Source organism: Gorilla gorilla, chromosome 16 (genome assembly GCF_029281585.2).
Source record: "Gorilla gorilla gorilla isolate KB3781 chromosome 16, NHGRI_mGorGor1-v2.1_pri, whole genome shotgun sequence".
Classification (NCBI taxonomy): Eukaryota; Metazoa; Chordata; class Mammalia; order Primates; family Hominidae; genus Gorilla; species Gorilla gorilla.
The window spans coordinates 81,723,285-81,788,304 of NC_073240.2; the positions used below are offsets into that span (position 1 = coordinate 81,723,285).

General features: G+C 42.0%; 1 long non-coding RNA gene across 1 annotated transcript; it reads right to left on the minus strand.

The window, feature by feature from the left end:
- Window positions 1-9,087: 9,087 nt before the first annotated feature.
- Window positions 9,088-30,175, minus strand: LOC129526895 (uncharacterized). Its single transcript, XR_010131055.1, has 2 exons — window positions 29,932-30,175; window positions 9,088-9,723 (listed from the first exon to the last, which is right to left on the minus strand). It is a non-coding gene; the product is annotated as an uncharacterized lncRNA (long non-coding RNA).
- Window positions 30,176-65,020: the final 34,845 nt, after the last annotated feature.

Below are 65,020 nucleotides of genomic sequence, written 5' to 3' on the forward strand. Positions count from 1 at the left end.
TCCACATTTTGCCACAAGAAAAATCAGATTTTTGTACTCAATTAAGAGTATATTATTTCATGTGTACATTTTGTTTTATTAGATTTCTGTCATCATTCTGGCTTGTTGAGATTATTTTGGCTTTTGTTTCTGGCACCTGCAGTAGCCTCTAAGGGTTTCAGCATCATATTAATGGCAAATTTGGATAGTCAGAATTACCCATCCTCATTTTGATCACTGAAAAAAGAAAACTGAATGCCAAGGCCAGAACCTTGGGGCAGATCAGGAGATATTTTCCAACAGCTGGCATTATCCCATTAGTCAGCACTCTATGGGAAGGGCCCTTAACACACCTTTTAGTGCTTTATCATTATTTGGGAAGAAATACATGCTCATTATAGAAAATTTAGAAGATATAGGAAAATATGAAAGAGAAAATAAAATCCTCCCTCCAGAAAAGACACTGTTAACATTTTCCTTTTTTTTTCCCCAGACAGAGTCTCGCTCTGTCACCCAGGCTAGAGTGTAGTGGTACAATCTTAGCTCACCGCAACCTCTGCCTCCTGGGTTCAAGTAATTTTCGTGCCTCAGCCTCTCAAGCAGCTGGGACTAGAGGAGCATACAACCATGGGCCTGGCTAATTTTTTGTATTTTTACTAGACATGGGGTTTCACCATGTTGGCCAGGCTGGTCTCGAACTCCTGACCTAAAGTGATCCCCCTGCCTCCGCCTCCCAAAGTGCTGGGATTACAGGTGTGAGCCACTGCACCCAGATGACACTGTTATCATTTTAGTGTCTTCTTCATAATATGTACCAGCATTGTCTAATACTCTAACTAGTAGCCATGTGTGGCTATTAAGCTCTTGAAAACATGGCTTGTCAAAATTGAGATATGCTATAAATGCAAAATACACACTGGAGTTTGAAGATTTAGCATGAAAAAATGTAAAATAGCTCAAAAATATTATATTGATTCCATGTTGAAACAATAATAAATTACATTATTAAAATTAACCTGAGTTGTTTCTTTTTACTTTTTAAATGTGGCTGCTAGAAAAATTAAAATTACATGTGTGGCTCATATTATATTTCGTTTAGACACACACTCATTCTCTATTGTCTATACATTAGACCTTCAGGGTTTGTCTATATCTCAGTGATCCTGAAGGCCCTTGACATGGATGGGAGCATCTATGTGCTTATTTAGGTATGTGTCTGTGCCTCAGGGAGCAATGTAAAAAAAAAAATCAAACACCCCCCAAGGAAGAACCTCCCCACCATCGTAGTCTGTGTGACTCTGGTAGAGCTGAATCCACACCTGGCTCACAAGTCATCCATACCTGGCCAATTGGCATAGTCCACTCTCCAATCAGCACTGGGCATGTGACCAAAGTGGGTTAATTACAGCCGGTTCTTGGACTTCACCAACTGCTGGAGAAGAGACATGCTTTTTCTACTGTGGTAGCCTACGGAATAAAAGTCTGCATCTGCTGCTGACCATTGCTAACCACACATGGAGGGTGGCTGCCTAAGAAAGAAGCCAACAGAGAGGGAAGCAGGGCAAGAGATGGAAAGGGACAGACCACCTTGTCTGGGCACCTGGATACAGCTCTGCCTGAGGCTGGAAGTCTCTGGACTTTTCATTATAAGAATCAACATATTCTACTTTCTGCCATTTTCCACCCATAATTTCGTTTCTGTCGTTTGCAACCAGAAGAGTCCTAACTAGTACATACACTATGAGGCGTTCGTGTGAGACCAAATGTTTTAGCTGGTAAGAGAGCACGGCAATGGCCCAGCATCTGTAGGTCATTGACATTGACTCTCTTTACTCATTTTGCCCATGCTGCTAACTGCTCAGAAGTAATAAAGACGTCATTTCCTGGTAATTGTTCCCTCCCCATACACCTGACCCAAACCAATTGCTACACTGATGATATGAGTGAGGAAAAAGTAAAGTGTTTTAATGTTGTATTATATCTTTATGCAGTTATTAAATATTATCAGCAGAGATGGAAGCTACTGAAGATATCAGGCCATGTCCCTCAACCAAGTTAAGGGTCCACTTTACCATTACTTGTTTCTATTTGCACCCATATGCATATTATATCCATATTATCAATGTCTAGATCTATTTGAGGCATGTTGTCTGTAAAGGATATTTATGAATTTTTAATTCACAGTTGTATTATGAACATTTTCCCATATCAAAAACATTTGAAAATGTAATTTGTAATGACTGATGCTGTTCAGTTATGTTAACCTAGTAGCATTTCTCCTCCTTCAGTAGATTTTGGAAGAGTATTTCTTAATATCCAGTTGAATTTTTAATTGTACATTTTATAGTTTCATCGCATCAGGAGTGTTAAATGTGGCTCCTGTGATTCCTACTTTTTGGATCTTCAAGTTTAAGATGAATTTTTACAACTGATTGTAACTTGAAAATATGGATGTTATCCTGCAAAGTACAAAGCTTGGTGTGTGTATTTGTCTACTTGCACACACAGACATAGAGATCTGTTGATTCAATAATTATTTCAACTCCTTAAAGTCTCTTATTTAGTGGTCGTATCTGTAATGCATCGGGAGTGCTGTGTTAAAATCTCACAGTATTAAGGGCAGTGCCAATGCGTAGCTTTGGGAAGGGCTTTTATTCCTTTCTATCCTCTATCAGCCACCGACTTCCGAAATTCCAAAGAAACATACAACCTAAATAAAAAACCTGCTTTGCTGTGCACATACAGCTTCAAGATAAGTCCCCCAGGCTCTTCTTCCAACTATAATGCTACTGTCAAAACCCTTCTTTATGGATAACCTGAAGCCCATTGCAATCGTGATTCTGCAAATTGTTGAAAAATCATTGAAGAAATAGCTATTGAACACCTGCTATATTTTAGCCAATGGACAAGATGTAATTCATCTTTATTTGCCAAATAAATTTAGCTTTATATATTTTTTATCATTTTGCATATAGTTTCATGACTATGTCCTTTGTTGTTCATTATACCTCTCAATTTAAGTGGCTTTCCACCTCCTCAATTAATTGTACCAGTTATCAATATTATTGATATTATTATTAAATATAAAATAGTAGTTTTTTCCTCTGAACTCCCAATATATTCTTCATCATTCTGCTTTATGTTATGAGAAGACCCTGTAAACATCTGTAGGTAATATGTATTTGGTGCTGCTGTTTTAATGAAAAATTTTTCCATCTTTATTAAACATCCTGCCGCACACTCAGCGGTTTTCCTTTCAGCAACACAGCCGATACGATCTGACTCCATTCAAAGCCCTTGCTGTCACTGTAATACCCTTGGTATTCACTAACTGGAGCCTTCTACTGAATAAGTAACCAACAAATATTTATTGAGGTCCTTACATGTGCAGAGCACTATTTGGGGGAAACGCGGGACATGGTATAAATTCATTGATTCTCAAGGATTTACTATCTGCCAGCCTCTAACCTTGGTATTGTGGATACCAAGGTGAAGACAGGCATGCTACTTTGAGGATCTGAGGGAAGGGTGAGGACAGGAACTAAACTCCCCACAGGCTCTCTTGTCACCAGGAGAACAAAGAATGATGAGGATGGAAAGGGAAAAGGGAAGGCTTTCCTGTTGCAGAGAGCTTCTCAGCCTGCCTGTGGCCTTCGAGGGTGGGGATGGCTCCTCATCTCTGGGGTCTTGGTGGTCAGCACAGAGCTCAGCAGGAAGCAGATCCTTGGTATTGTCACCATATCAGGCCAGAAACGAAAGTGTCACATGGTGAACCGAATGCCTCTTGCTGGGCAAGTGGGACTTGGACCCTTCTTAGAGAAGTACGAGGGACATCCAGGTGGGACACACCCCACTGCGTCCCTAGAGAGTACACTGCTGTATGCCAGTCTCTGGAAACTGACTGACCGAACACTGTGACCAAACAGGCAGACTCGACAGGCACACGACGACAGATTACGACAGGTCAAAGGTAGCGGAATGATTTGGGTTTTACAGCCTTTTATTCCTTTAGATTAGTGATTTCAAAATCAGAGGGTCATAACTTGAAAAGCGATTGAGATAGAAAATGGAAAATGTAAAAGAAATGATTTGTGCCTGAACGGGAGTGATTCATGGGCTGCTATTTAGTTTTTAATTTCCAGCAAGCTTGCCTAATCTAACTTCCTCTGCCATCAACTGAAATATTAAGTGTAATTTCATCACATTTATTCCTAGAGATATTAAATAAAATGGAGAGCTCGAGAGCACATTAATATGCACTCAGAGTGTGGTCTGCAGTTTAATAAGCCTAATTTAAAAGTATTCAGGCCGTGGCATTTATTTTTTAATTAAGTAAAAGAAGAACTTGGATGTATTCTCTTCAGCAAACGCATGTCCTTCTTCAAATAAACCTGTATGGTCCACTCCAGCCATATGCTATAAAAATGCATAACTCCTAATATTTAATACTTTAATTTCTCATTCTGTGAACAATAATACACAAAAATAAGGCTGAGAGATAGTCTAGATGGAAAATCACAAAATCCCTAAATGTCAGAGCTGGAAGGGGCTGAGATATCATTTCATTTCCTCCCAATACCCCAAACCCCCATTTCACAGAGGAAGGGTTGAACCTGGATGTGAGAAGTGACTGACTCAAAGTGGACAGAATCCAGCTCTGCAAGGCCCATGCAAAATGAGAGGGGGAAAAAAAGGGATTTGGAGAACAACAAAACTCTCAGTTCAAACAAAAGCAAGAACAAAACAGGGCTTCTAATTCAAACCCTGAAATGTTTTGTTGAAGATTAGTTGTTAGAGCAACTCAAGAAGAATTTTCTTTTAGAAATCATTGATTTCATTTGAGGCCATTTGTTTTCCTTCTTTAATGCTCTCAAGCATGAATTTAATATCTTTACTCTAAAACAAATAGCTCCTGTAAGGCTCAAAGGACAAGGAGATATTGCAATCCACTGAATCCAATAAGATCATTAATTATTTTGCTGACCATTAAGCACTGGTCCTCTGAGTTGATTGAAAAATTATGGGCTGCAGAACACAATCTTCAGCACATCCTGTGTTACAGGAATCTGTTACCCATTCGCTGAGTGGATCGCCAGTCTTCGGCAGACCCTTCACCCACCTGTTCCTCAATGTCATTTCTGAGCACTGTTTGAAACTTCGTCTTTCCTTTAGCTTGTCCAGGTGCTCAGCCTTCAGGATTTGTCAGTATTTCCCGGGCTCTGGGTGTTTCTCCCTGGTCTTCACTTGGGCTCCTACTTCCTGGTCTGACATTCACTTCTGACTGTCCACACAATCCCAACAGCCCAGGCTTCAGAACTTTTCCTTAAAACCCTGTGAGCACCTTAGAAGAGAAAGTCTGTCCCTCCAAGCTCCGTACCTGCCCTCCCTGACCCCAGCTCTGTTCCCAAATGACTATTACAGACATATGTAGACGGTCACAGTGAATTAGCAGGTGGGGAGTTGGGAGCGTTCTTGTGAACTGGCTCTTATTTTTTATCTTTCTACAGTACAGATATTACAGTCACACCCCAGGATGCCTGATTGCTTTAGAATAGCCCACAGATAGTGGCTCCAACACTGAAAGCTTTGCAACAAGCCCTCAATCTTAAAGAAGCTCAGGGACATTTTAGAGAGAAATAAAACAGAATCAGAGAAGAAAGACTGTCTGAGTAATCACAGGGATTCTTCCAGGAAGCACTCAGCCCCAGATACACAATTTTTCCTTCTTTAAATCAAATGAGAGAAATGTCTTCCTCCATAGAAGTAGGAATTCTAGCACAATGCAAGTGAAGACAACCAAGACCCCATCACACTGAGTCATGAACAGCTAAGAGCAAGAGAAATTCAGCTGGGGAAACCTACACAGCTGAGGCAGTTTCTGTTCTTGGATCAGATCATACTTAGCTCATGTGCTGAGCAAAAGGCTGAGAATGCTCTGTCACCAAATTATCAGTTCTGATGCTGCCAGCCCATTAGGCCAGCTTGGGAAGCAGGAGCGGATGACGTGGGTGGAAGAAGAGTCATTCAGAACAAGGGTGATGCAATAAGCCAAGGGCCATGCATGGCCAGAACAGAGCTACTGTCTGAACCTCCCCTGGGTGAGAGGACAAGAATTCCCCAAGGAGGAGGGATTGCGAGACCAATGCTGCCGCTGTCTGGCAACAGGGCCTCCTCAAATGAATTCCACATCACCCAGCACAAGTTTAGGAATAGGCTTTATTTTGGAAAGGAGGAACTTACAAAGGTAGGATCAGTAAGAGAGGAGGCTGGACGTCCCCCCTCCTCCCAAGGCCCTCACGGAGAGGGTTCTGGGCAAGGTGCTTTGCCAGGCACACACGCACAGTGAGGTGGGGGGTGTGTTCCTCAGGCTCCTGCTGGCCTCTTGTGTAGGACATGGGCGAGCAGCCTTGGAGCAAAGGACTCACACACTGCTTTGACCAGCAGTGTGGATTGGGTGTAGCTGTCAGAGGAGTTGTCTCAGTTCATTTGGGCTGCTGCAACAAAATACCATAGACTGGGTGGCTTATAAACAATTGAAATTTATTTTTCACAGTTCTCTAGGCTGGGAAGTCCTAGATCAAAGTACCAGCAGATTCTACGCCTGGTGAGGGCCCCCTTCCGAGTTTGGCTGTCTTCTCGCTGTGCCCTCAGGTGGTAGAAGGGGCATGGCAGTTTTCTGAGGCTTCTTTAATAAGGGCATGAATCCCATTCATGAGAGCTCTGCCTTCCAAAGTCCCCTCCTTTAAATGCCATTGCCTTGAGAACTAGGATTTAACATATGAATTTCAGAGGAGCATAAACATTTAGTCTACAGCAGCAGTTGTCTGGAAATGTGGCTCCTAGAACCTGGGAATCTTAGATCCCATGGAAGTTGAAGCCGCCTGTTCTGCATACAGCTCCCAGTGGACCCTGGTCCTAGTTCTGGGCAATCAGAGTGAGTCCTTGGATCATTTCCTGACCCTCCCTGTCCCTATATCAGTAAGTCAGGGTAGCCACCTAGAGTGACGGCAGATGCCAGGCAGGTGATTTGACAAAGAGCCCATGTAGGAAGCATGGGGATTGGAAAGCGTGAGTTCTGGTCAAAGGGGACAGTCACAGAGAAACTTGGGCTCATTTTTGTCATGTGCAAATGTGTGCCCAATGTCTCCAGAAAATTGGGTTTTACAAAAGAAAGCTTATTTCCAGATATTTTTTAAAATGTGGACTCAATCGAGACCATCCTGGCCAACATGATGAAACCCCATCTCTACTAAAAATACAAAAATTAGCTGGGTGTGGTGGCATGTGTCTGTAATCCCAGCTACTCAAGGGGCAGGAGAATCACTTGAACCCAGGAGGCGGAGGTTGCAGTGAGCCAAGATCGCACCACTGCACTCCAGCCTGGCGACAGAGAGAGATTCTGTCTCAAAATATAATATAATATAGTATAATACAAATAAAAAGTAAAAAGAGTGGACTCTACTAACTTTGTATGTTATTAATGAATTCATTTTTTATAGCATGGTGTGGGCCTAACAGGCTCATCTGTGAGCTGGATGCAGCCTCTGGCTGCCAGTTTCAGCCTGTCTTGTAAATTGTCCTTTGCAATGTGTTTTAATTCAATAAGCATTTGCTTATTATTCAGTTTTGCAAATTTCATTTTTCTCCTGCAAACAGAGATACTAATCTATTCTGCAATTCCATAGGCTTGAGGGTGAGGGAGAAAGTTGGTATAGTCTAGAGCAGAGTTTGGCAAACATTTTTTGTGGTGTTAACTCTTTTTTTTTTTTTTTAATGAAATCTTCTTCACTTGAGACTCCAATACATAAAGCACATAAAAGTGATAAATGGGATCTTTTATTTCCATAGTGGAAATTGACTTTTTGTCTCTCCCCCATTATATAAATAATACATGTTTGTTGGGGGGAAAAAAAAACAATACATAACAGTATAATGAAAAAAGGGGGATGGGGCAAGCCTGTGAAATCAGACCTCCTGGCAGGGTCACCATTAACCCTTCCAACCATCATGATTTTGTGTATGTCCTTATGCACACACATATCTGTGTACACACACACTTAACATTTACACAAGTGGGATTGTGCTGCATTTACTGTAGACTTCATTTTAAATGCTCATTTAGGTTCTCATTTTTTTTTTTTGCTTCTTTCTCCCCCTCCTCTCTTCTATCTCTTCACTCACTCTCTCCACTTCTCTCTCTACACCCCATGCCCAATATATGTTAAGAACCTAATGCGTATTTTTCCATTCTGCTCTCTATGTCTATGATGTCTATGTCTATGTCTGTGTCTGTGTCTATGTCTCTATGTCTATGTATCTATGCATCTATCTGGTCTATTTACGTATACCACGTGTGTGAGTAAAATCAGATTTGAGGGATCATTGCTTTTGAAAAACAAATGAGATAGCCTCATGCATACTACCCTGAATATTGCTGTCCTCAGTCAACATGAAAACTGATGCACAAACTCATTTGCCGCTACACAGGTATTGTATCCTGCATAGGCTATTGATGCACCTTATTCAACATCCCCTTTACTGACACACATGCAAGTTGTTTCTGGTTTGGAGCCACTACAAATACACTGTAATAAACATTCTTGTCCATAAAATTTTATGTTTTGGTGCATTTTTTTCTAAGGTTAGAATCCGAGAAGTGAGATTATAGGATCAAAGAGTATGTTTTTAGTTTTAAAACATACAGTCAGATTGTTTTCTAATGATCTAAAACAATTCCCTGGCTTCCCTGAATGCTTACCAGAAAGATGGTTTACAATTCATTTTAATTTTCTCAGTCTGGTGGGCTGAAAATGATAATACACTATTTGTTTTGCAATTCTCTGACTTCAAAGGGTTTTGAATATCTCTTCATAGGCTGATTAGCCATTTGGCTATGCTTTTCTGTAATGGGTATTCTTAGCCTTTTAAAAATTAATTTGTACATTATAGATATTAATTTACTATCTACCATATGCATTGAATTTTCTCTAGTCTACCATTCATCTGCTGAATTTATGATATCCAGTTTCTCTGTGAAATTGCAAATAGAAATCAGTTGCTTTCAGTTTGAAATATTTTACCATGTAAAATTAAAATGTATATTTAAAGGAATTTGCTTATCTTTTATTAGTTCTGATTCTTTGTCTCGTTTAAAGAGGTTTCCTCATGACTATATGGATATGTGGTGAGAAACAATAGGAGCAATAGTGGTTATTGATAACTAGCTGGCTATTGCTATACAACAAATTGTGTCAAAACTCTGCAGCTGAAAAGCAACAGCACTAGTTGTCTTGAAGTTCTGTGGGACAGAATTCTGGCTGTGGCTTAGCTGAGTCCTGCTTGTGGGTGTCTCACGATGCTGCAATGAAGCTGGAGGCTGGGGCTGTATTCATCTCCTGGCTTTACTGGGGAAGGATCTCCTTCCAAGCTCATGTGGTTGTAAATAGGATTTAGTTCCTTGCTGGCTGTTGGCCACAGATCACCCCCACCCAGGCCACCCTACATGGGCCTCTTCATAGGGCAGCTCAGTACAAGCAAGCAGGAAGGGTTAGCGAGAATGCTAGCCAAGAGGGAAGTCATAGTCATAGTCTTCTATAGCTGAATCTTGGAGGTGACATCAATCACTTTTGCTATATTCTGTTCACTGGAAGCAAGTCACCAGGTCCAGCCCATGCTGGGGAGGAGATTACATAGGATGTGAATACGAGGAGGTAGGACCCATCAGTGGCTGTCTTAGAAACCTGTCTGCCAGAGAGAGAGAATTACGTCAGTGTATGCGCTTCTATTTTTAGAGGAAGATAGTTTTGTCCTAAAGTAGTTGTTCATGTTTGGCTTTTTGTTTGTTTGTAGACCTCTAGACTTTAAATTGAGTCACTTTTTAAAAAAATTTTATTTATTTTTAGAAACAGGGTCTTGCTCTGTCACTCAGGCTGGAGTGCAGTGGTGCAATCATAGCTCACTGCAGCCTCGAACTCCTGGGCTCAAGAGATTCTCTTGCCTCAGCCTCCCGAGTACCTGGGGCTACAGACACATGCCACGACTCCCAGCTAATTTTTTAATTTTTTAGTAGAGATGGGGTCTTGCTATATTGCCCAGGCTGGTCTCAAACTCCTAGCCTCAAATGATCCTTCTGCCTTGTTAGGATTATAGGCGAGAGCCACCACGCTCGGTCTCAATTTATTTTTATGATAAATTATTGCACTTCTTTCTATCTATGTTAATAAACATGCCTTTAGGCACCTACATTAATCCAAAGGCTGAGTTTGAGAACCCTTGGACTAGAAGTTTCTTTCTGGTTTTCAAACTCTGCAGCACTTTTCCAACCAGAAATTGACTTTCAGATGCAGCGGTGCCCAACAAAGTGCACTTCATCCATTACAAACGCATCTTTATCATCTAATTAAGCTGCTTAGGATTTAGTGAACAGAAAACCCATAACTGTGCTTTATTCCCGCATTCATTACGCAGATGCTGCCTGATATGCTTTTTGAAGCTGATTCACTGACTCTATATTTTCATTTCAAAAAAAAAGGCTTTAGCCTTGTGGAAACTACATCAAAATAAAAACTCAGCTTAGCAATAGGCACAGAAACGTGAGACTTAAACTCCAATGAAATCAAAGATTGCAGTTAACACAGATATTTTCTTGGGAATTAAATGTTTACTCAAAAGCACAAAATTAACATGGAAGGGCATTATTATGTATTTATAATTGTGTTTATATGCATGTTTTTATCTCTGTTTTACTTGATGAAAATACAAATAACCAATATAAAATGTTATTTGGAAGCTACCTAGAGTGCCAAGAAGAGAAGAGAGAATTTCCTTTTAAGGGAGAAAAAGCATCCATATTTGGGATGGTTTATGCTATACTGGAAGGAAAAACAAAAGATTCATGAAACATATGATGGGAAATGTTTTATCATAAAAAGCAGTCTTTGTTCATTGAAATCAATTATGCTACTTTAAATCATTTCAAGAATATATCATTTGCATAATTAAGCTAGTAGTATAGACATCAGATAAACAGAGAGGTGACAGATGTATTTCAGAATTAAAGTAATCAGAAGCTAAAAAGTCATGTTAGAAATGTTCATAAACGTGTGTTTTCTTGTTACTCACAGAATACCTGACCAACGAATGCTGTCAAATGCATATACTCAACATTCATTCTTTTGTAAAATTACAGCTTTATTGAACTATAACTGATGAACAATCAATTTTACATTCTGAAGTGTACAATTAGATGTTTGACATACACACACAAAACCAACAGCACAATAAAAATAATACATTTTTATATCAACCCCCAAAGTTTTTTTGTGCCCTTTGTATTTATCCTCCTTCAATTGCCCTGGTCCTCCACCCCACTCTGTCTCCAGACAGTCACTGATCTGCTTTCTGACATCATAGATTGGTTTGCATTTTCCAGAATTTTCTAGGAATTATTCCATATGTATTACTTTTAATGGCAAAACCCGCAATTACTTCTGCACCAACCTAATATTTTGTTGTTATTGTCTGGCTTATTTCACCAGCATAATTATTTTGAGATACAACTGTGCTATCGTGTGTATCAATAGCTTTGTTCCTATTTTATTGCTGAGTCTATAGTAAGAATATTCCAAAATTTATTTAGGTATTTGCCTATTGAACATTTGGGTTGTTTCCAGTTTTCAGCTATAAATAAATAGAACTGCCATTAACATTCATATACAAGTGTTTGGTGGACATATGCTTTCATTTCTTTTGGGTAAATATTTAACAGTGGGGTGGGTGGATTGTACGGTGGGAACAGGTTTAACTTTTTACTAAACTGTCAAACTCCATTTTCTAAAGTGGTTGCACCATTTTACATTCCTACCAGCAGGGTATGAGAGTTCTAGTTTCTCCATATCCCTGCCAACATTCATGGAATAAATTACAGCAATGTATATTTCTTGGTGTATATAGAATATCTTACCAACTAATGTTGTCAAATGCACACAGTCCCCTTTTATTTTTAATTCATTGAGGCTCAAAAGGGTCCTATTTTAATCTGAAGAGTTTCTTTTTTTGCAAACCAGCACCACAGATTTAGTGAGTGTGAGTATGGGAGTTGCATTAAGAGTGTGGGCTTTGAAATCAGATTGTCTGTCAAAATTCGAGTTCTGTTACTAATAACTGTCTCACCTCACTTTCCTCAGCTTTAAAACTCATTTAATAACTGTGTCTATCTTACAGGGTTTGGGAGAAGATAAATATTTTAATGCATGTAAGCCACCGTGCACTGGGCATATGGCAATTAATAAATGTTACATATAATGCAAATGAGCTATATATAGTCCTTTGCAGTTACTATGAAAAAAATAGTTCTTGAGCTCTCATTTTAGGGATTATGAGATTATTTGTAAAGTAATTTGATCTCAATTTTTACAAATAACTGTTTACTGACTTTAAATAATATATATTCATTGCAGAGAATTTGGAAAGCAGGGTTTTGGCAACACATCAGGCTGAGCAGACATAAAGATATTCCTCCTGTTACAACGACATACAAATGGTGGATAAAAGAGAACAAAACGACTAGGCGCAGTGGCTCATGCCTGTAATCCCAGCACTTTGGGAGGCCGAGGCGGGTGGATCACGAGGTCAAGAGATCGAGACCATCCTGGCTAACATGGTGAAACCCCGTCTCTACTAAAACAAATAAAAAAAATTAGCCTGGTGTGGTGGTGGGTGCCTGCAGTCCCAGCTACTCTGGAGGCTGAGGTAGGAGAATGGTGTGAACCCAGGAGGCAGAGCTTGCAGTGAGCCGAGATCGCGCCACTGCACTGCAGCCTGGGTGACAGAGCGAGACTCCGTCCCAAAAAAAAAAAAAAAAAAAAAGAGAGAACAAAACAACTTTGAAAAATGCAGAGCTAAGCCCCCGCTAATGGTGAGCTAGGAGATTCTGATCAATATTCTTGTTGAGAACTATAAAAGCTGCACAAAATAGTAAAATCAAAACAGAAACATCAACTTAAGGCTTCAGATTGCTAAGAAGATAAAGAATTTCTGGGCCGTGATCTGGGGAGGATGAAACCCTGGTAAGCACCCCTTGTTTGGGATTGGGCCTTCAAGGACTGTGAGACGGAAGTGAGTGCTGGCAGCAGACAGGCTATCATTAGAACTGAGCTCAGCTCCAAATCATGTCAGTGCTTATGCCTGTCTGAAGGGATATTGGATTGATATTAATCCTAAGGAGCTGGCAGAAGCAAACAAATCCTCTCTAGAGGAAGATAAGAACTCTTTAGACCCCAAATGATTTCCATAAACAATTTCACAAAGACAACCATTGGCACCAATAAGTAATAAGCAGGCCAGGAGAGAGATACAGCAACATGAACAAAACACCACAGAAACAATAGACAGTGGAGACAGACTCAGAAGTTTCCTTACTGGTATTATCAGAGATGGCTTTAAAATATCTATGCTTGTTATGTCCAAGGAGAAACAAGACCAAGATGGAGAAAATCTGCAGAGAACTTGAAACTGTGAAATAGAATAAAAGAAATTAAATTCTACCTTCATGGGTGGGTTTAACAGTGGACTAGACACAACTGAAGAGAAAATTAGAGACTTACAAGAAAGTCAGAGAATAGGATTGAATAGACACAGATAAGACTTTGTCTGACACATTGCAGGCAAGGCCATGCCACGTACAGTGACGGTTGGGCCCTGGAAGTGTCATTTGCACAGACTGTGAGAAAATAACCCTTGGAGTCGTGCAGCACCGTGGTCGTGGTCAAAGGCATGCAGTTAATGACAGCAGAAAATCACTTCTGCCCTCTCTTTCACAATGTACAGATCTGCTCATTTTTCATAATGCTAAAACTGCCTCTTGGGCTCTCTTCTGTCCCGAAACTGGAAGTTAGAATATGTAGAGATTATACTGCTCTCAGATATTCTTTGTTTATCCATTTAAAAAACTTCTTAGGGCCAATGCGTGTGCTGGAGAAGGTTTTTTTTTTTTTAATTGAGTGACTTTGTGTATTTATACATACAACCAAGTCAAGGGACCCTAGTGCTCGAATATCCTACAATGTGAGTGTAAGAAGCAGTGTGTCTCCCTCCAAAGCAAAGCAAAGCAAAGAGTGGCTGTCAATTAATGCAGACAGAAAATTTTAATTTTTTCTACCTCTCCATTATACAGGCCCTTTTCTCACTGTATTGAATCCTGAATTATATGAGTTTTTGTCCCCCTTTCCTTGTCTCTGTTTTTATGAATGTGAATAAAGAGCAGTGCAAAGTTAACAAACCCACCAACATTCACTCATTCAACAAATAGTTTTGAGCATTTCCTACCTGGGAGCCAGGCACTGTTCCACATATCAGGAAATATATTGAGAAACAGATCAGACAAGTTACTGTCCTCATGGACCTTCCATTTATGTGAAGGAGGTGGATGCTACCCAAAGAAAACAGCAAACACATAATATAACATCAGGGAAGGACACATTGTTTTAGAGGTGTCCCAAGCTGTCTCTCCCTCACCAAGAGTCCTCTCTTCACTGTGAACCTGAATAAGCTATTTTAAACGGACTCTGTAAACTCAAAAACAGGAAAAAGAAATTTCATTTCAGTTTTAGTTTATTGATTTTACCTAGCCCCCTGTCAGATTTCTCTGGCTTTTAAAAAATATAATTATGCAGCTAATGCAGCTGGCAGTGAACGCAAAGCAACTACTGTTTGAAGGAATCTGAAAAATGCTCTTTGTGGAAGTGTGAGGGACTAACTAATATTTCCAGTGGCTTCCAAGGGAGTAGAATGTGTTAGGGAAGATGCCAGGAGGAATGGATGGGGAGCTATTCCAGAAGCTTCATGTGGAGCTGCCTCTGTTCTTTGAATTCTTCCCCATAGATTACGACACAATTAAAAATTCTGTTTCCATCCTCTTGCAACTTGTAAGAGGCCTGAGGGGACTCTTCTACAGGGCACTTTGAACATATATGGCAAGATAATTTATTGAAACATGAAAATTGCACATAAAATCTTCCTATGTTTTTTTTGTGCCCAATTGGATTTCAGGAAGGTAGTTGGGCTAGCAAGGCAGAAGCTGCCTAAGTGCATGGCTCTCAGGGTGTCCGTTGTAAAAGTCTCAGCTCACTGACATGATCGCACAGAGTGAATGGGAGGCTGAGGGGCATGGGGGAGTTGGGAGAGGGAGGAGAGTTCTAGACATTGGGAAGGGGTGGATCCTGTCTCTGGGCAGTGCCCTGGCATAGGTGGCAGCACCTCGTAGTGCAATGGCAGCACCCAGGTAGGCCAAACCCTGTGAGAATTCTCTAACCCCTGCCACTAGGCTTGTGCCCAAGCAGGAAATGGAAGCTGCAGGACCAGCCCTTCTGGAGGCACCAAGGGTTTGGGCAATGGCTGTGTTAAGGCCCTTCTCCAATGCCTGAGTCATTTGTCAGACCCTGGCAATCATTGCACAACACTAGGGGGGGTACCTTAAGAATAATGGACTTAAATTTCCTACGTACTGGGGAAGCAAGAAGATCTAAAATGGAATTATTTTATTTAATATCATAAACATGATAGTTTTTGCACTACTGATTTTATGCATGAATTCTTATTTGCATATTCATATCATTCACTCATCCATTCACTCAGGATAGAGTTAATCTATAATGGCTACATACCAGCCCCTACAACAGATGTCCTTGATTCAGAAATGACTAAGAGAAGGTTTCTTATCGTAAGTGAGAAACAGCCAAATTAAGAAGTGTATCAGTTATCTAATGCTGTGTAACAAATGACACCAAAATGTAGTGGTTTTAAACAATAACCATTTAGAGCTCACAGTTTTGGAGGTTGATATTTTGGGGTTCTTTAAGTCTGTGTCGTGCTCAGTTGCTATCAGCTGGACTTGCTTATGTGTCTGCAGTCAGCTGCCAGGGCAGGTGGGGATGGGGTCAGCTAGGAATTGGCTGTTCAAAAAATAACTCAGCTCCAACCACTGGATCTTGTTCCTACATGTTTCCTCATCAACAACACGGCTGCCCTGGGCTTGATTCTCCAAGTTTGAAGAGCAGCAGAGGCAATCCAAATGGACAAACTCATTTCTCTCTCTCTCTTTTTTTTTTTTTTTTTGTGGTGGAGTCTTGCTTTGTCGCCCAGGCTGGAGTGCAGTGGCGTGATCTCGGCTCACTGCAAGCTCCGCCTCCTGGGTTCACGCCATTTCTCCTGCCTCAGCCTCCAGAGTAGCTGGGACTGCAGGCACCCACCACCACGCCTGGCTATTTTTTTTTTTTTGTATTTTTAGTAGAGACGGGGTTTCAATGTGTTAGCCAGGATGGTCTCCATCTCCTGACCTCGTGATCCGCCCACCTCGGCCTCCCAAAGTGCCGGGATTACAGGCGTGAGCCACCGCGCCCGGCCAACAAACTCATTTCCAATCTCTGCTTGCCTAAGACTTACTATACTGTCCCAGTAGCCAAAGCAATCACGAGTCCAGCCGCAACTCAGGAGGGAGAGAAAGACTCCTGCTCTTGAAAAGAGTTGAACAGGGATATTAGAAGGAAGAGGATACAAGGCAAGAAGACTGTGTGGTCATTCTCGCAAACAAGTACAAGAAGTGAATGAAATCAAAGGTGTTCTGAGATATAGCAAAGTGTTATTTTAGTATAAGGGAGTACAGAGTAGCAGATAGAAAATTCTACCTGGAGTAGGTTCAAGAAGGTCTTCTACCAGGAAGTGATGCTTGGCTCAGATTTGGAAATGCAAGTGGATGACGAGGACAGGGAAATGGCCAGGTGCATTCAGGAAGTGCCAAGAGTTCTCCTGACGGTGCAGTGCAAGGTGAGGGGTGCCATGGGGGGGAAGAGCCCGAGGAGAAGGAGGGGCCACTGGGGCATTTCTCTGCATTTCTGACCAAGCCCAGATCTTCCCGGTTCTATTGTGATTCCAACCACTTGTCCCTGTTCTGCCTTCTGGAGTCACACGAATCACACCCCTCTCTTCTCTGGAGAGAGCATGCATTTCCCGCTATGTATTCAGCCTCTCCCTCCCACCACCTCAACATTATAAACCCTTCCTCAAAGTGTTCCCTGTTCCTGTTTTTGCTGCTTCGTGTTCTAAACGGCCTCCAAAACAGAAGCAGATCTGACTTAAGCAGAGCTCAGTGGGCTTTCCCCAAGTGTCTTCCTAACCCCTAGGACAGGTCAAGAACAGGGGTGCTGAGCCCCAGTACTTTGTTGTGAGGCCATGGTGCCATCAATGTCCCAGTGGCCCCAAGGAAAAGCATGGGCGTGCTCATTGGACCTTCACGGTGACCCTTCCTGGGGTTCAGGGATGGGGATGGGGAGGTGGAGGGACAGTGGCCCTGGATCCATCCTTAAGGAACAGCAACTCAGGTGGCTGATCACACAGTCCCTTTCTCCACCAATGCCCATAAGGGCAGGTCTTGCGTGGGATTGCTATTCATTCACTTATTCAACAAATGCACACTGATACCTTCTCTGTGTTAGGCATTGCCGTACTGTCTGGGACTAAGGCATGAAGCAGACCTGATCTCTGCCCCAAAGTTCATTCCGGTCCTTTAAGAGGAAGGGACAGGTTTGTAAAGAAGCCTCCCCAGTGACCGTTGAGTGACATCACGACCACTTATCAGGCTCTGAATCCATAGGGCAAGGGACATCACCGCATCTGGGCACCCTCAGCAAGCTGTGACCTTCAGGGTTAACAACAGTGAGTGTTCTCATGGATGTGTCCTGTAGCAGCCACTGTCCTAGATGCTTTCCACGGGTCCACTGATGCAGCCTCTTACAACCCTGTGAGGTGGGTGGAGTCCTCCCCATTGTATGATGTGGGGAGGTAGCAGGGAGAGGACTCTTAGGGGTCCCAGACTTCCTGGGCAGCAGGGTGCTGTTGGGTGCTGATTAGAAGAAAACATAGGGGAAAATCTCCATGGCATTGGTCTGGGTAGTGATTTCTTGGATATGACCCCAAAAGCATAGGCAATGAAAGCAAAAAGAGAAAAGTGGGATTGCACCAAACTAAAAGCATATGTGTGCACAGTCAAGCAAGCAATCAACAGATTGTTTAGGAATGAGAGCAAGAGGAGTTTTAAAAAAATAAAGTAAAAAAAAAAAAAAGAGCAAAGAGACAACCCACAAATTAGGAGAAAAAAATGGATAAAGGGCTAATATCCAAAATATACAAGAAACTCAAACTATTCAATAAAAAACCCTATTTAAACATGAGCAAAAGACCTGAATAAACATTTCTGATAAGAAGACATTATAAAATGACCAACAGGTATATGAAGAAATGCTCAACATCTCTAATCATCAGAGAAATGCAAATCAAAACCCAATGAGATATCACCTCACATTTGTTTGATTGGCTATTATTAAAAAGATGAAAATAGCAAGTGTTGGTGTGGATGGGAAGAAAAGAGAACCCTTGTGGATTGTATCTTTTTTATCCTTACTTAAAAATCAAACACATATATAAATAGACACATCTCATTTATGCATACATTATATATATACATATATTCAAATAACTTCAGGTTTTGTTATTATTTTCACCCAGATTTACTCATCTTATATACTCTGCATCTTGATTTTATCCTTCAATAATAAATACTTTATGGGGGTTCTCTTACTCAACTTCTGTACCCCTATTTATTTCTAATGACTACCAACTTTTATTACATGATGTAGCTGTACTGTAGATTATTCCATTATCCTATTAGTATGACCATCAAAGGGCACTCATTTTATTTTTCCTTTTTTTGTCACATTAACAATACAACAGTAAACATCCTTGTGTATATTATAGCATTTATTTCTGTGAGATTGTTTCCCAGCAGTGAGATTTTCAGTTAAAAGAATGTTTTAAAATTTTAGAGCTATTTCAAGTTGCTTACCCTAAAAGGCTATAATAATGTCCATTTCTAACTATTTCTAAGGATATCCTTTTCCCCACAATCCAGCCAACAATAGATGTAATTAATTTTTAAATTTTGGCAATTTCATGGATACTGTTGCTGAATATTTTCTTGACTACTGTGTTCAAACAACTTTGATTATGCTTCTTGGGCATTTGGATTTGCTTTGAATTGTCTGCTTAAATTCCTTGCTCATTTTTCAAGTGCTTAATGTTTGTCTTCTTCATATAAAATAGAAATGATTATTAATCCTTTGTCATCTCCATTACAAATAATTTGCCAAATCTATTGTGTGTATCACATTTTACAAGCTTTTTTCATTTCCTCTTCAACAGTTTAAATGTTTTATAGATAATTCTGTTTTCTCATAGTTTCTGGATTTTCTCTTACAAAAATTATAGATTTTTAAGTCATTCGGTACAATAAAATTGCAGAGCAAAAGGGATAATCTATATATCTTACCCCATTTCCACTTTTGAGTGCTTTGTTGTAGGTTAGAGGGAATCCATTGATTTGGTATATTTGTCTTGTATCTAGCCACATTATTCAAATTTTCATTTTAGTTTTCTAAGTATGCCATTATATAATCATTAAACTTTTCAAAAAATCTCTTAATGCTTAACACTTGGTATGCAAATTTTCTGGCTTATTAATTCATGAAGATTATGTTGAGAGATAAACATAACCACATGTTTAGTTCCAAATTTTATTTTAAAATGTTGAATACTTTGCAATTGATCCCATACCTCCTAAGTTTTGGGCTAATTTGTTATGTACCAGTAGATAACTAATTTATCTACTTACCTATTAACTAATGCACCAGTAGATAATACTAACCTTGCCAAACATGGTTAGCCTTATAGTACAAATTGGGGACCATTTTCTCTAATTTCTATTCTTTGATGAACTTTGTATAAGATTAAAATAATTTATTCTATGCATATGCATGTTTGGTGAAAACTGTCAGAGAATGGTATTGGCCTATTCTTTTTGTTGTAGCAGATTTTTAACTGTTGCTCCATTTTGTTGAATGGTTAAAGGACTCTTCTGGTAATAATTAAGAAGGTTGTCTTGCTGACTTTAGCCTGCTATATCCCATCTTTAGATATTTTGTGGGTTGTTACTGTTAGCCCTATCCACACTAATTAACCAATCAATCAGAGGTTGGTAACCACTCCTGATACCAAGTCAATTATTTCAGACTTACTCATTGGGAAGTAATGAATATAGGATATCAGAGCAGTTTTGTGTCTACAAACCTCCTTGAGTTCAGAATGTAGGAAAGATATATTTCGATTTTTTTCCAATTTACTTTTTACTTTTTAAATTATATTTTTATGTTTTCTCCTTTACTGTTTCAAATTTTGCTTTTCAGAGTCAGGTCTTTAGTCCAGCTGGAATTAATCTTCCGCATGCTGTGGAAAAGGTGAACAGTTGCATTTGTACATTTGAAGAAAATGCACTACCTGAGTGAACACTCAGGGAGGGCGGCGGCTGGGGCGGTTTCAGCAGTGGGGTCCTCGCGGGGTCCAAGGCCTGTCCCTGTGCCCAGTGCCAGCCCGGTGCGGGGCAGGACCGGAACTCATTCTCTAGCACCGCTTGCGACTGGCCCAGCCCTCCAGTACCACCGCCCCGTCCCCTCCCCAACCAGTTCTCGCGGGGACCAACAGGACAGAAGAAGCCGGCAGCTGCGGGGGGCAAGGCTGGGGACTCAGATTCCAGGTGTTTCAGGTTGTAGCTGCCCAGCCGGCAAGGTAGGCGCTGAGAGGTGCGGCAGACGGTGGAGAGTAGTCAAGCGTCGGGTATCACCCAGGAAGGGTGAGGGTGGCTCCGTGGCACACGTGCCCTGGATCAGCCCTTGCAAGAAGCCCTCGGATTTTATGTCTGGAGTAGAAGGCAAAGCCACAGAGGCCACACCGCAATGTGGACCACTGCCTCCAGACTGCCTGCGCGGTCCTCTGAGGAAACCTCCCAGGGCGCTCACCCGTCGTTGGGGACACTATGACCGGGCAGCAGTGATCTCGAGGCTCCCAGAGCTGCTGCATGTCTAAGGGACAGTGTGGAGATGGGCCTGGCCGTCTGCTTGCCGCAATTCTTGCTGTAAGTGGCTCATCTAGCCAAGCTGGACTTTTTTCAGTGTTTTATTATCAGCCTAGCATTCTGGCAATGGCCACTCCAGGGAGAACAGCTTCTGGAAGCGTGTACCGCCAGCTGTTTTTGCTAGTGCCTGTCCAGGACAGCTCTTCCCAGCACCGAGAGCCACAGCTATCCTTTCACCTATCCTTTCCAATGACATAGCATCCTAGATCTTGCTTCTGCTCCATTGCCTTGTTTTCCTGACCCCATTTTATTTCTTCAGGCAGAATCCACGGGTTCTCCTTTGTCCCCATGTTATTTCTTCAGGCGGAATCCACGGGTTCTCCTTTGTCCCCACTCTCACCACTGCTCTGGATGCTCAGCCTGGAAGAGGCCCATGGAAGATGCTAGAAACTGGCCTATGTGCCAATAGCTGCCCAGGACCTTGGAGCTGGGGGTTCTGTGGACCTGCACTTCTTAGAAGACTGCAGGGAACTCTGATGCTGATAAAGTAGGAGATGCCCTAATTTTCAGGAGTGCTTGTGAGCAGGTCTTCCACGGTGCTCCCCTATTGTGTATAGTCCACGGGGGACTTAGGAGGCAGGTGGAACTAAACTGCGAGGATTCCTGCAGCAAAGCCTGGTCTGGCCTAAGGAGTTTCAGTTTCTTCCACTGTCATCTTCAGGTGTCAATAGACCATCAGAGGAAAGAGGAACTTGTCAAAATAAGTTCAAAACAGACTCTCCAGATTCGACATATGGGTTATGCATTGACAAAGGGAATGTCAACGTTAGCAATAAATGCCTGTTTGGAGGCTTAGTTGTTTAGGGGCCCTAAACAAAGCCCTAAACAAGACTTCTAGGAAGTGAAAGTAAAATTCGCTTCCTTTTTTTCTGCCAGCCTCCTTGGCCTCCAGCTTTCTCATGAAACACCTCCCAATAATGTGTATGCTCCTTTTAGTTGCTTGGGATAAAGATTCCCAGGAATACCGTTGCCTTCCCCTGCTGAGGACTTTCTCCACTGCTGGATGAGGGGAGGGTGGGAAAAGTCCTTCGGGGTCGTCTGAGCTTCCAGACTGCACATTCAATGCACAGAGTGTCAGAGTCTCTTCAGTTTCCCAGCAGTTGGGGATAACTCTGGTGACTATGAGCCCTTGAGGGCTCTGAAACTTCTGGAAGCCAAAGACGTCCCCATCACAGCCCTCCTCTTGGATGTCTCCACATCAGGGCCTCAGGATGAGTGTTGTGATCCTTCCCTCCTTCTTAGTAGGTTCTCTGTTAGGAATATGTAATAGGCACTGTGGGGTTGTGCCCTATGCCACATCTCAAATGGTCAAAGAGCTGTGTAAACCACACCTGTATAACTGGAAGCCATCAGGAACACAGTGCCAGAGGAATGCTGGGGAGGAGGGTGAGTGGATAAGGTGGAAAGGCAAGGTGTGAATGCAGCCAGGGACCAGTGTGACCTGAACCTGCGAAGTTGGCCTAAGTGGAAGCTCCTTAAACTTGTGGGTCCTGGCCCATTTCTCATTCTAAAGGAGAAAGTCTTTGCCCCGAACTTATTTGGCTGGGTTGAAAGTGCCATTTGACTCATGATAGGAGGGAGCCTCTAAAGCCTCTCAGGTGGATGATGGGTGCCAGTCCTCATCCCATTCTTCCTGCAGGATGGAGTATCAGGGATTTCAGCTCCCTGGATGATCTTAGGACTTGGATTTCACTGCACATGAGAGGTGTTCCCCTTGCAAACATCTCCTGGGTTTGTCTTCTCACAGCTGGCTGCCAGTTCCTGATTTTATTATCTAACTGAGAAACTGGACAAGAAGTGGAGTTTGGGGGCAATGGGGCCTGATTTCTGGGATCAGTTCCTGCTTCTTATGGAGAGTTAAAAAGAAGGCAGAATTTTCTGTATCCTTTTTCATGTGTGTCATGAAATCATCACAAAAGCTGTCTCAGATAAGAAGCTGACGGGAATTGCTTTGCTTTTCAATTCAACTTTGTCCTTGAGGCACTCTGCTGATGAAAATACATTCCACTCAAGGAAGCATTCTAATTCTCATCAAGACTATGCCGTTTGACTATACAAAGCACTAATCTTGTACTTAAATGGCAGGTTACCCTTCTGAGAAGGCCCATGGGAAGTTTATTCACAAATCTCCTAACGCTGCTATGGCTTAGATGTGCCTGAGAGGCTTCTCTGGAAATGGCCTTCAGAGCTGGCTTATGGGCTGTATGGGATTCAGCTTCATTTTCTTTTTTTTTTTTGGAAACACTCTCATTTGGGGCCTAAAATGTTATTCTCTAGTTTATTTGCCTAAATTCACACATCTCTCAGATATTTTCCAAAATCAATTCCATTCTCTAACAATGAGTTGCCATTGAGAGCGTATTCCAAAATGTTGCCCATAGGCTAGAAAAGCTTCCCGAAGGGCAGAGTCAGCACAGTGCTGTGCGGTGAGGGCTTTGTTGGCATCAGCATGGAGCTTTCCAGCACAGCTACTTAGGTACCAATACTTACGTGGGGAGATTAAGTAGTTGGCTGTCCACAAACAGTCTGTCGCCTGACAGGCATAGTCCATGGCCATTGAAACTTGAGGTGTTCTTTACTTATTGAGGATAAGCCTTGGAATTTAAGGCTTTGTACTACAAAGTGAATCCAAGGAAAAATTGTGTTTGTGTGTGAGTTCAGCATGTGCATGTGAGGTCAAAGTGCTGTTATGGAAGAGGACCTGAAAGCGTCAGGAGAGGAAAGAACAGAGAACTGAGAGGAAGACTCCTGGGGGAAGGGCTTTATGGTAGAAAATGGGCCTGGGACACCAAGAAGGGGACAGAGCAACATGATGAGGAGATAGTGGTCTGTGGGGGCAGAGGACCATAAAGGGAAAGAGGCAGGGGAGGGGACCTCAAACCAGGGATGCACCAAAAGCTGAGGTTGAGTGGTAAACAAAAACGAGATCATTTGGTGGATTTTCCACATAGAGCTAAAAACAGTTGGAGGACAGGGAGCTAAGGAGAGAATGCAAAGTGAGTGCCCTGGAGCCAGGATGGGAGGGGTCTCCTTGAGACCATCGCTTGCTACAGCAGCACTTGGATTCTTAGATGGGATGTTAAAACTCCTGGAGTCTGCCTAAGGACCAGGATCCTCTTATTCTACCCAATATAAAGAGTCATGCTTAACTTTTCACATTGCGCTTCCATTAGAAACCTGACCATCATGTCAGTCTCTTTACTCACACCTTGAATGTTGTAGCTGTCATGCATATTACATCTACATACACTGAAAACCCCACTTCACAATGTCATCATCTTTGCTTTCATCCATAATTCATACCTTTAAAAACTTAGAAGAATGTAAATCTATTCTATTCACCCCAGTAGTTACCATTTCTATGTCTCTTTAATTCTCAGTTTCCCCAGTTATCATTTCCTTTCTGCCTGAATAACTTCCTTCAGCATTCTGAAAGAGTAAGTCTGGTGGCGATGGATTCTCTTCATTTTTTTTTCATCTGAGAATATCATTTTCTGATTATTTCTGTGGGATATTTTGTCTAGGTATAGAATTCTGAGTTAACAGGTTTTTGTTTTTTTTTTTTTCTTTCAGTGTTTAAGAAACATGGTTTCGCTGTCTCTGGCAGCCGTGGCTTCTAATGATAAATCTGCTGTCATTTGAATGGTTGTTTCCCTATGAGAGAGAAATGTATCCTGTTTCTCTGGGTTTTCTCATGGCATTTTTCTTTTATTTAATATTTGATAGATGGTTAGGATGTGTTTAGACATGGGTTTCTTTGAGTTTATTCTCTTTGGAAGTGGCTGAGCTTCTGAAATCTGTAAGCTTGTCTTTTACCAAATTTAGGAAATTTTCTTCAAAACATTTTTAAATACCACTGCATTTTCTCCTCTCCTGTGGGACTCTATTGAATGAATGTTAGACTTTTTATACTGGTGCTTAGGCCATTTAGGTCCTGTTCATTTTTAAAAATCATTTTTGCTTTCTGTTGTTTAGAATGGACAATTTCTATTGAACTAGCTTCGAGTTCAATTAATTTTTCCTCTGTCATCTTCATTCTGCTGTCATCATGTGAAGTGGTGGGAGAGAGTGGAGTGATGCAGCTCCAAGTTTAGAAATGCCAAGGATTGCTGGAAGCCTCCAGAAACTAGGAGAGAGGCAAGGAAGCAGTCTCCTCTAGAATCTTCAAAGGGAACATGGCTCAGCCAACACCTTAATTTTAGGTTCCTAGCCTATAGAACTGTGAGGGAATACATTTTTCTCGTTTTAAGCCACCAAGTTTATGGTAATTTGTATGGCAGCCCTAAGAAAACTGCATCAGTATTTACCCATATCTCCTGTTCTGGTCCCCAGGCATAATTTGGGTAAATATCAGATAACACAGCTGATAAAATACTGGTTCTACTAACAGCAAAGAGGACTCTACAGTGAAGGAGCTGCAGGACCTGGTTAATGTGGCCAGCAAGACAGGAGAGTATGCTTAGGAATGGATCCTGAGCTCACTGATTCGGGAGAGGGCTGAATATAAAGTTGGGAATGGGAGATCTGTCACCACAGGAGAAATCTCTTGTAACACAGGGTTTGTGTCCATGGCAAAGACTCTAGAAACAATCCTACTATGCGGCTTGGATTCTTGGGAGGGAAGGGACTACATTCCTTAAGTGCAGATGCTAGAACTGTTGTGGTCGACAGAGGAAGAGGAATTAAAAGTCTCAGTAAATGGGTATGGGGAATGGATCTTGTCTATAAGATCATTTCTTCGGAAGTCCTGAAGGCACTCCTTTTACCAGAACAGTGAGGATGGTCTCGATCTCCTGATCTCATGATCTGCCCGCCTCGGCCTCCCAAAGCTGTGAATTATTTTCTTATTCTACCATGAATGGGTAGTCATTTTATTATCTCTTGCTATTATTTTAAAAATAGTACTAAACATCCTTTGTATATGATAGCATTCATTTCTGTGGGAAATATTCCAAGGAGTAAGATTTCCCGCTCAAAGAATGCTTGAAAATTGTATAGCCATTGCCAAGTTGCTTCCCTTAAAGCTCTATAATAATGCCCATTTCCAACTATGTCTGACAGGATCTGTCTCCTCCACAGCCCAGCTAGCACCAGGGGTCACTGATTTTTAATTTTGCTAGTTTCACTGGCACTTTGATGGATAGTTTCTTTACTACCAGTCTTTTGAACAATGCTGATTATGTTTACTGGGCATTTGGATTTGCTCCCAATGATTAGCTTCATTTGTTTATTTTTCGAGTGCCCAATTTTGCCCCTTTCGTATGAAATACAAAGTTATGTTGTTGTCATCTACATATAAAATAATCTTCCAATTCTATTGTTCATGTACTACATTGTTTTCCAAGCTTTTTTTCTCCACTTCAGTTGCTTAAATGTTTTATGGTCAATTACATCTGTCTTTTCTCTTATCGTTTCTGGGTTTCCTATCCAGGTTAAGAAAATATTCCTACATTTCCCTTCTAATTTTCTATTAAAATTGTTAATTTGTTTTTTCTTTAATTCTGTAAATATATATGGTACAGTGGTATTTTTTCCAGAATAATAATCAGTTGAGTCAGCATAATTTATGAAATAAATTACAATATTAAATTAAAAAAATAATTAGCCAGGCGTGGTGGTGGACGCCTGTAGTCCCAGCAAATCGGGAGGCTGAGGCAGGAGAATGGCATGAACCTGGGAGGCGGAGCTTGCAGCGAGTGGAGATGTGCCACTGCACTCCAGCCTGGGTGACACAGCGAGACTCTGTCTCAAAAAAAAAAAAAAAAAAAAAGAAAGAAAATAATTCATAGCACAGCCACATCATTCAATAGTATTTGGTAGTCATTAGAATGAAATAGAGCTACAGCAATTGAGCAACAGAAATCTCCTTGAACTAATAGTTAAGGAAAAAATCAAGATGCAGACTAGTATATATAAAATGTGCCCATTTGAGTAAAAGTAACAAATACTTGAATATATTTGAATACCTATATGTATTTATATGTGCATAAAAGAGTAGATACACATGTTTTTGTGTGTGTATGATTGTTCAAGCAAGGATAATAAGATAGACTGCTTACCAGATTATTGGTATGAATTATTGTGATTCACTTGTGGGACAGGGACATAAATTGGAGAGTTAGATATGTATTTTCATTCTGTAGTTTACGTAAGTGTATATAAGGTATACTATATTTTTGTTATAGATGAAATTAATTTAGTTAAATGACTTAGATTAGAACAAAAAACACAGTGTTAGCACTATATCTACTGACTTAACAGGAAAGCATGGTAGTCAATTGAAAAAATGTGCAGAGCAATGTGGGTAGAGGGTGACCCAGTTTCCAAAAGAGCACAGCAAACAGCTGTACGTGTGTGCCTGTGACTATATATGTGTGTGTGTCTGAGCAAAGAGAAATATATAGAAGGATATACAAGTGCTTTTTCACACTGGTACCTTCAAGGAGAGGTGCAATTTACATTTGAGGGGCAGTTCTGATTATAACTTTGTCTTTATAAAGTTTTGTACTTTGCACATGTTTAAATAGGTATATAAGAGTTTTCTAAGTTAAAACAAGCACATATATATTTTTAATTTTGGATATGTTTTTTGAATAAGGATAAAAATATCTTTAAAGTTGGATTTAAAGATTTGAGCCACGGCATGAATACACCTACAGACTGCACAAAGTCAGCCTCGGAGAGGTCTTGCTTGCTATTTGGAGACAATGACCTCTTCTGGCCTCTATATCTAAAAATGACCAAAAGAATTATGTAAAGGTTAATGCATTATTTTCCAAACAACTCTGGAGTGTACCTGTCTACTTGGAAGGAAGAAGGCTGGACATGATGTGCAACTCACTATGTAACCACTAGAAGATTCTGGAAGATTCTCTGATGTGCCACTCCCACCTTCCTCTCCTGACTGGTGTAAAGGAAAACCCAACCTGGTGCATCCAAGGCTACTTTCCAGGACTGCATTTGGAGGACATTAACTGGAAAGATGCAGATTTTAAGGAAAAAGATTTTGGCCAAATCACTTTGGACAGTTGGAAAACCCCAGCTTGTGCTCACCCTGGAGATGCCAGACCTCTTCAACTTCGGTGCCTCTAAGAATCATAAAATTTCCTTCCTTATCATCTGGAAAATGCAAGCCTGGGCTTTTGCATTCAGATGTTGAAGGCTGCGTGGCCCTGTGCCCTGGGGTGGAGGCCTCTGAGAACGGAGGTAGTGCACATGAACTCGCTGGCCCGGCGTCCTTGTCTGTGAGCCCAGGGATCCCTATCTGGTCTCAGGGATCCTGGGGACTTCTCTATCCCTATTGTTCTCCCTCTTCTTTTGAAATCCCATGACATCTTTCATCTTTCCAGATGTCTATCATTGGCCTGCAAACATTTGGGGGAACCACTGTGGGAGACAGAGTTCCTGCGCACAGTGGTACAAGTGGTAGCAGTGCCTTATAACGAGCTGCACTGAAAACATTATCATACATACTGGGACTTTTCTGGTTTGTAATGGAGGATCTTCAAGATAATTTCTTTCCTGTATTGCAACATTTGTTTAATGCCAAATTAATCTGTTTCTTTGGGACTTGGAAACAATCTAATTACTCCTTAACATACATAATATGTAATTCTCTGAGATGTGTCTATGAAAGTGATTTTCTTAGCACATTTAGTGTTAGCATTCAAACAGGAGAATTGCTCACCTTGCTTCAACCTCTTTATAGAGAAGGCATTTATAGGAAGAATTATGCTTACAGAATACTTCTCTGACTTTAAGACTCTGCCATGTGTCCATCTTTCTTGTGCTTTTTCTAAGTAAAGTTAAAAGTTAAAATGGCCTTGCTCTGAACAGAAACTCCCTCACATGTTCTTGTTAAATGGACCCCATCAGGGAAAAGGCAGAAAACAGACATCCGTATCTGAGAGCCTTTTGATGCCGCAAGTGCCAATGGCCCAGATATAAAAACCTCCACCGAGTGGACCTGGGGGCTGGATATGTCAGCCTAAGGGTCTGTGCTAGTTTCTGGGTATGAGAGTAGATTGGAGGTTCAGGATCAACACAGATGAGAGCAGTTTGTGGATGGGACTGGGTAAATCTTACAAGCAGAGACACAGTTGAAGAGGAGCTCTTGGGAGGGGTGAGAGGACCAAATAAACAACAAGACACAGGGTCGTGCCAGGGGAGGGCAGCCCAGGTGCTGGCCAGAGAAGGTGTGGGGTGCAGACACTGGGCTGGGAAAGGGTGCAAAACTATGATAATAGCAGAAGCTCAGTTAATTAGAGCAGGAATTTAAAATCCGATTCTGAAGTGAGACTTGGCTGTGAGGGATTGTGAAGCCCCAGGAAGAGGTGGGCAGGAAACAGAGGAGGAGAAGGGAAGATTCTGCAGCATGGGGGACTGGGGTCTGCCCAGCCCTCCTCCCCATCCAGGCTGGGGGCAGCTGCAGAGCTCACTCTGTCAGTGTCGGGGGCCCGGAGTCAGTGTGAGCTCCCTCCAGCTCCCACTTCCATACCTACTGCTGTTATTTCCTTAATTCCTCAAGTGATATATGAATTCTTTCTCATAAGTAATGAGGAACTGAAGGACAGGTCTCCCTACCCACCCGTTCTGGCTATGCTCTCTGTCCCACTTGCCCACTTCATCCTTTCCATGGACATAAGGACCCAGGCTTAAACACCTGAGACAGTCATCTGCCCCTATTCAGAAAAGCCCTTCAGACTCACAGGAGAATTTTTTGGTTCTCCCATTCATTTATTCCTTCAGTTATTCCTTCCCATTACAAACTTTTGTTAATTGTCCACTAGACAACAGTGAGAACTTCCTCAGGGAAACCTCAGCCAGCCTCATCCCGCACTCCAAATCCTACATGTTCCCCTTCTGACGAGGTGTCCAGGGGACATCAGAGCCCTGCGGCCCAGCTCTGATCCCTGAGAGGCAGCTTCATCCCCTACCTTTCAGAGGAAGGCCTCTTCCTTCTGTGTTGCTGGCTCATCCTGTCCAGGTGGAGGAGAACCGATAGGGTGGTCTCTGAAGGATTTCTAAGCCTCCTTTCAGTTGTAGGTGTGCCCCAGCCTCTCTGGGATTGGGACTTTGCTTCGGCCCTGGGTTTCTGTGACTCGGTAGCTAGGGCCTGTCCTGCAGGAGATGTGGGACCCTCACCCTCTGAGAACTTCTGGGAGCTGAGTGAGCGCCAAGCTTCCAGAGCCCTGTGTGACATCATTGCTGACCTAGTCCAGTGGGGTGGGCCACGGCGACAGGCACACCTGGCAACTGGTGATGGGGGCTTGGGGCAAGGGGAAAACGTGGGTGGGAAATTATATAATTCTTTACCAAAATGGACTTGAACCTTTCCTTGCTCCCGTGGAGTTTCCATTTCTCAAGGAGAGAGATGCTGCATGGAATGGGGACAGACTGTGGTGGGGTGTGGCTTCCCCCAAACCTCCCCCTGCCTCTGTTTGAAACTCTTCCCCCTAGTCTTAGTCTCACAAGGTCCCCCTGAATCCCTTCAGGTCTCCACACCTGAGTCTCCTCACAGCTGGTCCCTGGACTGGAAAATTGTCCTCGCCCTCCCTCAGAGAACCTGGGGTAGAGCAGAGCTGCCTGCACCAGCTGCTGCCTGTGTCCCAACCCCACCCCAGGCCTGGGGGTCTGGGACCCCTAAGTGTCCTCTCCCTGCTCCCTCCCCGCATCTTAAGATGGAGAGCACTCCGCCCACCTCGCAGGGTTGTGAGAGGCTTCATTGGTGGACCCGTGGAAAGCATCTAGGACAGTGGCTGCTATAGGACATGGTCATGCAAACACTCACTGTTGTTAACTCTGCAGGTCACAGCTTGCTGAGGGTGCCCAGATGTGGTGATGTCCCTGCCTTATGGATTCAGAGCCTGATAAGCCCTCATCATGTCACTCAAGGACCACGGGGGAGGCTCCTTTACAAACCTGTTCCTTCCTCTTAAATGACTGGAATGAACTTTGGGGCAGAGACCAGGTCTGCCTCATGCCTTAGTCCCACAGAGTAGGGCAGTGCCTGACACAGAGCAGGTATCCATGTGCATTTATTGAATAAGTGAATGAATAACAATCACACATAAGACCTGCCCTTACGGGCATTGGTGCAAAACAGGACTGTTTGATCAGATGCCTGAGTTGCCATCCCTCAAGTGTGGACCCAGCGCCACTGCCCTCCATACTTCCCCAGCCCCATCCCTGAACCCTTAGGAAGGATCAGTGTGAAGCTCCAGTGAGCACTCCCATGCATTTCCTTGGGGCTGCTGAGACAGTGATGGCATCATGGCCTCACAACCAAGTACTGGGGCTCAGCACCCTTGTTCTCAACCTGTCTTAGGGGTTAGGAAGACACTTGGGGAAAGGCCACTGAGCTCTGCTTGAGTCAGACTCTGCTTCTGTTTTGGAGGCCATTTAGAACAGGAAGCAGCAAAGTGTGGGAATCCTTTGAGAAAAGGTTTATGATGTTGAGGTGGTGGGAGGGAAAAGCTGAATATATAGAGGAAAATACATGCTCTCTCCAGGGAAGAGAGGGGTGTGATTCGTGTGACTCCAGAGGGCAGGACAGGGACAAGTGGTTGGAATCACAATAGAACAGGGAAGATCTGGGCTTAGTTAGAAATGTAGAGAAATGCCCAGTGGCCCCTCCTTCTCCTTGGGCTCTTCCCTCCCAAGGCACCCCTCACCTTGCACTGTGCCCTCCGGAGAACTCTTCCGGTTTCCTGGATATATCAGATCATTTCTTCCTTCCACAATTTTGTATTTCCAAATCTGGCTCAATTATCATTTTCAGGCTAAAACTGTCTCTGACCCATCCCTGATGGAGCTTCCCACCCTGTGACGTGCACTCTTTTGTACCTACTACAACACTTTGCCATAGCTTTGAACACACTGAGTTGCATTTACTAATTGTGGTGGATGCAACAATGGCCACACGTTCTTCCTCTTTCTGTATCCACACCCTTGTAATGTGACTCTGCTGTTCCTTGAAGAGTAGGAGTCTATCTCCCTCCTTGGGTTGAGGCTGACCTTATGATTGCCTTCATCACTGGGACAGTAGCAAGCCTGACGCAAGCAGAGACTTGAAAGGAGTTTATGCATGGGGTTGCAATGATGCTCTTCATACCCTGAGAATCCATGGGAACAAGCCCAGGGCAGCTCTCTGGTTGATAACAGACCATGTAGAGACAGCATCCAGCTGTTGCAGCTGAGTTATTTTTTGAGCAGCCAGCCCTCAGCTGACCCAACCCCCAGCCGATCTGGCCGCTGACTGCAGACACATGAGCAAGTCCATCTGGAGCTGCAGAGCCTGGCCTAGAACAGAACTCCAGAATGCCAAGTAACATGATCATGAGCTCATTAAATGGTTGTTGTTTCAAGCCACTGCATTTCTGGGTCATTGGTTACATAGCAAAAGATACCTGATATACTTGTTAACTTGGCTGTTTCCCTCACTTGACTTTCAGGAACCTCTGCTTCATCATTTCTGTATCAACATTATCTGCTATAGGTTCTGACATATAGCTATTATTTAGTAAGCCTTTGTTGACTGAGTGGATAAATGACTGATATGTATATGTAGGTGTGAATCTGTGCATAAAACCACCTGCTCAAAAAACTACCTTCTTTATATATTTTAAATAAACTGAATTCAACTTCAGATCTCAGCTTCCCAAACTGATGGAAAATGTAAGCTTATTTATTCTTAGGTTACTCCCCACCCAGAGTTGTGCAGTGACTCCCAGGGTCTAATAAAAAACCCAAGCATTGGAGAAGAATCTCAACAAAGCCTTTCCCCCATCACGTGTGGTGTCTCTAGAAACATTGGTTGGCAGCTTCCATATCCTGCTTGAGCACAAGCACTGTGGCAGACCCAGGAGTCCCATGATAAGGCCGGGCTCCCCTAGGCACTTCTGTTTCCCTCCAGATGCTGCCACCTACTCCAGGGCACCTCCGAGGAACAGGGCCCACTCCTTCCTAATGTCTAGAACTCTCTCCTTCCTTTTCTCAACTCCCTATGCCCCTCTCAGCCTCTCGTTCACTTTGTGTAATGTCAGTGAGCTGAGGTTTTTACAACAGACACCCTGAAAGCCATGCACTTAGGCAGCTTGTGATCTAAGCCCAAAAATGAGGTGGGATAGGAAGAAAATATAGGAAGATTTTATATGAATTTAATGTTTTAATAAATTATCTTTTCATGTGTGTTCTAAGGGCCCTGCACAAGAATTCTCTCAGGCCTCTTACAAGTGGCAAGATGATGAAAAGAGAATTTTTATTTGTGTCATAATATACTGGGCAAGATGCAAAAAGCAGAGACAGCACTACAGGAAGGATACAATAGCAGTTGGGGAGAGGAATAACTTCCCATCAGTTCTTTGTGGCATCTTCATCAGCACACTCCACCTCCTTAAATGTCACTGCAAGTATTACTGATTCCCTCACACCTCTTCAAAGAGCATCTCTCAAATTCCCACAAGCAGTAATTGCTTTGTGCGCCACTTGTGGCTGCATGCATAATTATGCTTAAAAACATACAAAAGCAAATAGGGTAGGAGGTTAACACAATAAAATGAAACTGAAATAAAATTTATTTTTCATATTTACTTGGTGTAATCTTTTCAAGGTGTCTACCCAGGTTTACAGCGAAGAGAGGACTCAGAGAAACACAGCTGTAAAATAATAGGTATCACTCCCTGGTTACATTATTTGTGTGTTGTATTGCTTGTATATCATCTGCCTCCTCCTCAAAAATGGAAGGTCCACAAGGACACGAATTTGTCTGCTGGGTTTCTCAGCATATTCCTGGTGCGTGGGACAGTGCCTAGCACCTAGGAAGAGCTCAAAAATATTTGGTGAATGAATTCATGAATGTTGATGAGTTTGTTACATTTGTACTGCTCTCCTTATTCACATCAGTGAAAACAAAGATAAGGAAATAGAGACTATTACTCATATAACTGAGGATTAAATACAATGAGGAAAGAGCTTGTATAATAAAGTGACTGAAAAAAATAAAATTTTCTTCACTTGTCTGTGGAGAGAGATACTCTGCTTCTTGCATGCACATTGTAGGATGTTTGAGCCAATATACCCTGGTCTGGTGGTGTGTACAAATGCACAAAGGCATTTAATTAAAAAAATCCTGCTCCAATTCAAGCATTATCCTTCGGAAGTTTTTTAAATGAGTAAAAAGGAATATATGAGAGCAGCATAATCTCTACATTTTCTTTTTTCCAATTTTGTAAAAGAGGACAGCGAAGGAGGCAGTTTTAGCATTATGAAAAATGAGGAGATCTCTAAATTGTAAAAGAGAGGACAGATGTTGTGAGTTTCTGCCATCATTGATTGAATGTCCATGACCAAGACCATGGTGTTCCACAACTCCAGGGGTTGCCATTTTCTCACAGCCTATGCAAATGACATTTCCTGAGTTGCACAGTGCATAGCCTTCACAATTCTATGGTCTGGCCCTACCCACAATACGTCAGACAAAGTCCTCTGTGTGTATATTCAATCTTATTCTCAAAGCCACTGTTCAAAGTAAGGGTGATTAATTTTCTTTATTAGAGAACAGCAGGCTATGACTCTGACAGGTTAAATGGTTTATTGAAGCCTGCAGACCACTCTTTGCAACCTGCCAAACTTTCATTTTGACATGGAGGACTCCTGTTAGCATTTGTTGTAGGACAGGTCTATTTGCGATGAACTCCTTCAGTTTTTGTTTATCTGGGACAATCCAAATTTCTCTTTCATTTGAATGATAATTTTGCTAGATACAAGTTCTTGGTTGACAGTTCTTTTTTTTGTTTCAGCACTTTAAATATGTCATTGTCCTTCCTTCTGTCCTTCAGGGTTTTTGATGAAAAATATGCTATTAATGTTATTGAGAATTCCGTGTGTGTGATGACTTGCTTCTTTTTTGTTGTTTTCAAGATTCTCTGTTTTTTGCTTTCAGCAGTGTGACTACAATGTGTCTCAGTGTGAATCCCTTTGGGTTTATCCTGCTTGGAGCTGTTAAGCTTCTTGGATATGTAAATTCGTGTCTATTCATTGGTATTTATTCTACTATATATTAATTTGAGATATAAACTAAAGTACAAAGATAATTATATAAAAAATTTGAGAGTGGTTACCTGTAGGGAGTGGGAAAAAATTATGGTATGGGGAAAGGAATTTCTGTTTTCCTTAACAAGCTTTGCAGAACAAGTTGACTCTTCAAACTGAGTGCATGTATAACTTTGATATGGTAAACATTAAATTTTAATAAATGGCAAAAGATAGAAACAATCTACAAAAAACGAAATACAAATGGCTCAACCACACTCATAATAACACAAGTGAAAAGAGAGAATATTATCACCTATCTGATTGGCAAAGGTCAAAAAGGTTGGTAACACACTGTATTGACAAGAGTGAGAGGTGATAGGCATTCAAATACATTCTTGATACAATTACATCAGGTTGCACATGGCTTTTGGCCTAACAATTCTACTTCCAGAAGTTTATGCCATGGGTACACTCACTAAGGTGCTCATAATTATATATGCACAAAATCAGCATTGTTTGGAACAGCAAAAGATTTGAAACAAATGTTCACCAGTAGGGGACTGGAAAAATAAAGTTACATCCATACAATAAAGCACCATGGAACCATAAAAAGGAATGAGGACATTCTAATGTACTTATCTGAAAATATCTCTAGGATATTATGCTAAGTGGAAAAAAAGCAAGATTTAGAAAAGTGTATATGGTATGATTCCATTTGTGTAAACAAGAGGAAAAGGGAAGAATTTATATATATATGTATTTCCTTGTATATTCATAGAAACATTTCTATTTTGATACCAAACAATTTGTTTCCTCTGGAGAATGGAACTGGGAAGCTAAGGGTAGAATTGAGAGGGGGACATTGTACCCCCTTATGCTTTTTGGATTTGAATGATGTAAATGTATTACTTATTCAAATAAATTAATTCAAATAGTATGAATAAATGACTGAATGAATAAAATAATTCATTTAATGAATAGAAACACACATTACACATTCCTTTCTGCAAGTCAACACCAGAGAATTTTATTCACCTTTCACTTACCTAGTCTCAGCTTCATTATCTTTCTGTTCTTTTGTTCTATCGCCTCTTATCTCTTCACCTCTTTTTCAGTGTCCAGTCAGGCATGAGGCTGTCCAGGAGGGACAGAATGACCACCAAGAAGACACAAAATAATATTTTAGTGATATAAGCAAGTTTTATAATCTGGTCCTAGTATTGTTTACTCAGAAATACCTAGAATGGACCAGACATGCATGTCACCAGAGAGACATATAGAGAAGCCAAACCCTGGCTAATAAATTTATAAGAAATAGACCTGGTTGGACTAGATATTCACATTATACTGAGCAACACATTCTGTCCAATAAACAAAATGTATGAAGAAGTTTACTAGAGCACAGGTCTTCAAACTGCATTACTTGGAAAGCAGAATCTTTCCAAAGAGTGCATGGGCACAGTCTTAAAGGAATCCATTTTCATGTTCTTAATTTTCTTATCTCGTTTAAAAATCATCTGCCCAAGAAATCTCCTACATCCCCAATAGCCCTTTACCATTTTGAGAAAGAAACATTTATCTATTAGCTATCCTAGCTCTTACCATGGTGCTTCTCCAGCATTACTAGATATTACCAGACTGTCTTCAATGATTTTACTAGTTTATAGATCTACCTAAGAACTGGCATTGTCAATCTTTTTAATTTTTTAAATGTGACAGGTGTGAAATAGTACCACAATGTTGTTTTCATATGAATTTCCCTGATTATTAGAAATGCTGAGGACATTTTCATGTTTACTGGTATTCAGTGTTCTTCTGTAAAAAGATTTTTGTACCGTGTACCCAACTTTTTATTGTTTTCTTTCTCATTTAGTATTAAAAGTTTCTTCATATATTCTTGATACTAATCCTGTGCTGGTTACACAAATATACACGTCTTTAAGCATTCAGGACTTCTATCTGTGCTCCTGGACAATTTCAGTGTACTAAAGTTTTAATAGAATCAAATTTGTTGGACTTTTTCTTTCTGGCTTACGTTTTTTGGTCTTCTTGAAAAAATCCTTTCCATTCCCTAGGGCACAAGTATATTCTCCTATATTTACTTCTAGATATTTTGTTCCTTGCTTTTAATATCCTTAAGTCTTTAATTTACCTAGAATTGATCTTTAAGTATGATATGAGATAAGAAAGATAATCGAATAACTAATAGTCTCATCACCCATTGAGTAATCATCCTTTCCCCCACTCATTTGTAATGACATCCCTATTGTAGATCAAAATTTCTGTAGTGTGTGCTTGCTTCTAAGCCCTCTATTCTGTGTAATTTGGGGAAGTTTGGTCTATTTATATACCAATACTATGATTTCTTAATTATTACCATCTTAAAATAAATGTTGACTTCCAGTTGGGTGAATCCAAACATTTTGTTCTGTAAAAACTTTTTGGGTCCTCTTTCTACATATACTGTGAGAGTTAGCTTTTTAGGTCCCACCTCCCCCCAAAAAAATCCCTGATGGAATTGCAATTGATACCATATTGAATTTATAGATTGATTTTGGGAAATGGCTATCTTTATTTTTAATTTTTTTTTTTTTTTTGGAGATGGAGTCTTACTAAGTAGTCCAGGTCAGACTCAACGCCTAGGCACAAATGTTCCCTGCCTTAGCCTCCTGAGTTGATGGGACTACAGGCACAGGTTACCAGGCCCAGATGTCGTCTTTAAAATATGGAGTTATTTTCCATCCAAGGACACAATCTAATTCTCCATTTACTTAAGATGTTCCTAATATTTTTCAATGAAGATTTTTTAAAGTTTTCTAACAGATCTTGGACACCTTTATTGATATTTAAAATGTGTGTGGGGGGTGTCATTGTAAAACACACTATCTTACAAATTATTCTTCGTGGCAGCTTTTTGAAAATGACTGTACATTCTCCACATCTCCGTTTGAGAGATGGAGTTTGAAGTTTATATTAATGGAAGTAAACAGTATGTATTCTTTTGTATCATTGTATTTTGATATACTTTATGTGAGATTCATATCTGTTGTGGCATTTACCTATAACTCATTCGTTTTCATTTCTCTTTACTGTTGCATTACATGGAAACAGCACAATTTATGGATCCATTTTATCACTGGGTTGACAATGGGTGTTTTTCAGTTTGGGGCTATTGTGAATAGTGCTGCTATGAGCATTCTTGTCATATCTTTTGGTGTAAATGGAATTCCTGCCAATAGCTGACTTCAATTCTCTCTCCTTACTCACTAGAAACTGGAGGGCTAACGCTATCATATGTTTGCACTGACCAACATATACAGTGATAGAGGCCACTCTAACCTGCAACCTTCCAGGTCCACAAAATCTAAAATAATGAGCCTCCCAAAGAAGTGGTAGGAAAATTTGCAGTCAAGGGCCTGGGAGCACATGACTGGTCAGCTCCAGAGCAGCTCCCTTGGCCCTTCCTCGTCCACCCTCTGGATGGAAGGCAGATGATCAACAGTGCACAACATTAGCAGGCGAGGGCCCCATCTGCACACCTGTGGGGCTCCTCTCCAGAAACACGAGTCGTTGTTTAAATCATAAATAATAAATCATCTTTGATTTCTGACAGGAGGGTGGAATGATAAATTTATCTTTGTCTTGGTTTTGAGGAATGCAATAAACAAAGAAGGAAGCAGGTAACGCCTTTCCCCAATTCTCGCCTTCTGGATGAGTTACTCTCCATAGCTGGGTGTTTTCGGAGCTGGAAGGGCTGGCAGGAGGGCCTTGGTAGTGGAAATGTCTGGCATGGGCTCAGCTTAGCTTGCCTCCACCAAGAGCCTTGGGAATCTCTCAAGAAGGGAGCATGCGGAGCCTGGCTGCTGTGGCCTGTCTCTGTATCCAGGGCTCAGTCTTCTGTCTTTTTTTTCTCTCAAAACCTCAGTCAACAAAAATAAGCGTGTTCCTCTAGATCATACCATGGAAACTTTTTCCATTTGTTTCCTATACTTCTATGGATCCTTTTATTAGAAGTCTGGCTTGGTTCTTGCCAGCACGTCAAATTTGTCCAGTTAACAGAAGGTTAAAATACATATTGAAAGACATAAAAACTTAACTCTCATGCACTCTCTCAAACCGATGCATTCTTAATATCTTCAGCTTCACTCTTACTTTCTGAAGAAGAGATTTTCATGACATAGTTTTCAGAGGAAATTTTCCATCCCAATAGCTAAACACTCAGTAATAGGTTGCCTTAGGTGGTTAGGTCAATATCATGCATACCAATTGATTGGGATGGTTCTGACTATCAAAAGAGAAAGTATGGGAAAAAAAGCAAAAATCAAATGTTATCTATTGGTTTGGAGCATGTGATGGTTAATTGGTGTAAATTGGTTAGGCTATGGTGCCCAGATATTTGGTCAAAGGCCAGGCTAGAATATTGCTGTGAATGTGTTTTTTTAAAGGTGCAATTAACACTTAAATCAGTAGACACTGAGTAAAGGAGATTATTGTACGATCCATGATGTGGTGGGCTGCATTCAATCAGTTGATGGTCTTAAGAAAGAGACAGAGCGCCCCCACCCACCCCCCACCAAGGAAGAGGGAATTCTGCTAGCAGACAGCCTTCAGACTTCAGCTGCAACATCAACTCTTCCCTGGGTCTCCAGCTTGCCAGCCCATCCTGCAGATTTCAGATTCACCAGTCCTACAATGGCATGAAACAAATCCTTGAGATAAATCTCTCTATATGTATCTGCATCCAGTTGGTTCTGTCCCTCTCGAGGACTCTAATACAGAGGCCACATTGTCAAGGGTCTGAGATAACATGCCAGTGGAAGGAGATTGGTACTCTGTGTCTCTGCCTCCTCCCAGGTTACACTCACTGTGCCTTCTTCATTGGTCAGTCTATGAGTGCACAGGAGTGTAGATAGGAATACTTGAGAGTTTGGGAAGACTGGGTCAGGAAAAGGGATAGGGAAAGGATATTCATAGTGGGGGTGGTTTTTCACCATCAGCAAATTAAACTGTGGAACACACGCTGCTAGAACCAAGATACACTTTCTGGTTCCTAAGTCAGGTGCAAACCCCTATTCTTTCTCTCAGCTTTCCACTCCTGCTGTGGTGGTCAGGGGTATTTGGGCCATCCTCACCCTGACTCAGTTGGAAACTGTCACTGCTTCATACTCCTGTTAAACATGTCCAAACCAGCAGCTGCTTAGCAGCCTCTACCTGTCAAACATCATGCTAGACACTGAGACCACGGAGAACTCTTTAGCCAAAGAAGCCTCCAAGAAAAGAAATCCTGCAGAAGCCTAGCTCAATGGGCTGACAGTTTATTCACTTAGTGGCTGCTAAAAAGTCTTGATGCATCCCCGTTTTAAACTATTTACTGTCTGGCTCATTGAAGAAAATATTTGCTGAGCCCTGAATTATTCACTGTGTGTGTCTCTTCCCTAAGGAAGGCAAGGACCAACCTCTGTTCATTTTCCTCCTCACTCTGTCACCCTGTTCATCTTGCTGCCATTGCTTTAGTTTAAACTGGACCCACAAATCTGAGCTATGTCAGCAATGAGGTCACACAAGGTTCCTGGAAGCCTTAGTGACCACTCTGAACCCAGTTGGAGATTGCAGTTCTAAGAGCCTCCTGTGAGAGAGTGACTTTAGTTATCACTTCACAACAAATTAAAGAAAGTAGCATTTCTCCTGGAATGTTACCTAGAACCACAAGAAGTCATAGAACGTCGTTAATCACCTTACTTCCAGGTGCAGGTTCTCCCTGATTGAATGAAGCATCAATTCAAGAGTAACAGCCTTACCCTTAACTCTTCTAGTAAGATGAGGGGAGATATCTTTCTCCAAGAATGGGAATTTGGTGAATAAACTGGTCTTTCCAAGGGGCGAGAATCAGATACAGAAAAAAAATATGGATATAATTTTGAAAAGGCTTTATTGAGGCAAAAAGCATAGCGTGGTTTCTGGGATGTCTAAGCCATTCAACAATCTTTCCATTCCCAATGAACAAATGGAATGAAGGAAGGGAGGTAAAAAGGAACATGAATATTTGAATCTTACCTTGATTAAGAAGACTCAAGTTCAGCTGGGCGCGGTGGCTCACGCCTGTAATCCCAGCACTTTGGGAGGACAAGGTGGGCGGATCACGAGGTCAGGAGATTGAGACCATCCTGGTTAACACGGTGAAACCCCGTCTCTACTAAAAATACAAAAAAATTAGCCCGGTGTGGTGGTGGGGGCCTGTAGTCCCAGCTACTCAGGAGGCTGAGGCGGGACGTGGAGCTTGCAGTGAGCCAAGATCGTGCCACTGCACTCCAGCCTGGACGACAGAGTGAGACTCCGTCTCCAAAAAAGAAAAAAAGACTCAAGGTCTTAAGATGATCTGCTGGTCATAGACAAAGATGTATTTCTCAGTTACTCAGATCTACGGTCTCTGTACAGTGATCGACAACAGCTGCAAGGATATCTCTAGAGGAGACACCACCTTTTTATTTTTGTGAACTTTCAAAGGTGTATTTTTATTATGAACAGCATTGCATAGGCGGAGGGCATGAAAGGAAGAAGATTCGGGACAAGAGAATGAGAGGAAGGTTAGGTGGTCTGACATGTGTCTCCGAAGAGGAGGTTGATGTTTAACAAAGGAATTGGGGTAACAGGAAAAAACAGGAGGGGATTGAAGAAGGGTGGAAGACCAAGGTCTGGGGAATGAGAAATGCCAGCAGGGAGGACTGTGCTTCCTGGACCCTACTGTCCCACCATGAATAGGCTGGAGAACCACTCTTGCTGAGCTGGTTACTCTTTCCTAGATCCCAGGGCCCATCGAAGATGCTAAAGTGTGATGATTTGCAGATAATTGGAAGCCAATGAGGAAAGGAGAAGGTGTTCCAGGGTCTCTGTACCCTAAAGGCAGAGAGAGAACTGCAGCTACCTGGGGAAGCAGATGGGGTGAAACTGTGAAACTGAAACAATGCCTGGAGAGAAGCAAGAAATGGAAGAGTAGAGGGTCAGCCTGGGACTGTGGTTGGGACCCCCACCATGGCCCTGCTGCTCCTCACCGTTCTGGGCCCATGGAACTGTGGACACCCAGGACTCTCAAAAATTGGGAATCAGCAAAAGTTTAAAAGTAAAGTAAAAGCACAAATGGCAGAATATGAAAAAAATTTATTTGAAAACAAAAACCATTTCTGTGGAGGTGTAGGTGTATATATATATGCATATATGTGTACATATATTTGTATAAATGTATATACAAATGTTTATATATTAGCTGTAAATATGTGTATATTTATACATATTTAAGTTAAAGTTTTGGAATTGTGGATACCATCTGGAAATGTAAAAACTAGGATATCAATGGGAAACACTACCTTCATCATTGCTGCTCTACTGGATATGGAAACTAAACTCATTCAGTGTTTGAGCAATTTTATAAATCAAACCATAAACAAGAGGATTCTGGGAGGGAGGTGGAATTAGGGTGCAGAGCCCCAGAGGATCTGCAGAAGTAAAGATTTGTTGCATCAGGTGCTGTATTCCACAGCATAAACACAGCACGCACGCGCACACACACACGCATGTGAGCACAATACACTCTCCTTCTGTCTGAATTTTCTCTACCCTGAACTTGTCCTCTGGCAAGTTCTTAAACAAACTCATCACATATTTGCCTTCTGCTTGAAGATGATGCTGTTTATTAGACACATATTTGATAAGGGAATACACTAAAAGACACTCTGTACTACTCAGGTTTAGATGTGAACACTCACACTATGCAGAGGGAAAGCAGGAAATTCTGAATCAGGACATCTTGGTCAAGCCGTAATAAACTGATAAGTCTCCTTCTGATTCTTTAAGTGTAGTTCCTTACAGGAGAAATGGCTGCCCCCATTAAAAAGGTAGATAGTCCCTTTATTTTACACTAAAAATTTATTGAGAAAACTTATATGCTTCCAAAGAAGAAAATTCATATTAGAAGTTGGAAAAACCCCAAGTCATCATTCCACTAAACCATACTGCAATACAAGAGTTTTAAAGTATTCAAACTTTACCAAAATATACAAATACAATGTATTAACATTGTCTCCACATAAAAACCCTCTGGTAGTGAGATATGGCTGCGTTTAATCCTATTGGATACAGTAGACTAGGAAGCGGAATTTGATCCTCTTTGATCAACCTTCTACCTGGGCACTAATATTTCAAGGTAGGTGATGCTGAGCTACCAGCTGGGAGAAAGAATCGAATCATATTTCATAGAATAATTGAACGCCTGGCTAGAAAGGACCTGGGGGTCATGAGCACAAAGCCTTCAGTTTCTAAGTAGCAACATAGGGGCCCAGGAAGCTCATGGGAGTCTGCTTGTTTTCCAGAGGTCCTGGCAAGAAGGGAAAGCCCAAATGAGCCTGGACCTGATAAAACAACAGGGCCAGCCTCAATGGAATTGGAGACTAAGTGAAGTAACTCAGCAACGGAAAACCAAACGTATGTTCTCACTCGTAAGTGGGAGCAAAACCTACTGAAATGAGAAATAAATTAAAACAACAACAACAATAACAACAACAACAGTTCCAGCAAGAGCCAGCAGGTAATTGAGTGATCTTCCAGCTTAGATCCAACACCTCCCAGCTATAAGCTACCTGACTGGCCCCAAAGAAACAGTGGAACAATGGATTGGATGTGCATATTTCAGGAAAGTCAGCACCCTAAAGGGGGTAGCAGTTAAATGGGAAACAAACACTGAGTTTTTACCCACCAAATATACCCTCCAAGTCTTATCTATTTATTTATTTATTTGTTTATTTATTTTCAGACTGAATCTCGCTCTGTCGCCCAGGCTGGAGTGCAGTGGCACGATCTCGACTCACTGCAACCTCTGCCTCCCAGGTTCAAGCAATTCTCCTGCCTCAGCCTCCCAGGTAGCTGGGACTACAGGTGCACGCCGCCATGCCCAGCTAATTTTTTGTATTTTTAATAAAGATGGGGTTTCACCATGTTGCCCAGGCTGGTCGCGAACTCCTGAGCTCAGGCAATCTGCCTGCCTTGGCCTCCCAAAGTGCTGGGATTACAGGCATGAGCCACTATGCCTGGCCACCTTCCAAGTCTTTGAAGCTGAGCTTTCAAGCCAGAGTATTGGTCCTCCTCCCAGTGCAGACCACACCAGGTCCCTGGTCAGCCCCGTCAAGCCTCTTGAGGAGGAGCCTAATGCCTGCACACTTAAGCCTGCTGGGCAGGTGCAGGAAGGAAAGCAGAGGACCCTTGTGGTGACCCAGAGTGACCAGTCACCTGCAAGCATGGCTTTTTTCTGCTGCATGGCCTGCTGCCATGGGTTGCCCTTCTGGGCAGCTGCGGCAAAGCCTGCAGAGCACAGCTGGAAGGATGGGTTCAGCTGCCATGTCTTACACTGGAGATGCTAGAGAAGTGACAACCTCTTTCAGAGTCTTAGAGGCCCAAACAGAAAGACCCAATGGGCCAGCATCTCCAAATGGTTATTATAGTGGCAGAAATGGAAACAAAGCAAAGAACATCTCAAATGCTCCAGGGGCAGTTGGATGAGGAAACATAGCAGCTGCAGAGGCAGGAAAAAGAGCTGCCAGAATGCAGAGGCAGGCATGGTGCTCAAGGAGAAAAAAGATCTCACCTTATATCTCTTAGAACTCCATGGAGCAACCAGTAGAATGGGGGTGACCAAGCTCCTGCTGTAAAAATATCTCCATTCAAACTGATACAGGAGTTAAGAAGAAATTACTTCAGTGGGTAGTAAGGGCACAGAAGTCCTTGGTAAGGTTTTCCTTTTAATGAAAAGCAGCCCCAAATTATTTTCCTTTCTAACAAAGAGCAGCCTGTAAAATTGACCTGCAGACATAGATGCTGGCAGTTGTGCCAATCATGTTCAAGATGGCGGCTCCATCTTCCCTTCTCTTTGTCAGCCACGTGTACAGTAAGGAGCAGATAAGATGGCACTGGCCAAGGGGAAAGTTCCTTTGCATAATTAGATTAGGATGGGCTGGCCAGCCTTCCCCATGTGCTATTGTAAACATCATACCTGATCGAACCTATCTGTGAGCCCTGTGTAAATCAGATACCTCCTCAAGCCTGACTATAAAATCCAGCGCATCTGCCACTGGCCAGTCTTTTCTGCTCAGAGGACTCTTCTCTCTCAGTAGAGAGCTGTTTTTCTTTCTCTTCTCTTCTGCCTATTAAACCTCCACTCCTAAATTTCTTGTGTGTGTCCATGTCCTAAATTTTCCTGGCACAAGACGATGAACCCTGGGTATATACCCCAGACAATGTAGCCACTTCATACTGGGGACCTTGTCTGGGATACCAAGGTACAGCATTCATCAAAAAGGTGAGTAGAGGAGCAGACTTGAACTCTGTCCTTTCATTTTGGGGCTCTCAGCCTCCATTTTAGGACCAAATGAAATCAATAGCAGGCATTCATCAGCCAATTAAAAACACGGTTAGTGTGGCTGCTGCTCTTAAAGACTTAGATGTGGGGCTTACTGGGGAGAACATGGAGCATCCCCCAGCAACCACAGGTTGCTGGGCATGTTGGCCATGTTTGAACCAGCTTCCTTTCGTGGAGGACTTAGCTGTCACGTGGGACTGGAAGAGATTTTGGAGCAACTGAGGATTTCTGGCTGGAGCTACCCCCTGGTGTTATCTAAAGGATTCTGGACTGACCCCAGCCTTTGACTGCCCGATGGGATGTCGGCAACAGGATCTCCAACTTTCCTATGGTAATTTCCTCCTTCCCTGTCTGTGACCACCATATATCCTATCTTCTCTGTGTATGCAATGTGTGGGATGTTTTACAGTTCAGGGAAGTAATCTTGTTTGGCAAGATCAGGGAATGTCATAGTAAATGGGGATATAGCTCAAGGGAAAGTGTCTTTGTGATTTTCTGGGAACAGAGGGTTCTCCCCCTCCCCCCACAGTGAGCATCACTCTCTGCCTTTGGTCTGGAGAGCACATGGCATTTCAAGGCCAACAGCGCCACCTAGTTGAATAGGGATCCTCTCCATGAGGCACATTGCCGGTCCTTTATAGAAACACTGTAGCTTCGTAATTCTCCCTTTTTGTGCCCCTCTGCTAAAGACCAGACTTTATGCTGCTTCTATGAACAGGAAAATTCTGCCTTCAACAACTAGGAGTAAAATGTCCTCCAAAACCAAATTTTAGTTTCAATACTGTCTCATCAGCAGGAAAATGGCCATTTGGTTCCTATGTTCTTTTAAGGCACCTATTCTGCCTCCAATTAGAATGGTAATTAGTAAGGGGATTTTAGGTTCAGACATTAATTTGAACCATTCTCTAAGGGTAAATGCTTTAGCATGGGCCATAATAGCATGATATAGAGCTCAAACCAGCACACTTCCTGCATTAAAGAGGGAATTGCAACAGTTGCTCAAATGCAACTGTGATGTAGTCTCTCCTGAGATCCACTTTTCAGGGATCCAGGCAGATCACAGAAGTCTAGGAAGTCAAAGGGAAATCACAGGCAGAGGAGTAGAGTTGCATGGGTAAGTGTGACAAATCCCAGTAGCTTAGTTCCTCTGTTTCCATGGCTGGGGGTTATGCCTGCAACCATGGATGGCATGCTCAACAAGGTGCTGGGACTCAGGAACCACAGAAGGAAAACAGCAGAGGGGCACCCCTACTGTCTTCCTCTCCACCCTAGGTCACACAGAAAGGAAGGAGACTAAAGGGAAGCCTTTTTCTTGCTTCTCTTTCTAGATGGGTACCATCTTCAGCCTGCACTCCCCTGGAGTGCATGCTGAAGCAGTGGAACTCCTTTCATCCTGAGACTTTAAAAAAAAGTAGCTTATTTTCTTTTGCACAAGGGCATGGCCTTCTTACCAGACCTTATGCAAGCATTACAAAACCCACTCAGTTCTTTCAGCAATCATATCAGGCAGGCCCAAAGGGAATAATTCCCCAAAAGTAGAGAAGCAACTTCCAGGGGAACCATCTGAGGATCCCCCTTATTTGGGGCCCCTTCAAGGTCCTTTCTCATTGCAGGACCTTAGGCAAATAAAAAAGACTTAGGCCAACTTTCTGATGACCCTGATAGGTATAGAGAAGCTTTGCAAAATTTTACTCAGGTGTTTGATCTCTCATGAAGGGATGTTATGCTGCTACTAAGTCAAACCCTAACTGCAGCTGAAAAACAGGCAGCTCTGCAGGCAGCAGAGAATTTCAGAGATGAGCAATATGTCTCCTATCATAGGCCAAAAAGGAAAAAAGAAAATAAGAAAGGCAAAGAAACAGGGGAAACTCCATTTCCAATAGGAAGAGAGGCATTACCTCTTGACAACACTAATTGGAAGCCCCAGACTTTTCCATGGTGTTTTTCCTTCTTTCATGGTTTGAAATGGCTCCTGTATCTTCTTTTATAATTTTCTTCCAACCTGGGAATAGTTAATTTTCCAAACCTTAAAATGCTTGGCTTAGAGTTAAGCTAGGGGGAAGGGAACCCAGAAGGCTGACATGCTGGCAAAAGTGTAAAAATTTCTTACCAGTTGGGCTTTTGGCTTCCCTCTCCCTTTGCAAACTGGTAAAAGGAATAATAAGGATTGTTGTTTATATTATCTGTAAAGTTTTAATTAATGAAAAGGGATTTGTGAGGTTTGTCTTAAGCTGTAGCCAATCTGATGTGCTTTTTGTGTCTTTCTGTACGGTTCTGTCAAGATAAAGGGTACCTTAGGTAAACATGCAGACCCAGGACCCTATAAACCTGCTGTTCAAGCCATCCCAACAAAATGGTCAGTAACAAACTTGGCTGCAGGCCTCCATCTTGTCTCATGTTCTTGGGAATATGACCTGTAACCGCATGGCAATACTTTGTTTCAGTCTCTGCCATTTTACCGTGGTGGCTGTCTTCTTTTACTAAGTCAGTTCTTGGGTGGGGGCCACAAAATCAGATAAGCCAGTTTATTGATCTGGGTGGTGCCGGTTGATCCATGAAGGGCAGGATTTACAAAATATCTTAAGTACTGATCTTGAGAGCACTTCAGGAAAGGTCAAAATCTTGTAGCCTCCAGCTTTGTGATTCCTAAGCCATGGTATCTAATCTTGTGGTTAGTTTCTTGGTCTGGTCTCCTGGCAAGTTGGAAGTAAATTTTAGAAAAGGGCTGTTATCATCTTTGTTTTAGGCTATAAACTGTAACCAGGCTCTTCTCAGAGTCGGTTTGCCCTACACCCAGGGATGGGCAAGGACCGCTTGGGGGCTGGAAACAAAATGGAGTTGTTTGGGTTGGATCTCTTTCACTTTCTCAGTCACAATTTTGCAATGACAGTTTTAAAAGCTGCTTATCACCCTTTTAAAAATACCTTGTACACTCGTGGCTAAGTCATAACTTAGTTAAGACTTGTTGGTTTCACCTGCGAGATTACTTTCTGTAAAGTTCAAAAGCCAAAAATCTTAACTGCTTGGCATGGCTAAAATCCAGTAACAAGGGATGTAAAAGAATTTTCTTAAAGACCACTCAGCTTAATTAAAAGTGGATATCCAAATCATAGGTACACTGAAAAGGTCTTTATGTTTTTTTCTCTACTTGGATTTTGTTTTTCTGAAGAAAGGATTTTTTTCTTCTCAGTCCACTGAATTATTTTTTCTCCATTTTTTTTTTTTTTTTTTGAGACAGAGTCTAGCTCTGTCACCCAGGCTGGAGTGCAGTGGCATGATCTGGGCTTACTGAAACCTCTGCCTCCCAGGTTCAAGCAATTCTCCTGCCTCAGCCTCCTGAGTAGCTGGGATTGCAGGCATGTGCCACCATGCTCAGCTAATTATTTTGTATTTTTAGTAGAGACGGGGTTTCACCATATTGGCCAGGATGGTCTTGATCTCCTGACCTCATGATCCACCCACCTTGGCCTCCCAAACTGCTGGAATTACAGGCGTGAGCCACCATGCCCGGCCTGTCTTGTCACTCTTAAAGCACACATGAGAGGTCCTAAGGTAACTTCTGGTAGCCTGTGACTCCTTGGGAAAAGCAGAGGAGGTGCCGCAGACCCCATTTTGGGAAAAAAAACCCCTCTGTTTTCCTTATGAAACCCGAGGAATCAAAAGCAAACAGTTTCCTCTCAAAATCAAAAAGGCTGTGTTCTGTTTTGCATTTTATTATGTGACAGTTTTGAGTTTTGGAGGTATCAAAATACTTAACATTATGAAAGAGCTTTGGCGTGTAGTAACTAGGTAGGAAATATACTTTAAGGGATGGCTAATAGTAGTTACGGAGGGATACTTAACTCTTTGCACATTTGAATCAGAGAAACATGCTCTTGGCCACCTGGAAGATATGGAAACATCCCCACCCCCCATTTAAGAGATGAGACTCCCATGGGGGATGGGCTAATTGCAAAATGGGCTGATTTGGCTTTGGGTTGCCTTACAATGAAATGCATGGTAGAAGCACTGACCTGCCTTTGGGACTCCTATAGTATCTCTCTCCTTTTGGGGATCCAGAATCCAGTAAAAAATGGCATCTTTAATTTTGGGATCTGTCTTTGCCTTCAGCTGTGTCTGCTTATTAGGCCCTAAAAATGCGTGCTATCGTGGCCCTGTTCCTCCAAGGGTTCCACCCTGAAGGCGGTGATCTAATTAAGAAACTGGCAAATGAAAAACCTTACAAGTGCTGAATCTTCTGTCTATATTGCTATATATGTATGTTGTGTGTAATGCCTATAAAAAGAGCTCTAATTGATCGGCTTAATGAAAAATAAGCACTTAAATTTTTTTTAGTTCACATGACTTTAATCTTTAAGAAATAAAAATAGTCTTAAGGATTATTGGTAAAATGCAAACGTTGTCAAAATGCAAATAGGTGGCCTAAATCATACAAGTCAGATACTAATTTTCTCTCTGGTGCCTAGGCTCTTAGTGCCCTGGACAGTGAGCTCTCCACTTGTGGGGGATGGGGATGAGGGGAAAGAATGGTGGTGAAAGTTATTCCTAATTTAAATTGTGATGGCTTCTTTATCTCTAAGGCAAAAGGGGCAACTGAAGGGGACTTGAGCCAAAAGGATGTGCCAGGGCTGAGCTCAGCATATCATAGAAAGGAGAACAGTATGGAAAGATCAGCAAGTGTATACTATCTCATGCAGAGGCTGAGCTGAGGGCACCTCTGGTTCCTCTGGACCTTCTGGGCCTGGGGACCTCCATGGCAATGCAAGTGCTTGGAATGTCTGCTAAATACATCTGATTACAAAACAATTTTATGTTCTAAGGAATATACACCCTCTGGGTCAATCTAGGATGGGAATGGTTAAAACTCAGCATCTGTTTTTATTTTATTTTATTTTATTTTATTTATGTATTTATTTATTTTCGTTTCCAGCTATTGACATTGAAATACGCATGAGTGGATTGTCTGTCTTTGTGGTTCTAAGATCTTAAGACCAACAAGAGAACCCAGATATTCCTAGAGGTTGCAAGAGAGAGATGATGCTTGTTGGACTCTTGGAAGTGATGGAGATGCCCCATATTTCAAAAGCAGGGATGGGATTACTATGCTCACTTTAAAGGATGGTTGAGAAAGGGTACCACAGCCGCATCATCAAATGCGAGGCTATAGGAATCTTCTGAGACTCTGGGCATGAATCCCTGAAATGGCAGACAGAAGCCCTTTGGGACAAAGGGGAGGTCGGAGTAGGCTAAGGAGCTGGTAAGTTCATCTACCTGGCACCACATTTCTATTTCTCACACTGGTAGTGAATGTCACTGCCTGGAAGAGGGGAAGAGGTGTCCAACTGAGAGAGGACTCTGCATGTTTCTGAGGCTCAGAAGGGGTGAGTCCAGGCTGAGCTGGGTTGCAGAGAAAGGGCCTGGCATTCCTGGGAGTGAGCAGAGGCTGCACTGGGAACTGCAACTCTGGGAGAAACTGACTGAATTCTGTGTTCTGAAAATTAGCATTGATTGAGATATGTTTCATGCTCTCTTTTGAAAGCAAGTCCTGGACGCAGTAGATGTGTTTCCTAAAAGGGGCTATTTTGGAATCTGGATGTGGTAGCACATGTGTTGCAGAAACTACTCAGTGACATGCACCAACAAAGTATATTTTGCAGCCTCTCTTGTTCATGAAATTGTACATCAAACATGCTTAATAAACGTTTGAGAAGTACTTAGAAATAATTTTTGTAATTTTAGGTCTGGAGACTATAATATCACTTTCTTTTTCTTTCTTTCTTTTTTTTTTTTTTTTTTTAGACGGAGTTTTGCTGTTGTTGCCCAGGCTGGAGTGCAATGGCGCGATCTCTGGCCCACTGCAAGCTCCGCCTCCCGGGTTCAAGCCATTCTCCTGCCCCAGCCTCCCAAGTAGCTGGGATTACAGGCATCTGCCACCACGCCTGGCTAATTTTGTATTTTTAGCAGAGATGGGGGTTTCTCCATGTTGGTCAGGGTGGTCTCGAATTCCCAACCTCAGGTGATCTGCCCACCTCGTCCTCCCAAAATGCTGGGATTACAGGCATGAGCCACCGCGCCTGGCCCAATATCACTTTCTTAATCTGCCATATTTAAAGGATGTAAGGTTCCTTTATATGTCAATCAAAGCAAACCTGTTGGTCATCTTCTATTTATCCATATCCTTTATAACTTTCATCTAGGAAATATGTCTGATTCTGAAATATAAGTCTATTGAAAATCTCAACATTATACTTATGTCACTGTTCATGGATTTATCTGTACTGGGTGTTAATTTATCCATGCAGTACTTTATATTAAAATCACATATGTATGTATTATATAAATAATACATAATATTTTGAATATTTTTAAACTTTATATAAATGGTGTAATTTTTTATATACTTCTGCAATTTCTTTTTTAAAAAACAAACATCCCACCAGAACCCATATTTAATCACATGCAAATAAAATAAGAATATTTTCAGAATGATTTAAAGCAAGCAGGAAAGGATCTGACACACTTAAATTGAAAGGATAAACATTTAAAAAATGCAAATAATTTTATCAAGCAGAAATGGTTCCTTTTCAAAGAAAAATAGGCAGGGATATTAAAATATTAAACTGATATAGTTTCCAAAATAATCCAATAAAACAAAAATCCCCCTATGCATGCTTAAGCATAGAACATTCTTTGAAAGCTACACAGCAAAAATTCATGAGAATAATATTTTATTCATAGTTTTCTTTTTCAACTATTCTTTGAATAGCTCTTGTACACATACAACAGAACTACAAGCTCATGAATAATGAGTTTCGGTTTTTATGTATAGATTGTAATTATTGAAGCAATTATGAGAGGAAATCTGAGGCCACAATATTAACACCAAATGAGAAACATAGTGGATTGTTCCCCATATTGATATCAGAGAGAGCAATTGAGTTGTGTCTTTATCCAACATAAAAATTACTTGATGCTGAGCAATTATAATGAACAATTTTAGTTTGGAACCTAATTTCTACTGGTATTAAAGATTCAGATATCGTAACAGAAAGAAAATAGTCATCACTAATAGTGTAAGCTGGTTTTTTTTGTTTCCCTTTTAGGAACTTTCCACTATTTTTCCCTCAACTTTCTCATGTTCTGACAAAAGATACTTAAATTTGCAATATTTTAAACTTATTTTCAGCATGCACAATCCTGATTTTAGAAGTTTATCCATTTAATGATAATGTGTACAATACTCAATCATTTTTCTATCCTCATCATGCTCACAAAGGTTATCCAATTAAAAAAAATTCCCCACTATAATAACTGAGAAATTTACATTAGGAAAATAAGCAGTGAGAAAAAAATTACATATCTGAGAATAAAGATCACAAGACATAAAAGTTTCTCTGAAATTAAAAAAATATATTTAGGCCACAGATTTAAGGAACCATATGGGAATGACTTGCAATTCATTTTATGTAAACAGAGAAGACAACATTTATTGGCACAATTTAATATGTAGATTAGTTTCTGCATAAATAGTTTAGAGTTGCGGGATTGGTATATCAAAGAGAGATAAATATAATTTTAGTAGATGCCTTGAAGTTTGGAAAGGTCTTCTGTGAGTGGCATATTTGCTTATTTGCTGTTTAATAGCAAATTCAAGGTCTGATGATGTGACACGTGATAACAGCCTTTAGATGCCTCATCCCAGGCAGCTTCCTGTACCCCTCTGGTCTGCATTCCCCACTGGTCTGTGCTATCAGCTGCATTATTCAGTTGCCCATTAAGTGGGAATCAAATCTGTGTCATTTAGGAGCCCCAGGTCACAATAAGCCTTCATTACTTTGCTTATAGCAGTGTGGCTTTATTTTGAATTGGACCACTGATTAATACTGTCCAGCTCCTGTTATACTGATGAGATCATTATTTAACCTTACACCTTCTGAGGCTATCAGTTACACATCAGAGAAGCCTTGCCTTGCATTCCCCTTGCCAGAAAAATATTTTCTTTGGGAGTTCCAGAAGCCAACTTTGTCCCAGGTCTTACAACAAAATTTCCTCCTCTCTGCCCCACCTGCAAGGCTGGCCTCACGTAAACAGCCAGCCTTGGTCTCGGCCACCAGGGCCTTTGCAGCAAAGATGTGCCCAGGGGAGAAAAATTCAATTTGTACTTTTCACTCAACTTTATATTTGTGACATGCATCCACAGGCATAGTTTATTTACTGTCACTGCTAAATATTTATTTATTTATTTTTAATTTTTATTTTTATTTTTGAGACGGAGTCTCGCTCTGTCGCCCAGGCTGGAGTGCAGTGGCCCAATCTCGGCTCACTGCAAGCTCCGCCTCCTGAGTTCACGCCTTTCTCCTGCCTCAGCCTCCGGAGTAGCTGGTACTACAGGTGCCCGCCACCACGCCTGGCTAATTTTTTGTATTTTTAGTAGAGACGACGGAGTTTCACCGTGTTAGCCAGTATGGTCTCATCTCCTGACCTCGCGATCCACCTGCCTCGGCCGCCCAAAGTGCTGGGATTACAGGCGTGAGCCACCGCGCCCGGCCCTAAATATTTATTTGTAATAGTTATGTAACAATTTAATTATCCATTTGCCTATTCACAAACAAATATTGGTGAGTTTTCGGTATTACAATGTTGCCAGGAACACTTGTTTACTTGTCTTCTGGTGCACTTGTGTAAAGACTTCTCCAGGGCATATGTCTATGGGCTGAATTGCTGGTTGCAAGTTATGCACATCTACGGCTTTACTGGATATGGCTGGATTGCTCTCAAAATTATTCCCTTCAGGGCCTCAAAGTGGCTACAACAGGTCCAGAAGTCACATTCAAACACTACAACAGCCAAAAGAAAAGAGACAGTTTCTTCTGGTTCTTCTTAAGAATGAGAGAACCTTTCTCAAATAGCTTCCAACAGACTTTGCTTCAAGACTGTTTGCTGGGATGAAGTCTTACACTCATTCTTAAAGCAGGCATTGGCAAATCAAACCCCATAGACCACCAAGTTTTCTCAGCATCGGCACTCTTAACGTTTTGGGGCAGGTAAGTCCTTGTTGGAGTGCTTTCCTGTGCATTGTAGGATGTTAAACATCATCCCTGGCTTCTACCCATGAGATGCCAGTAGCACCTCCCCAGATATGACAACTAAAAACGTTGCTAGATATTGCCAATGTCACCTTAGTAGGGGAGGGGAATAGCTTCTCATGAAGAACCACTAGCTTAGTCTGATTATTTGGTAAGGAATAGATGGTGGGAATTCAACCACTGTGACCACTACAGACACTGTGCTGGGTCAGTGCAGGATGCAAATGAACCTTCCGGACCCCTGTGTTAAAATGCCTCCACATTGAACACCAGTGCTTCTGCTAAATATTTCTTCCTAGGAAGTGTTAGATCCGTAGCTGTTTCTGCTTTTAGCCTGGCAGAGGATTAATTCCAGAATCTAGTGAGTGGCAGAAGGTATTCACAGCAATGAAACCACTTCAATTGCGCAGCTGTAGGACAGCAAGCTACTCAAGTCATCACAATATAGGCTTTGATTTCATTTTCAGGTCAAAATGCGATTGAAAATCAGGTCCTTATTTCCCTTTAGGTCCTGGACTCTTTTACATTCTTTTCTTCCAAGTTTCTTTAGAGAGCCTTGAAAATATTGCTGAATGTCAAAACAAGATGTTCCCGGTTCCCCGCCCCCCCCGCCACCCTCCTAATTTATATATAGCATGTGCTAATTTTCAGTCTTCTGTTTCAGTGACAGTGACATCCTGTTCCTAACAGGTGGCAGAGTTACAGTCAGCTTCTTTGCAGTTATGGAACCATTATTTTAGGGCATATCCAGCCCTCCTAATTTATTTTATTAAATGAGGAGAAGACTCATCCCAGGGGGCTGTGATAGCAGGTAGGTGAACTTTGGCTACCTTGGCTTCTTGTGTCCCCTGGGCTTACATATACTTGTAAACTCTGGGGAAGACTATTTGCTCCAGATGACACTGAATGGGGAACCCTCACATAGATCTTTCCAGCTCTTCTCTCTGAGTGCCCTCCCTGATCATACTGAGGATTCCGAACACTCATATTCAGCACAAGCTGCAGTAGACGCTTTTTTAAGAGGCAAAGGACCCACTCTTACATGCACACACGGTCCTCCCCTTTTTTCTCCCACTCCTCACACTAGCCCAAGTCAAGATGTTTCTGAGCTCCTGCTGTATTCCCAGCCCTGTACTCTGGGAGTAAGATTTGGTCTCGGCTCTCAAGAAACTCATGGAGTGGAGGGAGAGACCCCTGATGACAGTGCAAGGCAAGATTCATCAAATACGAAAAGCAGGTGCTATGGGCATCCTGAGGAAGGAGAGCTCCATGCCTGGGGTTCCCGGAACCAATGCTGGGAGTGGTTGAAAGAGAAATGGATTTGGGACTGATGGGTTTAACTCACAGCACTCCCTCCTCCAGCTTTGTGAATATATTAGTCCATTCTCATACTGCTATAAAGATAATACCTGAGACTGGGTAATTTATAAACAAAAGAGGTGTAATTGGCTCACAGTTCTGCATGGCTAGAGGGCCTCAGGAAACTTACAATCATGGCAGAAGGTGAAGCAAGGCACCTTATTCACAAGGCGACAGGAGAAAGACAGCGCAGGAGAAACTGCCACTTTTAAACCATTAGATCTCACAAGAACTCCCTCACTATCATGAGAACAGTATGGGGAAAACTGCCCCCATGATCCAATCATCTCCCATCAGGCCCCTCCCAAGACACCTGGGGATTACAATTTGAGATGAGACTGTGGTGGGGACACAGAGCCAAACCGTATAAGTGATCCTGAATGGAGCAGTTGGTGGTCATTTGACATTTTGATCCTTCTTTTTCTCATGTGCAAAGTGGGAACAGTAACAGTTATTCATAAGGCTGATGTGTGGATGAAATGAAGTAATGGTTGTTAAAGTTCCCATTATGGTACTAGCTCAATAAAGTGATGTTCTGTTTAAACTATGAAGATGAGGAGTTCCCTACCCCTGGGAAAATTCACGAAGTAGTTTGGCAGTCTGAGTAATGCCCATAATAATTACTAACACTTCTTCAACACTTAATCATGTGCCAGGCACTATACTTACTGGTTCATTCATGCATTCTATAAGTATTTACTAAGGACCTACTGCACGTTAGAGACGCATCTAGGAGTTGAAGACAGAGCAGAGAACAAGACACTCAAAGCCCCTGTCCTTACCGCCCTTACAGTCTGGTGCTAGAGACAATTTACAAATTGCTGTTTCAGGAGTAATAAGCAAGTATGAGAAAACTAAAGCAGTGTAACATGGCAGAGGGGGTCCAGTGGTACTATTTTAAGGTGAGGTATCCAGGGGGTGAGAGATGTACCAGAAGTGAGATGGGTGAAGTACGCAGATATCAGGAGAATGATATCCATCTCAGGGAGCACAAGGTTGTGGAGACAGCAAGGTGTCCCCTGAGCTGGAGGCAGTCAGGCCAGCGTGGCTGAGGCAGAAAAAGCAATGGTGAGAGAGGAGGGAGATGAGGCTGGAGAGGCAGCCAGGGGCCAGATAGGTGGCATGTTTTGGCCTTGGTAAGGACAGTGGATTCTACTGTAAATGTGGGAGACCATTAGAAGATTGGAAGTAGAGGCTCATGGGCTGGCTAGTAATTTCAAAGTGTCCCTCTGGCAGCAGTAAAGGGATTAAGGGTGGGCGCAGGGAGACTGGAAAGGTCCAGTGCACAATCCAGGTGACCGGCTACTGGCTTGGACTAGGGTTGTGATAGGAGAGGCGAGAAGAGGTCCAGTCTCCTGTGGGATTGGATGTGGGGTGTGAGCAAAAGAGAGGAGGCAAAGGTTTTGGCCAGAGTAGCTGGGTGAACAACAGTGCCACTAACCAGTAAGAGGAACCATCAGGGAAGAGCAGGTTTGGGAAGTGGAGAATCAAGGTTTCCACACTGGCCACAATAAACTGAAGATTCTGTTAGACATAAAGATGTTGTGTAGGTGGTTGGAGATATGAAATGAGTTCAGTTAATATGTGGTCACATATAAACTACTTAGTCCTCTTAAACTAAGGTACGTACTCCTATTATGCTCATTTTATAGATGAGGAAACTGAGGCACAGCTTAAGAAAATTGAAACCCTTTGGTCCTTTCAGGACAAGGAGACATGGTTCATGAATGGAGCAGGTGGAAGAAGATGAAGGTTGTCCCCATCAAGTTACTGGAGACACCACTTGGAGCAAAGCAGTGACTATTTTAGATCCTGACTCCAAAAAAGTAAGGGCACAGATAGGACTCATATGTTGGAGGTGAGGCCTGAAGGGAGGTGTTAGGGCCATGAGGGTGGACCCCCTCATGAATGGCTCAGTGCCGTCCTCATAGCAATAAGTGAGTTTTCACTCTATTAGTTCCCATGAGAGCTGATTGTTAAAAGAGAGCCTGGCATCTCCCCACCTGCCTTCTCTCTCACCTTGTTGTGATTTGCACATACTGGTGGCCCTTCCTCTTCCACCATGAGTGGAAGCAGCCTGAAGCCATCACCAGAAGCAAATGCAGGTGCCTTGCTTCTTGTACAGGCTGCAGAACTGCAAGCCAAAGTAACCTCTTTCTTTATAAATTACCCAGCCTCAAGTATTCCTTTGTAGCAACGCAAGTGTTCTAAGAAAGTCCCCAACGCTCAGCGTTTTTCAGGACTTAACATTGCCACCTAGCCCGCCAACGATCTTTACCACCTCTCCAACGCCTTTCTCCTCTGTGGGTTCTGGGAAGGACCTGTTTACTGGGATGGCAGCCAAGAGGAGAAGGGAAAAGAGCTGTGGGATGGTCTCCATGGCCAAAATCCCCTAGAGTGAGAAACATTTTCTAAGATCCAGAAGCCCATGACAGCACTGTCTACTTTAAGGCAAGCTGTCCCAAGAGAAGCAGGTAAGCTCATTAGTAAGGAGCTGGGTCTTCCTCAAGATCTATATTCCTTCCTCAAGGTCTTTATTCCCTGTTTAGGAAGAAATTCAAACCTGCTCAGCCCTGGCATCTCCCACCGGCATCTCCCAGATGCCTGAGCAGGTCTGTGGCACTAAACTCACAGGAGCGAATAGTAGAAGAAATACGTCTTCCATCCTGCCCAAGCTCTGAAACCACCTTTTGTGTTTCCTATAAATGTATTCACTCTTTTCACTGGACAACCATGGAAACCAGTAGCAAAGGCATTTTGTTAAGTTCTAACTCAAAAAGCTTAATCACATTTTGGCAGCTTTTCTCTATGACACAGACGCATAAACTTCATTCTCTCCCCTTTTGCCCCTCAGCTTTGGGTATTAGGCATGTCTTAATAGACCGGCACAGCAGTTTAAAAGGAGAGAGTGTAAGCTTCCTGATACATTGGTTAACTCTGCTTCCATTCCTTTTGCAAACTTCTCAGCATTTTCCGAGAGCAACCATCTTCCATGGATCGATATCTCCCTTTGGATCTGGAATCAGTAAGAGAGAGAACCTGTGAAATGCCATTCCTGAATAAAATATGGAAAGAGTTCATTCTGATTTTACTCATTTTTTACCATGCCAACTTCTCTCACATGTTGGAAGGATGTGTGCCCATGAAGGGGGCTGATCAGGGGAGGAAAAGCAGGGAAGCCATCAAGACTGTGGAGGAATCAGAGCAGAGCAACGACTGTACAAAGAAGCAGCCAGCAAGCTGAGGCCAAGAAGGTCCGGCCCAGGCCAGACCAAGCAATAAAACCTGAAGGAAGGACTCTCTGTAGGGCAGTGGGACAGGGGGCAGATGTGATGGCGCAGAACAGAATGGCGAAGTTTCTGAGCCAGGCAATTTCAAGAAATCTGTAACAGAGGGACAAAGAATAAAAGAGAGAAGGAGCTATCCAGGAGAACAGGGCTAGTAGGAAGAATATAAGAAATCTAGCAGGCTGGTGGCCAAGCAGTGGTGTGCTAGAATCTATTCATATTAGTACTGGCTCATGAGAGCCCATTGTTACATTTTCAGGATTTTTGTGAGCCACTTGACATTAGGTTGGTTGCTGGAAATTGGCTACATTGTATTCATACTACAGAAATTGATAAATGCTACAAATCCGGGGGCCCACCCACCTCTTGAAGCTCTCAATGGCCAGTTGTTAAAATTTACCAGCACACCACTGGCTGCCAAACTCCTAGGCTCCAGTGGCTTAAAATCCCAATGATCTAAGAGATCCAACTTGAGAGGTGAACTGGACAGCCTAGCCCCACCCCTTCTCTCCTCCTTGTGCTCTGAAGGGGCTGTGCCCAAGAGCATCATAGAGGAAACTGCCATATGCCACCCACAGCCCCTGGGTGGGGACTCCCTGTAAAAGAGTAGTGATCACAGCCTAGACTAGAGTTCTCAAAGTGGGGTCTCCAGACCACCAGCAGCAACATCACCTGGGAACTTGTTAGAAATGCAGATTCTCAGGCTCCTTTCCAGGCCTGCTGAATCAGGAACTCTTGGAGTAAGGCCCAGAAATCTGTGTTTTAACAAGCCCCACAAGCAATACTGATGCTTGTCTGATTTCGAGAATCATCGGGCGAGGTTGTGGTAATGATAGTTGGGTCCAATTTGTGAACTAAGACAAAAATGTAAAAATGTATCACTGTGTCACAGTAAAGAGGATTGGAAAGATGGTGGGAGGTGGGTGCAAGATGGCCCAGCAAATGGTTCAGGATGGTCTTGAATTATGCAAAGGATTGGCAGGCTTTATGATCTCAGGTTGGGGAGGAGCTGATTAAGACCTGTGCTAGATAAAAACAGACACACAGACTCAGTGGAATAGAATAGAGAATCCAGGAATAAATTCATACATCTACTGTGGACTCATTTCCAACAACAGTGCCAAGAACATACACTGGGGAAAGGACAGTCTCTTCAATAAATGGTGCTGGGAAAACTGGATATCCATGTGCAGAGGAACTAAACCAAACCCCTACCTCTCACTGTATACAAAAATCAAATCAAAATGGCTTACAGACTTAAATCTAAGATCTCAAACTGTGAAACTACTGTAAGAAAACATTGTGAAAACTCTCCAGGACATTGGACTGGGCAAAGGTTTCTTGAGTAATACCCCACAAGCACAGGCAACCAAAACAAAAATGGACAAATGGGATCACATCAAGTTAAAAAGCTTCTGCACAGCAAAGAAAACAATCAATAAAGTGAAGAGACAACCCACAGAATGAAAGAAAATATTTGCAAACTACCCACCTGGGTATCAATAACAGAATGTATAGGGAGTTCAAAAAACTCTACAGGAAAAAATGTAATAATCCAATTTTAAAATGAGCAAAAGATCTAAAAAGGCATTTTTCAAAAGAAGACATACAAATGGTAAGTATGTATATGGAAAGGTGTTCAACACCATTGATCACCAGAGAAATGCAAATCAAAACTATAATGAGATATTGTCTCACCCAAGTTAAGACGGCTTTTATTCAAAAGACAGGCAACAGCAAATGCAGGTGAGGATGTGGATAAAAGGGAACCATCATCCACTATTGGTGGAAATGTTAATTAATACAACCACTATGGAGAACAGTTTGAAGCTTCCTCCAAAAATTGAAGATATAGCTACCATATATATGATCTAGCAATCCCACTGCTGGGTGTAAGCCCAAAGGAAAAGAAATCAGTATATTGAAGAGATATCTGCACTCTTATGTTTATTGCAGCACTACTCACAATAGCCAAGATTTGTGAGCAACCTAAGTGTCCATCAATACATTAATGGATAAAGAAAATATGGTACATATACACAATGGAGTACTACTCAGCCATAAAAAAGAACGATATTCTGTCATTTGCAACAACATGGACGGAACTTGAGATCATTATGTTAAGTGAAATAAGCCAGTCACAGAAAGACAAATTTCACATATTCTCACTTATTTATGGGAGCTAAAAATAAAACAATTGGGCCTGATGTGGTGGCTCATACCTGTAATCCTAGCACTTTGGGAGGCCAAGGCGGGTGGATCACTTGAAGTCAGGAGTCCAAAACCAACCTGGCCAACATGATGAAACTCCATCTCTACTAAAAATACAAAAAAATTAGCTGGGCGTAGTGGCAGGTGCCTGTAATCCCAGGTACTCGAGAGGCTGAGGCAGGAGAATTGCTTGAACCCAGGAGGCGGAGGTTGCAGTGAGCTGAGATCGTGCCACTGCACTCCAGCCTGGGTGACAGAGTGAGACTCTGTCTCAATCAATCAATCAATCAATCAATCAATAAAACAATGGAACTCATGGAGATAGAGAGTAGAACAACGGTTACCAGAGGCTAGGAAGGGTGGAGCAGGGGGTTGGAAGAAAGTGGGAATGGTTAATGGGTCCAAAATAGTTAGAAAGAATGAATAAGACCTAGTATTTGCCAGCACACAGGGTGAAAACAATGATGTATTGTACATTTAAAAATAACTAAAGGAGTATAATTGGATTATTTGTAACACAAAGAAAGAATAAATGCTTGAGGTGAGGATACTCCATTTACCCTGATGTGATTATTACACATTGTATGCCTGTATCAAAATATTTCATGTACCGCATAAATATATACACTTAATATGTACTTATAAAAATTAAAAATTAAAAAAAAAGACTTGTTCCGGACCTTAGTGATTCCTACGTATTATTCAACACCATGTACCATGGCGAAGTTTGCAACATCTACACACCCATCTATTTATTGATTCATTCATTCATTGAACAATTATCCTGAGGGAGCACAACTATTCAAGGATCCTGTGCTTTGCAAAAACAGGAGTGAATAAGTCACGTTCCCTACTCATAAATAGCTCATATTTCTAGAGGAGAAACAGTTGGGCAAAATATAATTACAATGCCCTAGCTACCTGACCCTAGCTAGGAAGGCTTTCATTTAAATTATATCATTTAGTTCTTATAAATAATCCAGTCAGCTATGACTTACTCCATTATATAGAGAAGAAAACAAAAGCTCATGGAGGCGAAGTGACTTTTCTAAGGACACACAGTCTTTAAATATCAGAGCCAGGCCTGAATTCAGGTTTTCCAAAGCTAATTCCAGCTCCGTGTTCTCTGTATAACTGAGGCCTAAAAGATTGAACAGTTCCAGTTTTGCCCAGTGTTTTCCCCATGGTTTGTAGCAATTATAAAAATAGATATCACACAAGACCATGCTGAACCTTTCCTTTTTGTCTAAGTACTTCCTAAAGGAACAGTCCTGCCATGTGTCATTAAAGCAGGAGTTCTCACTGGACATGGTGGTTCACGCCTGTAATCCCAGCACTTTGAGAGGCTGAGGCGGGCAGATCACGAGGTCAAGAGATCAAGACCATGCTGGCCAAGATGGTGAAGCCCCGTCTCTACTAAAAATACAAAAATTAGCTGGGCGTGGTGGTGCTTGCCTGTAATCCCAGCTACTCAGGGGACTGAGGCAGGAGAATCGCTTGAACCTGGGAGGTGGCGGTTGCAGTGAGCCGAGATTGAGCCACTGCAGTTCAGCCTGGAGACAGAGTGAGACTCCGTCAAAAAAAAAAAAAAAAAAAAAAAAGGAGTTCTCTTTTTGAAAAATGCAAAGAAGAAATGAGAATTTGTTTTCAAAATTAAATTCAGAGTGATAAATTCCTCTCCTGGGACCCAATTCCGTGAGCCTGTGGCCTGGCATTCTTTCCTTGGACTTATATGTAAAGACAGGGAATACCTTCTACCTGTATTTTTCTGCGGTTGGAATGATTTCTGAAGTAACTATTAACAACACAGTGGTACGCTTCAACAGTAGAATTGTATACTTATGCAGATTTATGAGAGATTTTTGTTCTGTTAAAATTTCTTTTCTCACGCAGTGTAATGGGAACACGTGCCAGATGGACTCAAGATGGTCTTATCTGATATCTATTAATATTACTGTTGCAACCCACAGGAAAGGCACTGGGTGGAGTTGGCTGACCCTGTCATGTGAAGCATGAGGCTTGCTATTGCCTACTTTAGCAGAGTGATGTGCAAGGGACGCCTGACACCAACTCACCCCAGCCTTGGTGAAGCGTTTACATTACTAGTCTATTTATAATAAAAAGCTCTGGCTGTGCCACTGAGGTCCTTTAGGAAAATAGCAACCCAAAGAGTTTATGCAAAATAATATCCTTATTTGCTCATTGGGCTAAAATGTGTCAAGGACAAGACTTTGGAAATAGGATGCACATGAATCCCAGCCCAAACCTTTTACCAGCTCTGTGACCCTGGGCAGACTTTGATTTCCATAAATGCAAGAGGGCAATAATAAAATATACTTTCCCAGGTAATCAGGAGTGTTAGCAATAATGTTCATAAATAACATAAAGTTCCACGAGAAGAGTGGATGCTCAATAAGTGGTTACTCTTGTTTTCAAGATTTCCCCCCATGAAGTTACCTAAGAAGCATAACATTTCCCCCAATGAATAATATGTGTGATGCATCGATCACAATGGATATATGTTGTTTAGAGTCAACCTTTTTTTGTTTTGGAACCTATCTTAAACTATGCTGGCAAACTTAAAAATTCAGCTAACATTTGGCCTAGAAAAAGGTAGAAAGGTTATGTTATGCCCCATTAAAAAAATGCCAATATGGTATTTTTCTCATTTTTACATGGTGGTCTCTTATTCTGCATCAGTGATAATGAAGACTTTTTAATTATCAATAATTGTTCATTAAATATTGCCAAGCTGTTGCTAATTTTCTTTGGTGAACACTAGCAAAATATTTGCCTGGATGACAGTACTTGAGAATTATCCAAGTCCAAGAACACAGAATAATGGGAAACTAGGCCCTTCCTTTCTAATTTCCAGGGCTGTTTCTAGAACAGCACTTTCTTCTATAGTAGGCTCTCCAAGGACACCAATTTGGGCAAAATCAGGCACATCATTGCAAACCTGAGTGTGGAGACTTGCTCACTTGGCATTTACTGGAAAAAAAAATGAACTTCCACGTGCCACGGGCATTTAAATGCTTGCTAGACCTTGCGGTTGCAGAGGGGAGTCAACAGGACTCCTGCCTCCAAGGATTCTCAGTGGGCTGAGGTCTGCAGGCATGCATTGAATCCCACAGCGCAGAAAAAACTCCAACAAGTTATGAGCTTGTGTGATGTGGGAAGAAAGAACAGTTCTTGTAATGATGCAAAGATAGAGGAGGCCACCTATCTGACAACTCAAATCTGATTTCATTATAAAAGTCACTTATTTCATAATGAAGTCAAAACTTCTGTTGCGTATGTATTTGTCTCAAAAAACTCTTTGGTTGTAAGTAAAGGGCAACAATTCAGGGGGCTTAAGGACTAAAATTCGGAATGGACTCAAGAATGCTTTGTGAAGCCTTGAGGCTTAAGTGACAGGACCTCTCAAGGGAGGTAGTCACAGTCAGAAAGCCCTCAGCTATCTGAGCAGTCCTCATACCTCTGTTTCTCTGTGTCTGTTTCATTCTTGTCTTTCTTCCACCTGTCCCACTCTGCCTTTCCAGATGAAGCACAGAAAACAGTTGCCCCACAGCATCTAAGTATGTCTTCCCTAAATCCAATCAGCTAAGGGCTCTGTGTCTGGACCTTGTGGAACCAAGAGGCAGCT